Source organism: Metopolophium dirhodum, chromosome 1 (assembly GCF_019925205.1).
Source record: "Metopolophium dirhodum isolate CAU chromosome 1, ASM1992520v1, whole genome shotgun sequence".
NCBI classification, from domain to species: domain Eukaryota; kingdom Metazoa; phylum Arthropoda; class Insecta; order Hemiptera; family Aphididae; genus Metopolophium; species Metopolophium dirhodum.
The window spans coordinates 105,254,613-105,326,701 of record NC_083560.1 but is presented as its reverse complement, the minus strand read 5'-3'; the positions used below and the strand labels follow the sequence as shown (position 1 = coordinate 105,326,701).

At 28.2% G+C, this 72,089-nt stretch overlaps 1 protein-coding gene and 1 long non-coding RNA gene across 4 annotated transcripts; one reads left to right on the top strand and one right to left on the bottom strand.

Annotated features, from left to right (window-relative positions):
• Nucleotides 1–33,671: 33,671 nt before the first annotated feature.
• On the bottom strand, nt 33,672–38,073 carry LOC132936917 (uncharacterized). The gene is made up of 4 exons (XR_009663556.1): nt 37,939–38,073; nt 36,453–37,326; nt 35,549–35,611; nt 33,672–34,315 (listed from the first exon to the last, which is right to left on the bottom strand). It is a non-coding gene; the product is annotated as an uncharacterized LOC132936917 (long non-coding RNA).
• Nucleotides 38,074–53,710: 15,637 nt separating this feature from the next.
• Nucleotides 53,711–70,933, top strand: LOC132936613 (E3 ubiquitin-protein ligase TRIM63-like). Of its 3 annotated transcripts, XM_061003366.1 has the most exons (10): nt 53,802–53,807; nt 58,820–58,995; nt 61,523–61,608; nt 61,968–62,060; nt 62,403–62,551; nt 62,655–62,765; nt 64,560–64,751; nt 68,173–68,303; nt 69,270–69,379; nt 70,297–70,933. In XM_061003366.1, the coding sequence occupies exons 2-10, from the start codon at nt 58,830–58,832 to the stop codon at nt 70,438–70,440; spliced, it is 1,182 nt and encodes a 393-aa protein (XP_060859349.1). In that variant the 5' UTR covers nt 53,802–53,807; nt 58,820–58,829; the 3' UTR covers nt 70,441–70,933. The 3 variants fall into 3 exon arrangements, with proteins under 3 accessions (XP_060859351.1, XP_060859349.1, XP_060859350.1); XM_061003367.1 differs by lacking the exons at nt 53,802–53,807; nt 58,820–58,995 and adding an exon at nt 60,924–61,177; XM_061003368.1 differs by lacking the exons at nt 69,270–69,379; nt 70,297–70,933 and having other exon boundaries at nt 53,711–53,807; nt 58,818–58,995; nt 68,173–68,757.
• Nucleotides 70,934–72,089: the final 1,156 nt, after the last annotated feature.

Genomic DNA, 72,089 nt, shown 5'->3' with positions numbered 1-72,089 from the left:
ATGCGTGCGTGTACTTATAATATTTATTTTATTTGTACAACACTGAACTTCAACGTATTTAACACCACCGTAATATACTATATCTATACCTGTAATATCATATTATACGGTAGGAACTGCAGGCAAACCAGCGCAGAGCGCTTCTACTATATATAATTGAAATACCACGTGACGAGGAATCAGACAAGCGCGTTATGACGTCGCTGGTTTTTTTTCGTACAAATTGCTTAATTAACCGAACCACGTAAGTACTGGACTTTTGGACCGTGCCCTACATGGTTATATTACAACACAAAGCCAATAAGCTGTGAATTCATATTCAAGTAAGAATGGTCAAGTGTCCCCCCACCACCAATAATATTAAGAGTATTGTAGGGTTGTGCATATTATGTGATATATCTCATAGCTAACAACATACTATGAAATTGTAATAAAGACAAACATTTACTTGAAGATTTTATATTATATTATAATTTGACTCTTGAAATTTAAGTCATTATAGAAATATACCTAAATAGGCACATGATTCATACGGAGTCTGTACACTATTATATGGTTTACTATTTAGTATTTAGTACCTAAAGATAGTTATAAATGTATATCTTATGTAGGTACCTATATTCAACCTAACTAGGGAAGAAATTACAAATAAAAATTCTTAAATAAGAAATGCGTAGGTAGTATAGATGATTATATTTTAGATTAATCGTTTGTAAATTATTTAGTGATTTCCGATAAAACGTGTATAATATTAAAGGTATGTTCTTCGATTGTGTTATCAAAATCAATAATATTTTTGAAAATACGTTAGTATATTTAGTATAGTTCAGATGAATAATACTTATAATATTATAGTAATATTATAGACGAGTCATATACCTATCGAAATTGAGTACCATTTTATAATTAATTATGGTAATGATTTTTACATACGCTTAAAGATGAATACTTAATGTACCTACTTAGTAAGTAGTAGTAACTTTTAATAGATATATATATATATAAATTATAATTGTAATTATTATAATACACAGTGATATTTTAATTTTTATGTGAGTTATGATATTTTTTAAATATTTATATTTTGCATGCTTATAACTTGCTTCATTAATTATTTAAAAAAAAAAATCCTTTAGAAAACACAGATAATTTACACCCTTTTGCGTTTAATAACTAATCAATTTACTTTAATATAAGAGCAATATAAAAGCTAACCACACGAAATAAGAACTTACCAGTTCCTAGAGAATATCTAAGAACCGAAATCTTTTTTAGTGGAACCATTATATTTTTCATAATCGGAATCCGTTTACATAAACAATAATTTTATTGGTTTTAAAAAATAAATGAAAATTTTCTTTAAATTTAGTTTTATTTTAACAGGTGTGCATTTATCATACCTACATATTTTTTTGTTTTGATAACTATAGTTTTTACTTTTTTAGCTCCAAATAATCACGTTATACTACCGACAACAATTATTTTTATCTATAAAAATATCACGGGTTGTAATTCTGCACTCGTAACATAACGAACGTGGGTACGAAAAACAATAATGTGTTTTTCCAACGAGTCAGTTTGTAATACCTTCAAGTAATAAGTTATTTAGGTGATTATTTGTTTTGCTCAAAATACGGGCTTATCAACAAAATGCGTTATCGAATGATTTTAGTTTAGCCTTACCTACTTCCTTAGAGGGTATATATATAGAAATAGGCTGAAGTAATGCGTATGACCAAAACGTTCAAATTACGAAAACAATAAATTATAATTTTTAAATTCCATTAATATGAAATATCGTAGTAAACAATTGATCTAGATTATATAGAGACGTATAATTTTTTTTATTTAGTAATTTTAATTTAAAATGTGGACACAATAAATTGTCAATTATATTTAAACAGATACCAATGGTTTTTGTATTAAATGAGTTGCCAGCGTTCTTCAGCACAATTTGTCGTAGTTTATATTTTCGCATATAATATTTAACGTATTTAGGTACCTATCCAATGAATCCCGGTATAATAATAAATTATAATATATCACATCAAGATAGTAATACACTAATACCTATGAGGTACCCACCGGCCACCAAATTAGATTCAAATGTGTTGTTCAATTATTAATTCATCGTATATAGTTTTTACAGTGTGTTTTGATAGGGAAAACTATCAAAAATTTGTCCGATTACGTCAAAAAGACTCGTGGCTGCCTATAATTTACGCCAGAATCCGAGAAAATGGTGCATACGTGTTTCTTTTGACCAACAGAGATTACTGTTGTACTTGGTTCACCAACATAACTATAGCGTGACTAATAGTCACTGACTATATATTGTTGACACCTGCAGGTCTATAGCTCAGAAAGTCACATAGAAACTGGCAGACGTATTTCGACATGCCTATAGGTAATGGTGGACGTTCGTGAGTGTTAGTGAAGTCTACTGATGAAGTATACAATATTTATTGGCTGATGGTACAATAATTATTATTTACGATGTATTAAGCAGTGTCGTGTAACATAGGGTCCAAGTATTGCTCGGGCAACACCTTAAATATGGGGGAGTGGGTATTGATACATGAAAAAATAGATCATTTTATAGGTCGGTATGACAGTATTATGAGGGATAGGTCTCCTAAAATTATTTGAGCAGCACCAATTTTTTTTATGATACACACCACTGGTATTAAGTATCGCTTGCCTGAAAGGCGTTTGTGACATTTTCGCCATCTGATACCTGTAAACCCATTTCGTGTGAAATCGTATGATTGGCGATATTCTAAAGTACTTCTATTAATTTATCAGACATGAAAAGAACATAATAATATGGTAACATTAATAATCTCAGTAGCTCAACGCTAAAACTGGCAATGCTGTTAAGTTATTACGTATTTTAACATGACTATAATATATATTTTAAATTTTAATATTATTTTACTAATTTTTTTAATAATCGCACGTAGCCTGTTATCAATTTATATAAAAACGTGAAAAAATATTTCGGCATTCGAGTGTAAAACCTTGTACCTAATCAATATAAGCATACACATTATAAGAACGTTTAATTATATCAACAAAACAAATAAAAAAAATCCATTATAAATAGTATTACTATATTTACTACCTAGACATTTAGCTGTTATCAACTTATAAGTTATAAGTTAATATCTATGCGGCTATGCACCATGTTAAATATATTTAAAATTGTATTGTTTAATATAGTAAATAATATTATATTTAAAATATTATGAATTTATGATATATTGTTATTAGGTGTAGTACGTACCTATTTGCAGCACACTTTGTATAAACATTTTATATAGCGCTGCCAAAGGTCGACAATGTATACCTAACCGCCGCTAGTAAAAATTTTCCAAACAACTAAAAATATATAAATTACTTAAATAACAAATAACAATATCAAAAAACATATCTTCATGAAATAAACTTAATAAATACCACAAGATGTTTAGATTAATACATTTTAAGATATTACCTATTTAAATCACAAATGTATGCACTCCGTAAATTACTACAGTAATTAGGTAAGTAGGTACATGATATAAAAATATACTATTATAATAACTTTAGATATAATATAATATTATAAATGCAATATTTTCAGAATATAATATTGATTCAACGTAAATGTTTTTAAAATGTCATTGTGTATAGTACCTAAATAATATAAGATTTATATAGTATTATAGTTTATAATAGCACAAAAAGGAGTATCCTTCATTATTCATTTTTATTATAACTATTAAATAATTCAATAGTTGGCTCTTATTTACTGGAACGATTACATTTTCTAATTAATACCAAATCAACCAGAAATCAAGAACGTTTTTTAATCAATAATATTTCTAAAACGTACTCAAAATTATCACCTACAAATATACTGATGTCTATAGGAAACACTATGGATATTAATTTTAGTTAATAATTAATTATGGTTGTACAATTATATACCTCATAATATGTTCTTTTTTATAGATACAATTGAATGTAAATTTTATATTATTCGTACCTAATTCTATTGTATCTGTGTCACTACACAATTTTATATATTATATTATTTTGTAAATGGAGTTTTTTCCGTCAATAAAGATAATAATAATAACACTACTAAGTTGTATTTGTAGAAACTTAAAACTTACAATGATAAATATTACTTATTAGTTACATAAGTTGAATTTCTAACGATTGGTTCATTAATATTTAGTTATAACTTTAAGTATTTAAAGTTAAGAAAAAACCTAAATAATACGACATATCGTAAATAAATAAATAACCTGCATACCCAATATATTAAATAGTTACTAATAATTAGTTTACCTAATTAGAAATAGAAAATAAATAAATATTTTACATGTTATATAACAATCTAAATTACTATAGTAATTACTATATGAGTACTACCGATACCTCAAACGTAATTGAATTGGACTAAAAGTAGGTATTTGTTTTAAATGGTCGTATTCAACGTTTCTTCGATTTAAATAATAATAATATTTATTGTCACCAAATTATAACAATTACAAACAATTTATGAGTAACAAAACAAAACAAAAAAAATTACATTAAAATATATTGGTTCTCTTTTCAAAAGCTGAGCTTGTGCTGAAAAGAGGAAGTTGTGATACAGATTTAGATATTATTGATTATGATCGTTATTGACAATTAATAAAGCAAAAAATAGAACAAAATATATAGGTAGAGTATGCACAAGAAAGACAATAAAAGAAAGGATAAAGAACAATTAGTAGTTGCATTATAAAGACTTTAGCCTATATAATATATATATATAATCGTAAGTAAATAAAATGTTAATATAGCATATTCTGTGGATTATAATATACTGGTATACCTAATTAGAAGTTTAATAGAATTATTTGATAATAGTAATTAATTTTAACACGAATTTAACTATTAACAGTGAAAAATATATTAAATAATTTCTAAATTAAAGTATAGATTATTGAAACAGAGCATTATTTATATATTTTTTATACATCTTGAAATTCTTAAAGTTATGAATATTAAAATTATAAATAGTACAGTATTGAATGAATTTATATCTAGGGCTTTGTTGCCCAAATACTGTGTTCATTTTAGGGACGACGACATTAGTATTAACCTTAAAGCGAGTATTGTAATTATGACATGGAATATCAATACATTTTATCATATTATAAAATAGTAAGCAAATGTTTTTTGTATACAGTGATTTTAAATTTAATATCTTTAGCTCTTTGTTAACTGTAGGAAATAACGTAGGTTTATTAAAAATAAATTTAAGAAGTGAGTTCAAAGTGACTTCAAGATTCGTAAAGTGAGTGTGATATGTCCCTCCCCAAAAAGAAATACCATAAGAAAGAATTGATTGTATTAATGCATAGTAAGTAAATTTTTTTAATTTGAAGTTTAAAACAGATTTTAGAGATTTATATACATAGAAAAATTTTCTAAGTGAATTATTTAAATAGTTTATATGAATATCCCATTTTAACTTATCATCAATAAATATTCCAAGATATTTAACATAGTTTACTCTTTTTAATTCACTACATTTGCATACATTATTTTTAGTATTATTGTTGATACAACTATTAGTATGAGCAATGATTTTATAATTATTTAAATGTATAGATTTTTGTATACCAAAGTGAATGTAATTAGTTTTTTCACTATTAATCTCTAGTGAATTATTATCTAGCCAGCTTTTAACAATACGAAAACTTTTCTCAGCCATTTTATATAAATTATTTATACACGGACTCTTTAATAAGATGACGGTATCATCAGCAAAACAAATTATGTTTCCAGGAGAATCTTGATTAAGAAGTCCATAAATGTATATTATGAATAATATCGGTCCTAATACGGTACCTTGTGGCACTGAGTAATCAATTTCTTGTACATTACTATAATAATCATCTATTTTAACTCTTTGTACTCGACCATTTAGGTATGACTTATATAAATTATAAGCAGCACCTCTTATTCCACAGTAATACAGTTTTTCGAGAAGAATTGTATGATCAACTGAATCAAAAGCTTTCTTAATATCTAAAAAAATTCCAAGAACATGTTGCTTGTTATCTAGATTTTCATATAATATATATTGAGTGGTTTTGTATAGCGCATTATTAATCGAAATATTACTTCGGAAACCAAATTGATTATTGTGAAAAAAATTATGTTTGTTTAAAAAGTCTAATAACCTACTTTTAAGGCACTTTTCAAATAATTTAGACAGAGTTAAAGTGAGCGATATAGGCCTGTAATTCGAACATTTTTTTTTATCGCCATTTTTGTAAATAGGTATAACTATAGATTCTTTAAATGATTTAGGGAATTTCTCATTAGAAATAAAGCTATTAAATATTATAGATAAGGGTACAGCTATAGCATTTTACGTTTTTTTAAGAATATAATTAGATATCGAGTTTTCAGAAAAGGAATTGAAACTTTTAATACTATTTAATAGGTTAAGGACTTCAAGTGTTTCAATTGGTTTTAAAAATATAGTTTCAGAAATATAACAGTTTTTGTTTAGTGTATCAAAACTTATAGGTTGGAAATTGCTAATCTTAATATTATTAGAAATTACGCTGCCGACTTTAGAGAAGAAACTATTAAACTCGTGTGCTATGTTTTGCTTTCCAGTTATTTTTTCACCATCGTTATTTCTTAGATTGCTAACATTCGATTTTTTTGATTTATTAGTGTATGATACATCTTTAATTAAATTCCATATTTTTTTAGAATCTGAGCCCGCAAGATTTATAAGATTTTGATAGTAAAGGTTTCTGGCTAGCTTAATTGTATTATTTAATATGTTCCTATATTTAACGTATTTACATTTAAGTAACGTATTGAATGGTTGTTTGAGTAATTTCTTATATAATTTTTCTCGATTTCTTATTGACGTAATTAATTCTTTAGTAATCCATTGTTTAATTTTTTTATTTTTAGATTTACAATGCTTAATATTGGTTGAGGATGAATTAATAAACGATTTGGATCCAATAAGTACAAAAACAAAAGTAAAATTGAATGAATGAAATTGAAAAATTGTATAAATTGTTTTATAAATGGGTAAAATCAACAAAATTGTAATAAAATTGAAAAAATCCAAAAATTGCACTTGAAAATGTGTACTATATTATTACCAATTAATTTGTTATATTTTTAATTGTTTTTAAAATATTAAATTATTTATCTACATGCTGCTTTTATAAATACCTACTAGAGGTGGGTCGAGCTGTTTGAAGTTCAAAAAATCAAACCGAACTTTAGGTGTTCGGTTGGAGTTTGAAAGTCAAACCACGTTTTAAAAAAACCAAACCGAACCGAACTCGAACAAAAAAGTTTGAAAATCAAAATAATTCGAAAATTAAAATAGTTTGAACTCAAAAAATGTACGAACAGCAAAAAATTCTAACATGTCGAATGTTTTGAACTAAAAATGTTCCTAGTGTTTATTGTTGCGTTTATTTTATTTTTATTTTGTCTATTTTCTATTTAGTTATATACTATGTGCTTAAATTTTAAATATTATAAAAGTAAAATTAAAACCACGATATCGTCCGGGTATTGATTATTTCTTGTTCCATTGATTTTTTTTTTTTTTTATCACGGTTAAGGCTTCAACTACTAGGTCATTAGCCTGTGGTACTATAGGGGATGGTACTGTAGATTAGTTTACACGTGTGTGTTTGTTTTGGCAGAATTTTTAATTTGGGCCTCCGTTGGTATCTGCCATGCCCGGGTGGGGGATGGCGGCACTTATTCTCCGGACACCGTGACTTGCCCGAAGAAAAATGCCGCCCGCGACCGAGGTATCGAACTCAGGTTGTCCACTCCGTCCCCCGCAATTGAATTATTTATAGACTTGGATAATTATTTTGGTTTTGTACTATTTATAATTCATAATTTTTATAATCGAAATTCGTAACACGCTGAACAATATTAAAAGCTAGTATTAATATTGATTGATGTTTATTGATTATAGTTATTCATAAAATTAAAATATGTTTATCATTAGTATTTATTATCATTCATATGACTGAAATCATTTTATTACATTTTTTAATTTTTAAAACATTTTGTAAAACCTAACAGTTTTTACTCTACACAAAAGAGATGGGTATAAAATATGTATAATACTATAATATACTATAATTCTAAAATCTAAACTAAAGTGTTAGAACCGATAAGACTTCAATTAAATTAAAATTTGAATAGTATTAAATTGGTTATTACTTATTTTAGTTTGACATAAATACATAATAACACACCAGTGTTCAGAATAGGTAATCTTATTAATTTATCTATATAAACTATAAAAAGAAAGATAACTATAATATACGTATAACTTATATGTAAATATAACATAATATAACATAATATATATATATATTATATGGTATACTTAAACCTACTCATACCTACGACTATAAAGTATAAAGCTTTCATAATGCCATTTAATTCAAAAGTTTATTATGGGATCAGTTTGGTAATGAAATATAATAGTACCGGTGTGGTCCGATGTTGAATAAAACTATCGGTTCGAGTTCGACATCACACTAAAAAGTTCGGTTCGAGACCATATTTTTGAGTTCGACCCATGACCCACCTCTAATACCTACTAAATGTATATAGTTATAATATTATAGGTAACCGCTCTGCTGAACTAAGAAGGTACTACAGTAGGTGTGGAGTGTATCTCGTAATTGAATAAGTCACTATAATGTATGTATAAATTATAAATTCAATAATCAATCATTACTAACGAGCAACAATTTTGAGCAAAGATGCTATATTTTATTAACTACTAAATTATTTCATGATATATTATTTACATTGACATTAAAATAATTTATTTTATTATTAGTGTTGGTGGTTGATAGCTGTCGCGGCTGAACACAATTAATAATATGTATAATAATATGCCAAGTAAGCTAATTTCGCCAAGGTCGCGTTTCACGACCATCGATGTCCCGCGCGCCTTTCCTGATCCACCGGTCATTGCCGTATGTTGATTAGCAATAATATATATAATAATATTATTATATTATCACCACCAAACTTAATATTATTATAATAAGCACCGGTTTATTGTTTTATTATTATTTGAATTATTAATGTATTTTTACCATCGAGATTTCGTGCAACAAAAATTTACTATTTTATACTTATTAATTACACTTACACTTTTCACTTTCCATCGTATTGTGATATTTTCACTTTCACTTTTTCCGTTCTCGTATAATACTATACAGTCCACTATCATCGCACTGCCGTACATCGCCGCGGGTCAGTAACCGTACGCCAGCAACAGCCGGCAATACCTGACGACACCCACTACTCCGTCGATCTGTCACGGCTGCTCTAACCCGGTTTCAAACCTTGGTTGGTACTGTATTGAGTTTATGTAAAAGTTAATGTAAGCTTTTAACTTTAAATCGGCAGATGCAAATATCTAACTAATTATTCTCTAATCTCTATTAAATATGTAACTAATATTGAGTCCCTAGGAGTCCTAGGTAAGTAGTGGAAATCCAGCAATGAGTGATATTTAGAATTCAATAGATATAAATGATTGGTGCTATATTTTATATAGTTAATGAAATGGTGTTACAGCTTAAAGATGTATTTGTAAATAGTAAAATAAGAATGGATTCCTATTGTATGGTAAACCTACCATAATATTTTATAGGTCGAGAGTGAACATTTATCTGGAGTGAGTGCGTGCTAAAGGTATAGTATAAAAAATGTCTGTCTATTATTCCAGGCCACGATCCATCTTTTAGTAGGAATGAAGGAGTGGTCTATCCATTCTTTTATTACCTATCTATATGTTTTATACCCGCCTACTTAAACGGCCGATAAACAGATGCACGATGCGTATTAATTCGTCTCTAATCTATTTGTAAGCCTCGCTATAGGAAGTATTCAAATGCAGTCTCGGTTACGGGCTGCGAACGGCGACGGCTGGTGCGTGACGATGCCACTTCTCCATAGTATGCCACGCCCCGGAATTTGATGACCACGTAAAATATTCTTTTTTCTACGCGTTCGTTAATGTGAACGATTGTTATAATAATATATTATTATAACATTTATAATTTATACATAGGTACCTAATACGTAAAATATAATAATATATAAGTATACTTATTAATTATTATACACATATTACCTATATATTGTGTAAGCTGTACGCATATTTGTAAAATATTCAAAAATTATAATATTTTATTTTATTAACATATTACCATTGATTATAAATAGGTACTATTGATCATGTAATATAGATATAATATAGATAATGTAATACCGTTACATAACTGTTCGGGTTTCAATGATCTGCTTCAAATTTCGTTTTGTTTTATTTTTAAATTATACTTCTAAGAGTTTCCGCTTAGTTAATGTATGTAGGTAGTAGGTACTGCATAGTAATAAGATGCTGAAATTTGTCGTATCCTACACCACTGCCCCAAAATTAGTATGGATTATCCAAATAGATGACCATGTAAAAAAAATTTAACAAACACTTAAGTTATAGGTTAAATGCAATGTTTAATCAGCAGAATTTTTTAGAACGACGATAGACAACGCAAATTATATGTATACAATATTATAAGCGTTATATAATATTGTTAAATTAAAACGGTGATTTTTACCAGCTAGATATAGTTACCTACATTTAGCGTTAAGCATCACTGGTGTTACTGTAGTATGAGGATTAAAAAATAAAAAATCAAGACTTTATAATTATATAAAACAGTAAAACTTCCGTTAACGGTAACCTCTATGTAACGGTCAATTTTTTTGGTCCCGTCGAGTGTTATCCTAGTGTTGTCCTACCTCTGTAGGACGCAGTGGTTGATTTGAGGGGGCGACGTGACGACCCCCCATAGGGCTTTTTTTTTTTACTTGAATTATAGCACTGTAAGATATAATGAATATGAAATTCATAAGTCAAAAATATAACTTCAAACTTAATAAATTATATAAAAAAGGTATTTTTTTTTAATATCTTGTCAATTATATTGTTATTTGATTATCAATACGAATTATCAAATTTAAATAACAAGATTATGTTCAAAACAAATTTGAAATTGGTTATAACCATAAATAATAAAAGAATATTTTTTTGGTTATAACCACAATTGACTATTACTAATATGTATATATTGAAATTCTATGATACCAATTCGCCCTCTCCTTATAAAGGAGCTTCAGATCCGCTACTGGTAGGACGGACACCTCTAAATAGCGGTCATTATTTACAGTCCCTTCGGTGACTGTTATATGGAAGTTCTACTGTATATAATATTTCTATACTTAAATAAAAACACAGGATAACTAGTGGCGATGGCCGTATGGAATGGGGGTAATTCAATATTTGAATATACATATACACGCAATCTTTTTACTTACACAGTTTCACGCGACACATGCAACACATAAAGTATAATATTCAACACCTCTCCGATCAGACGTTTAGTAAAAACAAAACAATCAATTATCATCGGCGCCAGACGACACCGTTGTAATTCATATACCTACATATTATATTGTATTATACTATAAAACCCCCTCGGCCTTCAAAAATTATACGATCAAGACATTCGGTAAAAATAACACAATAAATTACCAGTGGCACCTTTGTCACACATCACAAAATAAAATAAAATCATAAACACATCAATACTTTAACATTAAGTTTTAATCGATGCATATCAAAAAAAGGGATTACACAAATATCATTCTATAATATAAGGATCATACAGAATCGTCGTGTCAGACTGTCTTTTACACAAGAGGATCCGATGCACACGTCCATGCTAGTATATGCACTTCGACAATATTTTTTGCGATTCAAAGCGAGTGCGTTCATATATTATGTATGTATGTATATTGAGTTATTCTAGCATGCGGCTTGAGTGTATGACTGTCTAAGACTCGCATTATCGAACAAATTCACCTTGTAAATTATTCATTCACCTATATATTTACTTTTTGCAATATAAGGTTCTACACTATTACTATCATCGTATTATAGGCCATATATAGTATTATTACAGTTAAACAATTATCTATTTAGAATATATGTGTAATAATAAATGCTCATTAACTTAAATTACATTTGGTTGGCGAATTGACTATTTGTACTCTATTGCTACGAATGTAAGAATTTTGAGAGCATACGCGTGATTATAGTCACGTCCCAAATCATAGATAACAAGTTCATATAATACTGGTGTTCGAATCATATCAATATCATACATAGAACTCAGGAGAAAAAATATCCCTTATTATACCTCAGTGGCGATCAAACGGGGGGGGGGGGGTGAGGGGGATAGATCCCCTTCCATGAATTTTTTTCAATATTTATAATTAATTATATTCTATAATGCATTAAATTGCGATCTATTTTTTTTCTTAAAACAAATTGTCAACTATTGTAAATTTCGACAGAATGACAGAAGATGTTTATACGTGTTTATATGACGTGACTATATTATTATCTAGACTCATATCTAGGAACAGTAGGAATGAGGATACTATTATTATTATTAATATTTAGTTGTTTACACAAAATATAATTTGGGAATTATCCCACTCGATGATCGAGAATTCTCAATAACAACCAGCTCTACACTTTCCCAGAAAATTGGCTCATACGGGTGATAGCGCGATCGGTAGGAATATTTTACAATATTACGTAGCTCCAGCCCCAAGTTATTAGTTGGTTGAAAACTTGAAACATCGATTGCTTATTATTTTTCATAACCAGGGCTCGGAACTTTATGCGCTAAAAAACAATGAAATATGTGCTACGTATGCACTAAAAAAACGCAAATATGCCGTATACTATGCATATATAATTATTTTATAAAAAAGATGTTTTAAAGTATAATTATAAAAAAAAAAATATTTTTGAATCATAAATATTTTATTTAAATTTTTTTTTTTGATGATTTGAAGCTGTTATACTGAATCTATTCCCAGAATCCTAAATTCCTAAAAAAATAGAATTTATCAAATACAGCGATTATTAAATAATGTTAGGTATTAATTGGTATTTATCCAACATATTTACAACATTTTCATAGTATTTACAATAATAAAGTAGGGCATTGATCCAGGTACCCCAGCTGGTTATGATTGGTCCTGGAGGTAAAGGGATCTCCGGTGCGCAATTTTTGAAAATTTGTATACGTGATGGTGCTTTTTTAAATATTTTTTTTACGTCGAATACGATATTATGAACAGTACCAAACTGATTTCGTACTTCCTCCGAAACTCTATGGAGGCCATGAGCAGCACATGTACCATTTTAGAGTACAGTGCGTTCAAAGATTTCCCACACTTTATATCATATACGGTACTATTTATTTGTAAATCATTTAATTTACAATATTCAACAACTTGTTTATAGTTGATTTCTCATACACTTTAATATAAAAAGCATTTATATACTAAAAATCTTTAAATATTCAAAAATATACAACATACATTTTTGTATTTCAATAGTATGGTTCATGAAACGAATTTGTATGGAATCAGACTTGAAATATGCAGCTTCCTGAGAAAGATGCAAATGCATACAGTTCCCAGCACTAGTCATAATTCATAATAGTCATAATATTTAGTTTATTAATTATTACCGTGATTCGTCTTTGTTCTTTCGTACTCGTGTTTTCTACTGTGTGTCCGTGTAAACGTTTGGTGCACTAAAGTGTAATACTATATTATACGCCATACGGTCGGTGTCTTTTGTAATATTGACTATTTTGTCTATTTTACATTTTATAATATCGTTACAGAAAATCAAGTTGTGGACTTAGCGGTAATATTTTTACTATGGCTGTTCATTGTGGGGTTATAAATATAACATCCAACGAAGTACTGTACGAATTAGCAAAATAAAACAAAAAAAAAGATTTACTAATATAGATAATAAAAATATTGTTAATACTATAATATATTTGTAAAGTCTGTATACCAAAGTTATAAATAAAGTTTGTATTTACCATATTTTTATGAATTGATATTAGACATAACGTCATAACCATAAATTATATTTTTAATGATAAAATAATACATGTTGAAAAATCAGCCATATCCCTCCTCCCCCTCCCCCTCCATCCTTGACAAAATCGTTTGACTGCCACTGATATACCTAATAAGTGTTAAAACATATACAAATCAAAACACGTAACATATACGTATATACGCCGCAATGACTTCGAGCGTGGAACTCAACACCGTATTCACGAATACCCACAATTACATATTCAGGTAAATTAATTATAATATTTCATAATATATTTTTATTTATACATCATTATAAGAAATTAAATATAATAAAGTATATAGTAGAATAATTATATGTATCTACCCTATAGACTAATGAAATAAAATCACTAATCAACGTTAAATAAAACCAGAACGAGTAAACACATACCTATTTAATATGTTCATCTATAATATATCATACATTTTATTACGTAAACCAATATTAATTTATTATACCGTTTAACACATAAACTTTAGTAGCAGAGCTTGTCGTGGGGTCATCAACATCCCCGTCCATACAATATTTTACGTAGAATATCACTTTATACATTTACACATTTACATTTACCCTATACACTTCATTTTTCTATAATTTTTATTTTTCCTTTTCCGTTTATCTTTTCGTATTTTTATTCTAGGATATCTAGGATAAGTTCAAAATATAATATAGTTTATAGAATATATACCATTATATACCAACATATTATAACTAGCTACCTGGTTATAACTCATAAGTATAGGTATAGTTTATACAAACGATCTGGAAAAATCAACAGAGTGGTTCAAATTGCTTGCACTCCTTGGCTAATACGAAAAAAAATCAAAATACATAAATATTTATGTTATTTTTTTGAAAATATGTATTGAAATACGTAAAATATTAAAATATGTATTAAAATACGTAAAATATTAAACAAAAAGTTTTATTTAACATTTATTTTTAAAATTATAGTCATATATAAGGTGGGTAAGTGGTTACCGCTCTGCTGAACATTATGTACCGTGTGGGTCGCTGTAATGGATACCTATGTTAAATGTTAATTCAATGATATAAAATTCGTAAGTATACGAAAAACGATTATTACCATTGATTGTAGCTATTATAATAGACTATTATTGTGCAGATATTCTAAATCTAAATAAAATGTACTGAACGTTAAGTTAAGGTCATTCGTGTATATTAATCTTAAATTTATATTATAATATCGGGTATAGCCGTATAGGTAATGCGCCGCGCGTCAGTGTGCGACACTTCCAACACCACCGTCCGCACACTCTACCACCTCTGCCCGAAATCAAATTTTCGTAAATTAATTATATTATTAACACTATGTATTTACTGACCTCCCACCAATTATTTCCAAGACCGACGACCGGCTAACGACGGCCGTCGGTTTACGTACTCACTCCTCTTCTCTTCCTGCCACCTACGGTGACACATGGGCGCAAATTATTATTGTATATCAACGTTTTTCTTATGAAAACATAGAGTAGCGATCGTTGAAGTTTTCTCGGAGATGCCCGCGGGAAGAACTTTTGGTGAAAAATGATGATCAGAAATATGTCGATATCGACGGGTGTCTGATCCCTTTTTTTTTACTATGCACGTATTATTATTATTATTTTTGTATCTGGCCGGTACAATCCGTATAGTGAATTATACATTTATATATTATAGGTAATATACGTTCTAAGTGAACGACCGGTACAGCCTAGAGGAGCTGTTGGGGATTATCATTTATTCTTACTAGAATTATTACTAAAAATATCATCGTCTGGTCAAATTTTATTATTGTCTTTGTTATTTTATAAGTCCGAGTTTTACGCCCGTTAAGCTTTCTAGACATCAACTTAAAATATTTTATTTGATTTACGATTTACCTAAATATTGTGTATTGAGTTCTATTTTGTAATTATTATTACTGCAATACCTGTGGTTCCATCCTTTTGTCCCGGGGCCTCTCATTATATTATTACAGTAAAAGAAATCCACGATGCTCCGGCCCTTCGGCTCGTGGTTGGCGACCTTGCTCAAAGCGGTGGGCAACCACATGACTCTCGACTCATGAGCAATATGTCTCGAGTTGTCACAGACCTTGCCAGGATTTTCGAAAAACATACAACGAGTCTCAAAATATAATTTATCATAATATAAATAGTAATAATAACATTTTCTCATAGACCACTTATAATGGCATCTGTATAATATAATATATTATATACAATTTTTCCGATCGCGTAATTAATGACGACGAGAATATGATATTATTATAATATAAAAGATTATAACGATACCGTCAATATTCGGTGCAAACTATTTAAGTGTGCACGCTATAGTCACGACATTGCCGCAGCGTTGCATTGAGAATTATAATGATTATAAATTAGGTATAATATTATATTATATTATTACTATATTACAATATTATCCGCTATGCATTATGTCGTGAATATTAGGAAACACAGTACGTCATACTTACGTGCTGGATTGTACAATATAATTTTTTTGCCCAAACGGAATAATGCCTGCTTTTTTTCAGAAATTAATCCACCCAATAATATTGGTCACGGACAAAATTTCAACCTTCACATTGATTGCTATAGTTGTGATGGCGTATTTGCGTCGCAGAGTTGGTGTAAGCCCGTACTGTCGTCCAGCGTCTACTGCTGTCGCTGAACGGATGCTGGAGTGCGGTTTCATCGATGCGGTGGTGATTTTCTGTACATGAATGTTGTCTCTCGAGTAATGACCAATATGTCTCGAGTTGCACAGTATATTATAAAAATAATGTAGGTACCTACCTATATTTTTTTTTTTTAATTTTATGCCTCCTGACCTAGGTCAGTCTCGCTAAGTCTTTGCTACAGTTCTGCACGTCATAATTATACATACTACATAGGTAATTGGTATGAGTATATACCTACATTATAATATACAGTATTATCAACAAGATTATTTTAAGTGGTTTTTTGTTATTATTTAGTATTATTTTACAGTAAGTATTTACGTTTTTGGTCACACGTAATCGAAATAATTGTAACTGCAATCACAATTTTTTCTCCACAGCTAAATCGTTCATAAGTCATAACCAGGGCTAGGAACTTTATGCGCTAAAAAACAATGAAATATGTGCATACGTATGCACTAAAAAAAACCAAAATATGCGGTATAATATGCATTTATTATTTTTAAAAAAAATGTATTTAAAAGCATAGTTATAGAGAAAAAAAAATTATTTTTGAATCATAAATATTTTATTTATATTTTTCTTTTGATAATACTGAATCTGTAAACCTGGCCGGTCATTACGGTCATTAAAGGCTAATTCTTATTTCTTAGTAAAAACACTATAAACCATACGGGCGATTGGTAAAAATAAATATTTTATTCTTGAAAACATATTTTCAATTAAATAAGACGATTATAATTTATAATATTTATAAACATTTACACAATATTTCAACTATTACTCGGTATAGTATAATTCAAAATATAGACTAGGAAACCGTGTGCGGCGGCTATTTATTTTTAAATTATTTAATTTACAATATTCAACCATCAAAAACTTGTTTGTTGTAGATTTCTTATAAATTTTTACCATAAAATGCATTTATATACTCAAAATCTTTAAATATGCATAATCATATAAATTCAGTAAAATATGCAAAAATATGCAACATAAATTGTTGTATTTCTATAACTGTATGGTTCACGAAACGAATTTGTATCGAATCAGATTTGAAATATGCAGCTTCCCGAGAAAGATGCAAATGCATAAAGTTCCGAGCCTTGGTCATAACATTAAACATATTATGTTCTTTCGGCATTCTGTATTTTTTAAACTGCAGTCCTTGGTGTTAGTATTGTTGGGCACGTTCTCAGTAGTCACTATACTCACGATATAGCCTATTAAAATATCATACTATAGTCGGTAACATACGGTTTCACACTTCCACCTTCTTCATCGGTATGTCCTGACATTGTCGTATTCGACAATTTTCAATCGATCGTTTTTGATCACATATAACTTGTATTATTCGTGAGTATAAAATATATGATATAATAATATAATATACATTATTATACATTACGTCCATAATTGAATATATTATAAATAATATTATCTATACATAATAATCAATAATAATACGTAAAACATTAACACGCCATATTTTGTATTAAGCATAGTGTATATTATTTTCACTATCGTTATAACATAATAGAATAATACAATATAAGTATTGTATATAAATGTATAATACATGCCATTATATGTTATATTATAATATTGTTATTAACTTTTGAGTCAATACTTTCTTATCACAGATCGATCCAATTTGGCAATTATTCTATCCAAAACCATGAAATGATGATGACAGCTATAGTAAATCTAATAATTTAGGTAGTTGTGTTAAAATATTTCATTGCCAAATTTAAGTCTAAATGCAGCTATTTTTTTATATTATCATCACTATGTTATGGATTGTTATCTATAACATGTATATGTATATATGAATTAATACGTGATAAACGATAGCTACATTACCAGCTATATCGTATTTCATAAAACAAAATATGTACCTATATAGATAATTATAATATCAAATATTTCTTAGATTTTTTCGTATCAGAATAAAATACGCACCACAAGAATAACCTTGATATAAATATTTATCTTCATATATACTATGTATATTCGTAAACTAAAAATTATGTTATGGCGAAGCGGTCGGCTATACAGGTACGGTGGACCTAGCTCGCAAATGGCATAAGTTCCAGTGACTCTTCGGGGTTCCGTGACGCGAGTGTCCGATAAGGCACCCGCCTGGCGTGCAGCTACCGCATGGTCACAAAATTCCTACAGTGCTAACCCGGATGCGATTATTCGGTAGCGACAATGCCATGGAACTACATACGAATCTATTCGAAACGAAAACAAAAAAAAAAAAAAACATTTCGTCCGTCCGTTGTGGACGTCGTATTTTCTTCCCGGAATTTATAAATTATTATATTTTATTATAATATCTGAATTTCCATAATAAATATAAATATAAATATAAAATAAATATTATTATTAATTGTGACGTTTTAAAAACATAAACGCGTACGTTCAAATCACCTATAGGGTATAGTATATACTGTGTGTCCGTGTTGTCCATTTATTATGTCAATTATTCTTATAAATGGCTTGTTATTGTATTTTTCAACTAAATAAAACAATTAATGTATCATAAGCAAATATATATGACAAATTTGTATTTAAATTTAAGTTTACTATCCCCGTGCGCAAAGGGTGAATTCGAATGCGATTACGCGATGTTATTGGTCAGAGACTTGTAGTGTATATACATTATGTTTATATGTTCATAATAAGACAAATAAAATAATTTACATAATATTTAAATTTTTATTTAAATTTTTTAAAAAAAATTCTTTCTACTTAATTCACAATGCAGTGATAATAAGCAATAACATGTTTGTGTATACCAGCTAAATTATATTAAATCCAGAAATGTGTACTGATTTATTTTTATCAAAACTCATTATGTACAGAGTAGTGTATACAGCGTGATTGAACAAAATAACATATTGAAACAGATTGATATAGGTGTTACACAATATACATTTAAACAAAATTGTATGTGATGTGTGCTATGAAGGGCATTTAAATCCGAGCCCTACTTAAAATGTACCTATAACTATTTTTTAAAATTTAGAATCGATAAATATATAATATATGATGCAAAAACATAATCAGGCAGTCTTTGGTGTAAGGTATAAGTGTCAAAAATTACATTTTTGGCTAAAAGTATGATTAGAATCAAACATTTTTATATTTTTATATTTTTTTGATACACATCACGTAAGTCAACTATAAAAACTCATATTAGAGAATTTGTTTTGGTCTAAACATTTTAAGTCACATCATATTGAGTACAAAAGTACAAAATACGTATGTCTAGTTAATATTTGAGAATCTGACATAAATAATTTTAAAATGGTCTGAATATCTTAAGTCAAGTTATTATTGTCATAGTTATTATATGTTTATAATTTTAAATGCACACCCTGTTAGTGTAGGTCATATAATATAAAAATCCAACTAACTTAAGTCGCTCAAAAACCATGAATAATTTAACGAATTTACGAACGATTTTAAATTTCTACATAAAATTTAAGATAAAAGTATAGGTACATATTATATACATGTATACAAGGCTGGGAATTAACGAGTTAAAAAGTTAAAGTTAAGTTAAAAAGTTTATTTTATTTTAATATAATGATATATAATGATTTTAGCTATTTAAAAATTAATAAATACGTATAGAGGGGTGAAGTTAATTAAAAATGATTGAATGGTTAATTTTTTTTATAGATTTATTTAACTTTTAGTATAATTAATAATACTTTTTATTGTTATACCCATTCTAAAATATTTAGTTTTTTGGTTACTTTTCTTTCCAAGAAATATCAGGAAAAATTCCGAAAATAACTCTGCTCAAATAATTTATTTTCATATTATTAGGTTATTAAAAACTATAACAGTGTTTTTAAAAAGTTATAACACCAGCCTCGCTTAACAGAAGCATACCAAGACATGAAAAGAATTTCTTCATTAGGTACTATAATGGATTTAGTTCTAAGAGAAAGTGTTTATAAATAGTACTATTAATAATAATATTATTTTATGCAATAAGAACTAACTAAAAAATAAAGAAAAAGTTATGCTATTTTTATAAATATCAAAATGTTTCTATACCTGTATATAAAATTATGAACTACACATAAAATGACAAAATTGTACTTTATCGTGTTTTTGTCATATTTTTATTCTTAATAATATATTTATGCTTGGTATTTGAAAAATGTAGAATGAATTTTGTATGACAAATAAATTGTATTTTATTATACATTATACCTAAAGACGGATTACATGGGTTGGTATTGATTATAGGTAAAAACATATTTTAGATTCTGAGCGAAGCGATGAATGTATTGATTCTACAATGATGTGTGTTTTTTTTTTTTATTTTTTTTATTTTTTTAATTTTGTGTCTGTCATCACCTTTTAGGACAGTAAAAGTGCTTGGATTTTCTTCAATAGTAACTTTTCTGATAGGAAAGTGAATCTAGTTGGTACTTTGGGGGGTCAAAAGTAAACATTTCCCAGTAGTTTTCACAAGCGACGTGAAAAACAAAAGAAAAATTAAGGAAAAACGGGAATTTTTACGCAAAATCTGTTTTCGAGAAAATCGATTTTGGTTTTTGGTGTAACTCTAAAACAAATGACCGTAGGGACATGAAATTTTGACTGAATGTTTATATTAGCATTTTCTATACACCATAAAATTTACAAAATATTTTGACTCTTTTTGAGCTGTTTACGGCCATTGTCAGTTTTCAATTTTTTTAGTTTTTTTTTCTATAAATATCAATAAAATTTTATCTGTTGAGTAAAAAAGCTTGAAAATTTAATAGAAGGCTCCTAGGTTATTGTTTCAAAGGCAGATGAAAAAAATTAAAAATCCTTAGTCACAGTTTTTAATTAAAAGCATTTAAAGTTCAAATTTTGACAAAATACGGAAAAATCACGAAAAATAGCAAATTATTTTGATGAGAGTTCATAAAAATTTTTCTTTTTAAATCTAAGATTTGAAAATGTAATATAAGATTACTCATAAGTTTGCCTACCTTTATCAAAAAAATGTCTAGAAGAAACTTAAATTAAATTTTTATGAGCGTCTGAAATTTATATTTTTACAACATTTGATATTTACTCGATTTCTCATGTAACAATTTTCTTATTTTATTGTAATTAAAAAACGAATGACTGTAGATACTTGAAAATTTCACTGAATGTTTATATTAGCATTTTCTATACACCATAAAATGTTGAAAATATTTTGACTCTTTTTGAGCTGTTTACGGACATTGTCAGTTTTCAATTTTTTTAGTTTTTTTTTCTATAAATATCAATAAATTTTTATTTGTTGGGTAAAAAAGCGTGAAAATTTAATATAAGGCTCCTGATATATCGTTCTAATAGCAGTTGAAAAATATTAAAAATACATAGGCACAATTTTTTTTTATAAGCATTTAAAGTTCAAATTTTGACAACATTTATCAAATTTATAATTTATTAATTATTTTGTAGTTAAAAATTTATAAATTTTTAACTTTTATGGCTAAGGATTAAAAATTTAAAACAAGGCTCCACGTAAATAGGTTATATATAAATTACTTTATTCACAATAATATCATCAAATATACTTGGTAAAATCATAGGCTGACTGACCGTTTTCGCTCAGAATCGTTTTTCTTATACAATGATAATATTATATCATTGAATTCAAATTTAACACCATCCATTACAGTGACCCACTTGTAACCTACCGTACAGCAGAGCGACATCCACTTATCCACCTTTTTTCTTTAAATATTGATAAAAAATGTTTGCTGGGACAATAAGCTCAACAATTTAATATATTAAGGTGTCTAGGGTCTACTAACTTTTTGTTATAACTTATAAGCATCTGCAGTTATAATTATGTGTTATGACAAATGACAATAACACACAATACACATCATCGTAAAATCAATACTTCGCTATTCTCTGCATTATACACAATTATAATTTATAATATTATACCATGTTGTACGGTTTATACTTATCAACACTGTTGATTTTGTCTAACTACTGTTATCACATATTTATGCATAATTTTATTTCTCCATTCTTTTAATCAATCGGTTGTTTATACTAATCTTAAACATTGAGCTTGCAATTAAAAATACGATACGTCTAATGTATATTAGAGACGCCACAGTGCAGCGCGGCGACGCGTCGGCAGCAGTCTCATATTTGATATTATTATCAAACTGAACAATAGTAATAATAGTAATAATAGTAATAATAATAATATAGTTGATGTTGATCATCGGATAGTAAAAACGCTACGAAAAACGTACGATAGATTGGAGACTAGGGTCGCGGAGTACCAGGGAATCATGTACTAATCGTTACTTTTCTTCAGTTTCGGCGGCGGCGGTTGCGACGACACGCGGCAGCAGTAGCTACTCGCTCAACGGCCATCACGATCATACCATACGTTCCTGTTACATTCCGTTAGAAAATATGTCATTAAAGATGAACTAAAGTAACTAGAACCGTAACTGAGGGACAAACGTCGCGCATCGTTTTTAGAAATTTTTATCATCCAAATAACGCTCATTGTGATCACCTTAGGTGACTGGTGAGATGAAAATAAATAATTTAATTTGTATTATTAAACATTAAAAATCATGGAAATCACTTGCCATAAAATGCAAATATAATTCAATAGGTAGATTAACTACTACCATTGATTTATGATTATATTATATAATCAATGTTACTAAGTACTAGTTATACTTAGTTATTAAGTACTATTACTAAGTACTAAGGTGTGCGTAAAATTTTGAGTTGATGAACAACTTTACTGTATGATTGAAAAACTTGGATATCTAACAAATTCATACAGTATGCAGGTACGTGCGTAATAATTTAAAAATTCGTAAATCACGATTAAAATTTTAAAAAGCAGGTAAGTGTGTGTGTCAGTGTCACTCTGCTGTACAGTAGGTTTCAAACGGATGACTGTAATGGATGGTGTTAAATTTTAATTCAATGATATAATATTATTGTATAGGTACGAAAAACTATTTTGAGCGGAGGCGGTTTGTCAGCCTGGAATATTTTATATTATATTTATATTGAAATTATTAATACGGTAACCGGTTAAGTTGAATTATTATTTATTATCATATTTTTATAATATATATAATTATATACTTTAGAAGTTTCAAGTACCCACGAATAATATTTTATAAATATAACACAAAACTAAAATCGTTCTTCTTCGTTTAAATATCTAAAAAATAACTATAAAAAAACTTTGTCTTAATATTTTTTTTTAGATTTTTTGGTTACACAATAACCACTTACGTGGAACCTTGTTTTAAATTGTTTTAAACCTCGTTTAATTTTTTTTTATCTTATTGTAAAAAAAAAATAATTGCACATATTAATTTGAAATAATCTAGTACTTTTGGTATTCAAGTAGTTATGGTTTATACTTTATACTCATATAATAAAAATAAATTATAAACTGAAAAGATGTATTGTTTATTTTAATTGCATTTTTTCTGATCTTAATTTTATTAATAATTAAGACGAAGGTATTACGTAAAAGTAAAATAAACATTATTATTACTACTATGTTGTGTTTTACTTATTTACAACAACGCTAGCTGGACAATAACGCGGGCTGCAATCATGCCGTTATCAGTTATCCAAGGAATTATTATTGTTAGTATAAAAAAAGATTTGAGAGAATATCTTTATAAAATAAACTTTGGAGAAATCTCCACCAAATCACAATTACAATACATAAGGAAAAAAACATATTACATAATTTCAAAGTTATAACTATGTTGGCTTCATAATAAAAAAAAATTCATGACAATTTACCGCCCCCCTTCCCCCCCCCCCCAAGCACACCAGAAGGGGCAATGGCCCACCTTGCCCCCCCTAAATATGAGCCTAATTTGACTACTGATTAATACATTTTAATTTATTTTTTCAGTAAGTTTCTTACTAAACATTTTTCTATGCATGAAAATGGAAAACATTTGGAATGTGTTATAATAATAAACCAACAAAAAAAGGGTTATACATTTATAATAATATGATGTTGTACTTGAGATTTTTTAATGATTATCGATTGATTATATAAAATTTCATTAAAACGAAAAAAAAGACATTTCTTTATTTTTAACTGGCAATAAGAAAAAAAAAATAATGTTATCAATATTACGATTTACGATTGTACAATAATATATTATAGAAGTTATTTTATGATGGTATAGGAGGTATGTTAAAATACAAATAATGATCTGTTTGTAAACTACCTATTTTGTAAAAAGTTATCTCAAAATTGAATACAATTTATTTTGTGGAGTGCAAACGATTGAATTTTTCATGCATTTAGACATATAAGTTGGCGAAAAATAAACATACCTACTGATACTTCAAGTAATTCAATTTTAATTCTCAATACTAATTTCAACTCGTTAGCCTCTTTTCTATGTTTTTTAGGAAAAACATTTTAATTTTTTGTTTTATTAGCACTTAAAAGAAATTAAAGTGCAAGTTATTTTTAAGAAATTAAGTAAAGTATATAATTTGGAACCGTAATACGTAAATTATCCAAAACGTCTAAAATCTGTTTCCTTTAAATCACAGAAAAGAGGCTGACAAATTCAAATCTTTATTGACAATTAGAATTGGATTAATAGATGTATGTTAATTTTTCGCCAGCTTATTAGCATTATATATATTCATTGTTGTGAGTGAACAAAAATATTTTTCGAGAGTGCTCGTTGACTTGAGCACGCGCGTACGTGTGCTATGGAACATGGTTGTAGCTGTTTGCCCACAGCCGATAGATATGAAATCTATTGTTATCGAGTTCGAAATAATAATTTTATATTTTACACATATAGAACCGCACTTACACTAATAATCATTTACGACTAACACAAAGATTACAGGCGGCGAAGACAAGATTATAAATTGTCTAAATTGTTCCCCTTAAATAATATCATTGAGTATTACTCACTATTATCCACTAAGAGGCGCCTTAACAAAAGTTACCTTCTCACCAAAAGTTATTAGGTAATATAAATATCTTAATATAAACGAAGTCGTTACGATCGCAAAATATAGTTCGATGGTCCGGTATAAATCAGATATCAGCTATATTGAAGTAAAGTAGGACAAAATTATATGAACCAAGGCCCCACAACAATTGCAGGCGTAGTTTTAAAGATACATACAAACTTAGGTTTGGCTTTGGCGATAACGAAATATTTAATATAGATTTATTTATAAGACTAACGTATAGACGTAGACCGCAATAAATTATTATCATACGAAATACCTCCTCTCTCACGACACCCAAAATTTTTGATTTATTTATATTTATATATTATATTATAATATATATAATATATGTGATATGCATTTCTTTTGGAATTTTCTTTATACACGAGCGTCACGGTTCTTTGCTTAGTTGTTAATATTTTTTAATATTTTTGTAGTGTGCAGTGTAACGATATATTATAATATGTGTTACTTTTTACGCCGAATAATTTATATAGATATTAATTATGAATTATTATTATTTTTACGAGTTATGAGATATGACAAATTTCATTGTACATTATACGAGTAGACGATTGTAAATTTATGGCAACTACATTTCGGAGCATATAATTAATCATTCAATTTTTTTTTTTTTTTTTACCAAAAGAGTAACATATTTTGGACGATTCCCATAACAGTGAATGTAATAACAGTGTATCTTTGTTGTTACTCGTATATCGTTTAATGTTTGTTTATATTAGATACAACTGATTTTGAAAAAGCAGCGATGAATCGAATTTGGACCCAGTGCCACTTTACCAAATTTTCGGCAATTCATTATAAAATTATATTTTATTTTTTAGTTGCCAACTTAATTGTAATACTTTTCACTAATCTACTGTCAAATACCTCTGCGTGTATGTTCTAGCCATGGGTTCGAAACTATTATTTTGACAAATCCATATGTTTTTTCGCATATATTATGGTCAATCGTGACTTATTATTAAGTTTTGATATCCACTCCCATTTATTACAAGAAAGTCGTCTTGGAAGTTTTATGATCTTAATTATTTGGGTCGTTACTGTACTTTGCATACGTATAATATTATATATAAATGAATTACACTTTAGTACCTATATATAATAATAATATCTTAAGCTACTCGGACAGCTGAATATAGGTAGGTACTTCAGCCACATTCATGTGTAGTATTATATACCTACACTGTTAATAAAATAATAATAATAATAATAATAATAATAACAATTACCTATGAGAGAAATTCAACAACAAAAAAATGACACTGAATAATAGTGTCATATTGCATATTAATATGATTTGTCTCAAACACGGGTCAATGACACCTAAGTAATGTACGTAACAAAATATAATATTATAGTCACATGGTAGTGACGGAGATGATAATATATTAAAATATAAACTACTGTGAGTGTGCAAGTAGAATAAAAGAATTTATACATTTCAAGTATTATGACAATTTAATTATATAATATAGTATATTTGATTAAATCACATCATACTTTATAAGTTATGTATAATATAATATATTATAATATAGAATGTAATAGCAAAACCTGACAAATAACATAACTTAATTTGTTCTAATCAATAATTTAATATTTTTTTATATAGAAAACACTTGCGCTAAAATTAGGTAGAGGTATCTAGAGCATAGCATAAATTAGAAATTGTATTAAATTGTTTTTGGAAAAATTCAAAATGACCAATTTATTTGTAAATCTAATTTTTAGATAAAGTGACTGTTTACTTTGGAGTTTTGGACTACTAAATGAACATTAAACAGTCTACAGTCAATATGAGTATTTGACTACACTGCGGTCATTTGGACAATGGTATACGAAACCCGCGCCGCCGCCTCCGTATCATTCACGTCGCGCGTAATGCGTTGCGGCGGTGACCAACCAAATTTTAGAAAAAGCTCTTCGTCGTGCACAATAAATTAGAGCTTATCCTGATTCAAAATATTATATTTCGTTTATTTCTGTACGTTTAGCCGTTCTCTATTAGCGTGGACAAACATACAGACAGACAACCAGACAAGATACGAAGTTAAATAAAAACCCTTAAAAATACTATAATAGGTACAAGTCTCAAGACATAATTTAATGTATATACAATATACATAATATATATATTCATATTATTCTAAAGGACATCACGACACTAATTTTTTTTTTAATTTTGAGTTTATTGATTTATTATTGTTGTCGAAATAATGAAAAATGTTTTGGTAAAAATTCGAAGTTCAACTATTATTATTTATCGAGATAATGCGAGTTGGTGAATAGCCGCGTGACGTCATTGAGCCGACGAGTGAGGAGCCGCCCATGTTTTACGTGTAAAAGTAGTTTGATTTACATAATTATTTTAAAATCTTATATACTTATTAAGTATATTCACGTGCTTAAGAAGATGGTATAATTTAAAATTCAATATATCTTGTATATCCCAACAAAAACACTCATCCAAAGTAGATAGATGTTTCAAGTCCCCACAAATAATATTTTATAATTAGGTACAACAATAAATTATTTAACTAAAATCCTTGTTTTTCGTTTAAATATCTCATCTGGTCCAAATTTGAAACTCTAAATGTTGAACTTTAATATTTTTAGATTCTGAGCGAAGCGATGAATGTATTGATTTTAAAATGATGTGTGTTTTTTTTTATTTTTGTGTCTGTCATCACCTTTTAGGACAGTAAAAATGTTTGGATTTTCTTCAACAGTAACTTTTCTGATAGGAAAGTGAATCTAGTTGGTACTTTGAGGTGTCAAAAGTAATCATTTTCCAATAGTTTTTAAAAGCGACGTGAAAAACAAAAGAAAAATTAAGGAAAAACGGGAATTTTTAGTTTTTACGTAAAATCTGTTTTTGAGAAAATCGATTTTGGTTTTTGGTGCAACTCTAAAACAAATGACCGTAGGTACATGAAATGTTGACTGAATGTTTATATTAGCATTTTCTATACACCATAACATTTTCCAAATATTTTGAGCTGTTTACGAACATTTTCATTTTCCATTTTTATTAGTTTTTTTTTTCTATAAATATCAATAAAATTTTATTTGTTGGGTAAAAAAGCGTAAAATATAATGCAAGGCTTCTCATATTCATATATTGTTACAATAGAAGTTGAAAAATATTAATATTACATAGGCACAGTTTTTTTTTTTATAAGCATTTAAAGTTCGAAGTTCAACAACATTTATCAAATTTAAAATTTAATAATTATTTTGTAGTTAAAATTGTATTAAATTTTCAAATTTTATAGCTTGTGAGTTTCTGAGCTTTTTAGAACCCAAAAGGTTGAGGGGGATACTATACGACCTACGAGCCGCACTGCGTGAAAATCCGAAGATTTAGGTCGGTAGAACTATCGTACACTTTGATACACGCATGGGTTAATGAAAACCACAAGATTTATATTAAAGGGAAGAGAGGTGACGCTACTTAATATTATTTATTTATTTATTTATTTCGTATGGCTGGTATACAAATAAATAAAACTTAATATAATAAAATAATAAGATAGAGTATTTTAAATAATAATAAGATTTTTGTATTTTACACTGCGCAATCATTGCAAATAAGTTAAATAAGATGAGAATAATATTAAACAATTTCAATAAGTAATAAGAATGATAATTTTGGCATTACAATAAATAATAATTTGAGTTAACATAAGTGAATAATATAAAAGTTAATCCGGCAAAAATGACAAATAATAATATAATGTTTCTCTCGCCATGTGGTGAAGAAAAGGGACAGTTTTATAAGTATTACATTTTATTTTGGTCAAGCATGATAAAAAGAGAATGATATTTGATTAGCACATTACAGACGAAAGGAAAGAGAATAATATTTTGTTACTTAGGAGAGGAATAATAATGTGTCGGTCGCAAGTGTACATAATATTTTTTTTTTTATAATAATTAAAGCGTCGTGGGTGCGCGTCATACAACGTATGGGTACTATTTGGCAACGATGTCGGCGCCAGAGCAATAGGCATTCTGTGACACGTTACGCCGTCTAAGAGTGTTCTTTTTTATAATAGAACATTAATTGAAAAATTTAATAATAATAAATGCACCATAGAAAGGCATAGTTTTGAGATTAATTTTGTTATAAATGAGTCCGCAATTGGTAGTCCGGGAATCACACGTCACATAGCATTCGTAACGTTTGAACTCTGGTATCCAAGTGGAGACAATGCTATTTAGCATGTTAAAATTGACCCAATTGTAACATTCTAAATATTTTCAAGTAGCTTGATCAATTTTATTGTCTTCACTCTTCATACAAAGCTTTTAATATTGTAATGACGAACAAATACAATAATTACCTAAATATTTATATCGGTAAAATTAGTCTAGGCTTCAACATAAGATAAACTAGGTATACTATGTTCATTTCATGGTTAAAATTTAAGAGTAATACTATGTATCTTATTATTTTCTGATAATATGTATTAATATTGTTGAATAGTTATAATGAACACCAAGGAAATGATGGCCTGCTCTATTATAATATGTTTGGTTGCAATCACATTGGCGGCCCCGGCTAAAGAAGAAGGAGTAGTACTCAATGCATCAGTATTGAGCAAATTTATGAAGTATCTAGTACCATATATTGTGAAAAAAAACAATAGAGATTGCTATGGATACATTTTCTAAAGTAAAAAATATAAATATGAACTAATAGTTGCATTTTTTAAAAAATTACACTGTTTTAAATAATTAATAAAACGTTTAAACCAAATGTTATTAACTGTATGTTTTAAACATGTTTAAAACAAGTTGTTTACAACATTGTGTATTTAACATAACAACCTCGTCAACCATACAATTTAGTATGGTATTGAAGTTACAATATATACAGGTATTGAAGTTAAGAGAACGTGATACCCGCATGTGTTGTCTCCGTCTTACAAGTCTAATAAGATATTGAGAAAAATATGTTTTCTAAATTAATTAAATAATTTGGGAACGATAAAAAGGGCCAAAGATAATAATCAATGTATCAAAATATTCAAAATGTAGATTTTACCTATTATTAAATAGTAGCTCAATATAAAGAAGAGAAACAATGTTTTTTCTTAAACCCAAACAGCAAGTAATTCACCAATATATTGTCATTAAACATGCAACCAATTTACTATTTCCCAAATCATCGCTATCATTTCAAAGCGATAATTTCATTTTCCGCAAAAGAAAACATTTAGTTCTACTATAGTAAAATTAAGAATAATAAATAAAACCACATAATACCTGTATGTTTTGTTGCATTACAACATTTCTACGGCACTTACTAAAATAAAGCAACGTATTACACAATACAGCCACTTAAAATTTATCCACATCCCTGAATTTTTGATTAAAATTTAAGGTTGGTAATGACCTAAGATTAGCCATTTTTAGATTTTTTAAATGTTAAATGTAGCAGATTTTTGTACAACTCAAACATTTTATAATTTATAATATTTTTATAGCATATTTGAAATGCATTCTTATGATAACTACTCAAATATATATTGTAAATATATTTTTAAGGCATTGAATTATCTACCTACATAATATTATGTATCTAACGTTGACCCAATTGTAACATGCTAAATATTTTCAAGTAGATTGATCAATTTTATTGTATACCGTATACCTACTATTTAGTATATGCATATTTAATGTTTATGTTGCATGTATATTATATAATAGTTCAAAATGTCCGCGTTTTACATTTTAAACGACTGACAAAGCATCTACAGTTTACAATTTGTCAGTTATCACAGACAACTGCAATCAATTTGCAACGAAAATACTAAAATAAATAAAATTATCATTGAAAAATGTACTCCCTTCTAAAACATTTAATGAAATACGCAATGCGCATTACCAAATGGTATTATAAACAATCATACAAATAATACTACAATACAAGGTAAAATATATATACAAGGCGCCCCAAATAATAAATGAATAAATTATAACAATATCAATAATAATACACAATTAGTCTTGGTAAGACCACAAATTAACGGCTGCTGGCTCGCGCTAATAAAAAATGAGACAATAATGTAAAAACCAATGGAAACCTGCCTGATCGCCACGACCGGAGTCACTCACATATTTTGTCGGGCCCCGTGCTTGAGAAGTATCCACGCTGGAACGGCGACAGTGATCTTGAGCCGAACTGTAGACCTCGGTGTGGTACATTATGACAACGCTCGATCGCACTTTAAGGTGAGTTTCCACTACATACGTGTACGTTTGCGTGCATATATTGACCGGATACGTTCGCTATAAACGGTCTCAAAAACGTTTATAGGTTTATGGGTTTGATCGGTTAAGATTGGTAACATATTAGTTACATCATATATTCTTATGTTATCAATATTGTTATCAATATAGAGCCGTGTACGCGTGAAAAATTGAATTGGATCCAACCTCGTGGTATCGTGGTCAAGCCTGTGGTAAGAACGTATAACACTCTGGTATACCAAAAGCTTACCACGTATACCAACCAATCGCAGAAAAGTATTTTTATGCACGTACACGTTCACGTATATCAAGTGGAAACCCACCTTTAGCCAGGTACTTAGCTTGGTACTTTAGGTAGGTAAACACACTTGTAGACCCAGACGACGAGGTATGAACGCGTAACGGATCGACCACGAGGTTTTCGGTGGTCGAACATACGAGGTATGGCGACTTACAAATTTGCGCACAACCGGCGGCAACAATCGAATACGCTCAGCAACATTACTATAGTGGAGCCGAACAGCGTAGGCTCAAACGCCGAAACAACCAACACCAACTATGGCGTGTGAGCGTGTGACGGGTCGTACCACAACTCAATCACGAGGTTTAGGGTGGCCGAACATACAATAAGCGCAGAGGCTATTCGCGTCAGACATTCGCAAAAGGACAAACACGACGGCCGGCGGACAGGTACGTGCCAACTGCATGGAACGGCTTAGCACAACAATTGTCACGTCACCCGTATCCGTTGGTTCTGCCGGGACACAGCACACGGCGGCGGCAAACGGACGCGACGTTGCTTCAAGCTCGGCCGCTATAGGCAAAAGACGAGTATTGTGTACAGCAGAACGAGTACTAATGGCGGCGACACGCACGGCCACCTCGCGAACTTCCGCCGTTCGATGCACCACTGGGAGAGAATAATATTATGTTGAAGCTAACGCGTCCGTGTTCGAACGAATGTTTACATTTTTCCATTAAAAAAATTAACCAAAATAATATTATTATAATATTTTACAATGTAGGTCATCTGTGTAACTTAATACATTTATAAGAATGTTTTTTTAAAAACTCCATTAGTTAATGGATTTTATATACAACAAAATATATAAGAAATGTTTTTTATTTGATAAATAACTGTTTCGGGTGTTTCGGCAGACAATAACAACTTCACAGAAATATGGATAACTCGTGGAAAACTGAATATTTTCAGAAAATTTATTTTTTAATTGATAAACAACAACATTATACAGCCCGCATTGATCTCAGACTTTGTATTTGATTCTAAATAATGGTATAAAATAATTTGTAAAAAAATCTATGAATTGTTTTTTTTTAAGACTTATTACTAAGTTTTAAATTAAAATATTGAAAACCAAAATTCAATGCACGCTGTAGAATATTTTACTCTATCAATTAAAAAAAAAATAATCAAATTTGATTGATTTTAAAGGACAGGGTCATTATTCCCGTAATGTCTGTTTTTAAGAACAAAATCACATTAGCACCGCGTGCCTTAAAATTAAAATCTATTTCTATATTTTAATAGCAATTTACAAATATTATAAGATAGGTACCCTTTATTTAAATACATATTATCATAGCAAGTTAATGATTTTTTTTGAACTCAGTTAAGTTAAGTTAATATGCACCAATAGAAAAAATTTAAAAGTTAAAATTTAATTTAACTATAGGTTAACTCAGTTAAGTTAAAAGTTAATACACACTTTTTGTTAACTTTTTAATAAGTTAAAAAAAAGTTAATTTGTTTATGCAACGCTAGCGTACTTATTTTTTTTCCAGCCTAAAACTAAATTATAGACTATAGTGTTTCTACTTTAGGTATACAGTATTTCCATATAAATTAGTTTCGAATTTCATAGATTTTTAACTTTAAACAATTCACGATCGCCATTGCTACCTTCGACATACCGCTCTTCGTTGTCATTATGCCAACCGTGATTACCACCTAACCAGTCACAATTACCGCCTCGCAATCCACAACCACCACCTCGCCACACATGATATCCGCTTTGCTATCAGCATTCGATACCACGAACACGTTGTTGTTGTGGTTCATCTCAGGTGGTAACTTCAAGGGGGGGAGAGGGATGTCGTTAAAAGGTGTGCCCGAAGTGATATATTGAGTGGTGCCTACTGCCGCCTTGTGTGTTGACTATAGTGATCAAACTACCCGGTGACCATCTTAATGTGAAAGCAAATTCCACCTAGAACACAAAAATAGATAAATTTCAATCAGAGAAGTGTTGCTCTATTATTTCTTTTTTCCTTAAGAAAATAAATACTACGTAAATAAAAACCATACAAGCAGCTTGGAAGGTTATATTCTTATGACAAAATATATAGTATTATCTTCATATTATGCTAAATATGCCAGGTCATTTTATTAATACATGATCAATTTAGATTTGTATTGTGTTTAATAGAAGCTAATCATCACCTAATCATCTCAAATTATTTGGATTTATATTTTTATTATACTTCTGCAGTTTTGCATATAATTAATTAGAGTCAAAAAGTAAGTTTGATTTTCAATTATGCGAGTAATATTCTAGTAAAACGTGAGTATTATTTTCATTTAAGTGAGTTTTTTTTTATCAAAAATATAAATAATTAATACAACACAACTTTCTAAGATTCTAAAAAAAACCAAACATATTTATTTTCGAACATGCAATTTATTAAACGATTAGTACAAATTACAATTAATAATGATATAATAGTCTTAAAGTCCAAAATATTGTATTATAATTTATAATAATTATATCTGAATACATGTGGGCTATGTACCAATATTATTACCTAATTATGATGGATTGACATACCGTAGGTATCCATCCAGTTACCGACTTACCACTCTTTACCACGGTTTCATACATTATTTAGGAAGGTCATAAATTTCGGAAAATATGGAAAGTATAAATTCTGGAACGTATTTGTATGGAACGTGTATGCCCGGAATCTAAAAACCTAAAACAATATTTGCCCGGAATGTATAATTCCGGAATATTTTAATTCCGAAACGTATTCATCCGGACTGTATAAACCCGGAATGTACTTGTCCAGATCGTATATTATGACCTGAATCTAAAGACCGTATTTGTCCGAAACGTATATTTCCGGAATTTGTATTCACGTATAGTGCCGGAACGTACCCGGAAATTATTTATTCGGACCATCTATGCCCAGAAACTAAAAACCTTTAATGGATCAATAATATGGAATTTTAAAAAAAAAAAACGAAGACTTGTTTCTTTTTTTTTTGATCTGCACAATTTATGAATTTTTAAGTACGTAGTTATGCCAAACAGTAAAATCAACTTAATTTTTTTATGGTAACAACTATACGTCAATGCTAGTAGTTAGTACTTATAAGTATTAATATTTTCATATAGTAATATTATAAAGTATAATTTTACAGTTAATATCAAAATCAATACCTTATCTTTTTCTTAACAGCTATAATATTGGTACCGACATCATCGTCGATAATAAATTGATTCCTGGAGAAAAAAACATATAATTTAAAAAATACTTTAATATGTATATTTTATATTATAAAATTTTAACATAAATCACGATTCTGTTTAGAACTTGACTCTTCCAAGTCCCAACACAAGCTTAGCTTACATAAGTTTTGAATGATTATTAAATTGTTTTAACGATTTTTTTTAACTCGTTAAGTTAAGTTATTCTAAGAAGATGTAAATAAAGTCGAGCTAAAAATAACTAATATATTTGTTATAAAGTATATTCAGTATAAAATATAGAAGTTAAAAATGGTTGGTTAAAAACAATTAACTTAGTCAAAATTAATTTAACTAAAAATGTGATAATGATTAGGGCCCGTATAATACGAGGCATAGCCGCAAGGAGTAATTACAGAGGCCAGTAGTTGACAAATTAACTTTTCAGTGAATTCTCCCCCCAATAATTTTAGAAGGGGTCAGCTAAAATAGTATAACTAGTTCTACTATTAACTGATATACATAAATATATTTTTAAATTTTCCATTTTATTCCGATTTTTATTGCTATATAATTTATTAATAATTTTTTCTATGTGTAAATTTTAATTTTAATCATTCCGAGTAATACCTATGTGTGTGTGTAATGGTTACAAGAACACTACTAATTAATATTACGAATACGTAGTACATATTATTATATACGAAATCGAATTATATATTGTATAATATATTATTACATAGGTGTATCGAAATTATTTTATATGACTAAATTGTAATTATTAGTATATTACATATTTACATTAATGTAAAATAATTATATATTTAGTCATTGGAAATATTTATATAATAAATACAAAAACTAGTAAGTTATTTACCTTCATTCGTTCCATTGAGGATGACCCGACGACTCGAAAAGTTCCACCCAGATTCCGCCGCCGCAGCCTTGATCTCAGAATTAAAGTTTTTTTTTCACTTTCAGTTGTTAGGGGTTGTGCTTTGGTCATGTCTTCCCTGTTATAATACAAAACATATTTTGAAATTATAAAAATTTGAAATGTAGATGTTATTTTCTATTAACCCCAAGTATAAACATGTATGATTCTTAGGCAAATAGGTAGTACTTAATATAAAAATGCACAGTGCCACAGAATAATTAAATAAATTTGAAATTAAGACAAAACGTTAATTATTAATTCCACCCATGCTAGTGTTCACTGTTCAGTCAAAAATAATCAGTAACATCAATTAATATTTATAAACCCATAAATTAAATTTGTGATAACTTCTATAAAGTACAAAACTAAAATTAACATGTATGATTCGGGTCGTGGTCCTGTTAACAAATAACCTTATAAATATAATATATATATACTGCTAAAGTACAATGTTTTCCATTTTTATTAATAAAATTTTTTAATTAATTAAACTTCTATCCATATTGCATTTATTTCTATTGTCCAATTATTAAATTGTTCATCCTTAATACTATTAACAAGTTTTGGTTCTTTGATCCAATCGGTGGGAGTCAATTTTTCAAACTCAGAATCTCCTTTATCAAAAAATTCACGGACGAACTCCATCAGAAGATCTTTGGTTGGTTTATATTTCCAATATCTCATATTATCCATGAATTTATCCATGGTTTCATTAGGTAATAATTTCATTTTCATGTCTACAAACATCTTAGAATCATTGAATACATCAGGCATTTGAACAGTATACAATAATGGTCCACGACAGTACATTTCACTGAAACAAAAATATTTTAATATTACTCAACAACTTAAATTCAAATATTCTTAATTATTTTATAACTATTCATTGTATATTAATAATATTCTTCGTAATTAAATTTGAAAGACCTTCTTTAATCTATTAACTAATTTTATTTTTGATAAAAAATTTACTATCACAATTTTCTTTTTAGACATTAAATTTAAAATGTTGACAAAACAGGATTTTTTTTTTTGTTTTTATTATAAAGAACAAGGCCTCAACTACATTGGTTATTGGCCGCGATTAATGATTACAAACTGATTAATACATTATGGGTAAATAGTTATAAGCATGTAGTAAGTAACAATATGAATTAATAACAAAAAAAATGAAATACAAAAAAAAAGAAAGGTGGGTAAGTGGATGTCACTCTGCTAGGTTACAAGTGGGTCACTGTAATGGGTAATGGATGGTGTTAAATTTGAATTCAATGATATAATATCATTGAATAAGAAAAAATGTTTACGTTTGTGATTTACAACTTTTGGTCTCTTACCATCGATATGTGAATTGCCATTTGTACCAAATGAACGCAGTAAACGGAATTAAAAAATAAAAAAAAATATAATTTAATATCTATTTTACCTGTCGCACGCGGCAGAAGTTTAAATATTTTCCAAAGAACTCCAAGTTCCAGAAGTGTAAAAGACGAAGAATATTATAAAATATTTTATGATGGCTTAGTGTGTTGACAAATGAACCGTGAAACTGACAACGTCGTGCGACGCTTTGTATAACACTACATTGATAGGTACCCCACCATTAGCGTTACTTGAGGAATTTGGTGGAACAATTTTATTTTTTGTCATTCTAACCAAAGATTAGATTTACTATAGGTATCTGTAGTTAAACGTCATATCTGAGCTAAATTTTTAATATTATATTATACCTACATATTTTGATAAGTGGTACTGCAGAGGTGCCTGTATAAAAAAACAATAATGTAGTTTTATGTGGTATCTCCGTTAAAAACATTTTACCTACGATTTTAAGTATTTATATGTACAGGGTGATCCATTTAACGTAAGACACTTTATCGTTTAACCATCTACTTTTCGTATAATAAGTTATTGATCGAACATACTTATCAACATTTTTTTCGTATGATTGTAAATTTATTCAAATTCTTATTTCGGGAACATTTTTTCAAATACTTACGATTTTTATACAATTTATAAAAAGTTTCTTATGGCGATAAAATCTTCTTTTATTACAAACGAAAACCACAATTTTACTCTAAATGATTGTGAAGCAGATAATTAAAAAAAAAATACATATTATGCGTTTAATTTAAAATGTATAAGTAGGCACTATAAAACAGTGGCGGCTCGTGTATATGTGCAAAAGTGCACGTGCACTACCTACCTAAATTCAAGAAAAATTTAAAACATAAATCATAATAATACAACTAATTTTACGTCTTATAGTGTTATTAAGATTATTTTTAATAGTAAAAAAACATAAATTCAGAATATTATGAAAATAGTATAATATTTGGATTGGGTTATTACGAATTACGATGGCCAAACAGCCGGGTGGTTGTCCGCGACGGAACGGTATCGATGTGTATTATAGTGGTACAGTGTATAGTGCACATTTGTACAATGTAAAAATTAAAACAAGTCAAAACACGCAACCCGCGTTATAATGGAATTGATGTGCACATACAGTTTAGGACAACTTATATCCCCGTGGCCCCGTCCGTCCGTCCGTTATTTACCAGTAGGTACAATTATAGGTACATAGTTACAATAATTGTTGATTTTAAGATATTTATTTATTTTATAAGTATTTAATATAATGTGTAGATTCATACTAGCCAATTTACATTATCGTAAAAATATTATTAAGAAACGTGATATTTTATTTCGAGGTTTTAAATTGTATAAAAATATGTATAATAAAATATTTTAAATAATTAATATAATGTGCTTTGAATGTGTTTTTTTTTTAACAATATAGCAAATGTACCTAGTATAATTTATAAATTGGGGGACGGAGTGGCCGAGTGGACTAAGGCATCGGTTGCCAAGCGCACCGACACCGGTTCGATACCGGCTATGGGTGGAATTTTTCTTCGGGCAGTCACGGTGTCCGGAGAGAGAGGCCGCCATCCCCCACCCGGGCATGGCAGATACCTACGGGTGCCCACTAGGAAAATTCTGACAAACACAAAAACGTGTTCCTCCAACCGTACCAAAAAATCCTACAGTACCATGGTACAGCTAATGGCCTCAGTTGCCGGGCTTAAGACCGAAGAAAAATAAATAAATTATAAATTATAATTGAGAGATTCTAGTAGATGTTTAAATATACATGACGACTACTTTTGGGTTCTACATTGCACTGATTTCATATATCTAAGGACCTTCATAACAATTAAACGTTTAAAATATTTACAACTATATTTTTACTTAATCTGGTGTTGTATTAATTGTTATATATACATATATTAATTGACAGATAGTTTTTAATTTGTGACAAAGAAATCGTTCTATTAAAATTCTTAGTCAACTTTATCTAGTGTTCAAAATATCATACATAACGAAATCGCGGACAACAGTTAGCGAGAGTGAAATATTCGGATACTCATCAAAAAGTAGGTACTAGTCATTAAATTAACACATTCTATAATAAAAACATACTCATAAAATATAACACTTCCCTTCCAAGTAGTATCTCCGTAGAAAGTTTTTAATGTTAAAAGCCAAAAGTTCACAAGTACCTTGTTTATATTATGTGAGCAATGCATATTTTGTGAAATTAATGTTATAGAATTATAATAAAAATGTATTTTACCATTAAAAAGTAAGCAATATTGAATATACACCAAAATACTTTTCTACTTAATATTTTAATTTACATATTTTTATCCATTGAGCTTTAGTTCTATAATAATATACTCCTATTTTGTTTGTAAGATATATTAATATTTTGAATAGTTCTGTTTTTCCATACACTTATACTATAGATCTGATATTTATAAAAAATCTTTTGAAATATATCTAGAAAATTAATTGTTATTATTATATAATTGCACCTATTTTGAAGATTGAACTTTCTTCGCAGTTAACTACCTGGAAAAAAATAATAATGTGACGGTTGAGTGTTACACTATTACGTAAGTAAATAAGTAAGTCCATAGTCAATATCAGGGGTCACTGTGTCACCAATTAATTAGTTATTTCTACGGGGGTCCATTTGGAACTTACCGAAACTTCCCACGGTCCAATACGTACCTATCAGTCAACTCAACGGAATTATTTTTTGCACCGATGGGCTTTTAACATAACGCTCGGGGAAGGAGACACGTATATAAAATATATGTATACCAAACTTACAATATCGGAAAATACTTTTATTTCCGGGCATATTAAGATTGATATGTAGAAGGTTTCTGTGAAGTTTGTACGCTGTGGGATAAGTGGTTCCGGAGTTATGGCCTCTTAAGTGCACACCTGGCGACATGGACAAAAACAACAACAACGTCTATACAATTATTTTTATCTATGTATATAACCCATAGCAACCATTAAAAAACAAAAATTTCTTTCGTAAATCTCAAAGTTCCTGTTTGAGCACCTACCGGGGGTGATCACTTCCCTTTTTAAATTAGCCTATGACACTCACAAAGAATGTGGCTTTGTATTGGTGAAAGAATTTTCGAAATCGGTTCAGTAGTTTTGGAGTTTATAAAAATGAATAATTGTGTGTAGATTAGACCTCTGGGAAGAAGATAGACTAATTAAAAAAGTGTTAAATTTGTTTTTATTTTATTCATTGGATTTAAGTACGGCTGCGTTAGGCTTTTGTATTAATTGATTATATTAATCCTCCGAAGGTGGAATTAAGTAAAAATTTTAAAATTGGTACAATTTTGATACTTTAGAGTTAAATAGTTTTTATTCCAGGCAACAGAAAAGTTAAGATAAATTTTGAACACCATACATCATACACCAAATATTAAATAACGAATTGAACAAAGTTTGAGTCATATAGAATTGGTACATTTAACGGGCAACGAAGTGCTAGCGGGATCAGCTAGTTTTATTATAAAAATGTAATATAAAAACTATATTATATATTGTATAATTACGCAGCCATTATAGGGTCCGTAAAAAATGTGTCAGAGGTCCGGATGCGGACAGTGGTCTGCCAGTCGGTGACCACTGGTCTATATTGTAGAATTAGAATATATCCATAGGAAATAATAAATATTCAATTTATTCACAATGATCATAATTATTATTGTTAATTATTATTATTCACTATCCATTTTTGACCAAAAAGTTTAATGTTTACTTTATGTGATACATATAAAGAACATTATTAAAAAAGGTGGATAAGTGGATGTCGCTCTGCTGTACAGTAGGTTACAAGTGGGTCACTGTAATGGATGGTGTTAAATTTGAATTCAATGATATAATATCATTGTATAAGAAAAACGATTCTGAGCGAAAACGGTCAGTCAGCCTATGATATTACCAAGTATATTTGATGATATTATTGTGAATAAAGTAATTTATAAATAACCTATTTACGTGGAGCCTTGTTTTCAATTTTCAATCCTTAGCTATAAAAGTTGAACATTTTATAAATTTTTAACTACAAAAAAATTATTAAACTTTAAATTTGATACATTTTGTCAAAATTTGAACTTTAAATGCTTATAAAAAAAAAAATTGTGATTATGTATTTTCAATATTATTCAACTGCTATTGTAAAAATATATCAGGAGTCTTGTATTAAATTTTTACACTTTTTGGCCCAACAGATAAAACTTTATTGATATTTATAGAAAAAAAAACTAAAAAAAGGTGGGCAAGTGGATGTCGCTCTGCTGTACTGTAGGTTACAAGTGGGTCACTGTATAATGGATGGTATTAAATTTGAATTCAATGATATATCATTGTATAAGAAAAACGATTCTGAGTGGAGACGATATGTCAGTTTAGGTATAAGACATATTATACACTTATCTATGGTATTAAAAAAAAAATTGACCTATAATAAATTCCAAATTAATCATATCACAATATCCATTAGGTACATATAACGCGTTATACATCAACAACAAACCGTGATACTATCATCATAATATATCGATGAAAATATTACAAATTAGAAGTTTCAAGTGCCCACGAATAATATTATACAATCACAACAAAATAACTAAAATAGTTATTCTAGGTTTTTATGTAATTTCGTCCAAATTTGAACTTAAAATGACTATACAAATAAACTGTGCTTGTGTATTTTTTAGATTTTTTGGTAACCGAATTATCTATTTACATGGAATCTTGTTTTAAATTTTCAATCCTTAGCTATAAAAACTGAACATTTTATAATTTATTAATTACAATGGTTGATAATTTTCGAGATTTTGATAAATTCTGTCCAAATTTGATCTTTAAATGCTTATAAAAAAAAACTGTGCCTATGTATTTTCAATATTTTTCAACTGCTATTGTAAAAATATATCAGGAGTCTTGTATTAAATTTTTACACTTTTTGGCCCAACAGATAAAACTTTATTGATATTTATAGAAAAAAAAACTAAAAAAATTGAAAACTGAAAATGCCCGTAAACAGCTCAAAAAGTGTCAAAATATTTTCAAAATTGTATGGTGTATAGGAAATGCTAATATAAACATTCAGTGAAATTTTCATGTATCTACAGTTATTCCTTTTTTGAATTACAAGAAAATAAGGAAATCGGTACATGAGAAATCGAGTGAATATCTAATGTTGTAAAAATATGAATTTAAAACGCTCATAAAAATTTAATTTGACTTTCTTGTAGAAATTTTTTTTTTGATAAAGTTAGACAAACTTATGAGGAATCTTGTATTAGATTTTAAAATCTTAGATTTAAAAAGAAAATTTTTTATGAATTTCTAACTCAAAATAATTTGCAAATTTTCGTGATTTTTCCGTATTTTTTCAAGATTTGAACTTTAAACGTGTATAAAAAAAAACTGTGACTAAGGATTTTTAATTTTTTTCATCTGCCTTTGAAACAATAACCTAGGAGCCTTCTATTAAATTTTCAAGCTTTTTTACCCAACAAATAAAATTTTATTGATATTTATAGAAAAAAAATTTAAAAAAACTGAAAACTGACAATGTCCGTAAACAGTTCAAAAAAAGTCAAATTATTTTCAAAATTGTATTGTGTATAGAAAATGCAAATATAAACAACCAGTGAAAATTTCATGCATCTACGGTCATTTGTTTTAGAGTTACACCAATAACCAAAATCGATTTTGTTAAAAATCGATTTTGCGTAAAAATTCCCGTTTTTCCTTAATTTTTCTTTTGTTTTTCACATCGCTTTTGAAAACTACTGGGAAATTAAAATTTTGACCTCCCCAATGCACCAACGATATTCACTTTCCCATCGAACAAGATACTGAAGTCGAAAATCGAAGCATTATTTCGACTACTTATCGTGTACACAGACACAAAAATAAAAAAATAAAAAAAAAAATAAAAAAAAAAAAAATAAAAAAAAAAACACACATCATTGTAAAATCAATACATTCATCGTTTCACTCAGAATCTAAAATTGAAAACTGAAAATGCCCGTAAACAGCTCAAAAAGTGTCAAAATATTTTCAAAATTGTATGGTGTATAGGAAATGCTAATATAAACATTCAGTGAAATTTTCATGTATCTACAGTTATTCGTTTTTGAATTACAAGAAAATAAGGAAATCGGTACATGAGAAATCGAGTGAATATCTAATGTTGTAAAAATATGAATTTAAAACGCTCATAAAAATTTAATTTGACTTTCTTGTAGAAATTTTTTTTTTGATAAAGTTAGACAAACTTATGAGGAATCTTGTATTAGATTTTAAAATCTTAGATTTAAAAAGAAAATTTTTTATGAATTTCTAACTCAAAATAATTTGCAAATTTTCGTGATTTTTCCGTATTTTTTCAAGATTTGAACTTTAAACGTGTATAAAAAAAAACTGTGACTAAGGATTTTTAATTTTTTTCATCTGCCTTTGAAACAATAACCTAGGAGCCTTCTATTAAATTTTCAAGCTTTTTTACCCAACAAATAAAATTTTATTGATATTTATAGAAAAAAAATTTAAAAAAACTGAAAACTGACAATGTCCGTAAACAGTTCAAAAAAAGTCAAATTATTTTCAAAATTGTATTGTGTATAGAAAATGCAAATATAAACAACCAGTGAAAATTTCATGCATCTACGGTCATTTGTTTTAGAGTTACACCAATAACCAAAATCGATTTTGTTAAAAATCGATTTTGCGTAAAAATTCCCGTTTTTCCTTAATTTTTCTTTTGTTTTTCACATCGTTTTTGAAAACTACTGGGAAATTAAAATTTTGACCTCCTCAATGCACCAACGATATTCACTTTCCCATCGAACAAGATACTGAAGTCGAAAATCGAAGCATTATTTCGACTACTTATCGTGTACACAGACACAAAAATAAAAAAATAAAAAAAAATAAAAAAAAAAATAAAAAAAAAAATAAAAAAAAAAACACACATCATTGTAAAATCAATACATTCATCGTTTCACTCAGAATCTAAAAATATAAGTCATAGGTACTTACAAAAAATTTGATTTTTATCATGGTACATATACCTACATGGTAGTTCCCGTCACAATCATACTCGACAACCACCGATTAAATAATTAATGAAATCATTATATATGTATGTATTTTTTTTTTATATTACATATTTTCTATACATCTTTTATTTTTATTACTTTTCTATATTCATATCATAATAAGTAATATTAAACTTTTTGGTTTGTTCGAAAAATGAATCTTCTGAAAATAGAAGGCACGCTAGATCATCAAGTGATCTAGTCATTGGTCGTCCAATTACGAATAGACAACTACTACAACGACATATGATATCTTATCATCATCTCTGAAACTATACTACTTAGTTAAAGAATTTAGATGTAGGGCGTTAACCATGTATATTAGGTATATTATTATACCTACTATAATACTTATATTATTAAAATATAGTTGGGGTCAAAAGTAAAAAATTCCGAAGAGTTTCCTAACAAATCAGGAAAAACTGAGACTTTTACGCAAAATTGGTGTCTGACAAAGAAGGTTTAATTAATTCTATAACTAACAAATCTAAAAAATATATAAGCAAAATGTTTTTATAGTTATTTTAAGTTCAAATTTGGACGAAATTATAAATGAAATAACCAAGAATTACGATTTTAGTTATTTTGTTCTAATTTAAAAATATTATTTGTGGGTATAAACCTACTTGAAACTTCTAAAGTATATTATTATATACAAATATGATTATATTATGCAAATAATATTAATTCAACTTACCCACTACCGTATTAATAATGACAATATAAATTATAAATATACTATAAAATAACCTAGGCCGACAAACCGTCTCCGCTCAGAAAATTGTTCGTATAAGATGATACCTATTTTATCATTGAATTAAAATTAAGCACCATCCATTACAATGATCAATTGTAACCTTCTGTACAGAATAACGTCACCCACTTAGCTGGTTTTATTCTTTTAAACCTATACTGGGTATGAATATATGTTTAGCAATTATTTTTTACTACACACAGAGAATATCGATAGTGAATGACTTAACCCCCAAGGTTTACGAATTACTAAGTTAATGGTTATAAACTATGTATATATACCTTAACTTTTTATAAATTATAAGAATATTATATTTAATATAGAATATATTCGAATAGTTTCGCAACATAACAAACGAACACAATTTTATAAAACTTATATGTATGCTAAATATAAAAAAACCTATGTTTATAAAATTAAAATTAAGTTCAATAATTATAGGTCAGATATAATTCAGTTCCATTTGGTAAGTTTCGTCTTATTGTCATCATAATTGGAGAGAGAGTTATTTAAGCCTTTGCCTCATCGTTCGTGAGATTGTGTGGGTCGTTCAAAGTGCCTTCAAATGCATGTGAATGAAAAACTTCAACCTGAATATTTGACGGTGAATTCAGCACTTTCAACTATCGACATCTAAATAAAAAAACACTAGACTTAATAAATCAATACTTAACATGGTTATTACTTATTTCTCTAACTTAGGATTCCAAATCATGTACCTATAATCGTATAAAAAGTATTCAAAAGTTTCGTATTATTGAATATAATTTCTTATTTAGGTTATATGATATAAAAATAGACAATATTTAACAGGTTATATTATCTTTATAACATAATTGAATTGTGTATTACCGATACCAATATGATAAATCTTATAAAACAATCACATATAATATCATTAATATATTTACAATTAATATACTTAAATTGTATGTTAATTTATGCTTATGAGGATTCCTGTAGTATAGGTGTGGTTATCTAAAGTACATCTGGAGTCTAATCGACAAATTATGTGGCAGTGCCCGAATGTGTCCGTTGTCTTATCGACAAATTATATTGAATAGCCCGAATGCGTCCTCGATCCACAGCTTTTATGATAGGTACCTATTTTAGATAAACTAATCGACTAAAAACTTTTAAGACACCGGTCTAACGATCGAATATGATAGTTTGAAAGTACAACTATAATACGTTATACGTAATTTTTACAGCTATGCATGTGGCAACAGTGGAAAAAATGTCATTTACAGCATAAAGTTTGATCATTGATAACATGTTATAAAATAATGGTATCACAAATTGAAAACTAGATATGTATTGATTCCGCTAGAGCATCTTCCACAATACTTTATAAATTGTGTGGTTTATTACAAAAGTGTTTCTTACAGCAAATAGCATTTTAACCCACAATATAATATATTATAATAGGTACACATTTTTGGAAGCACCGTGGGTAACTAGAAATTACTCGGGCTATGTAAAAAATATGATCTTTTTTCTATTTATCAGTGACGTGGCAAAAGGGGGGGTAATCGGCCGCCTCGGAGTGTTTTAAGGGGTGGTGGTGAGTAATGGCTACTAAGTAGTTTTTAAGTGTAATCTATCAGTTAATTTTCGGATATTATAAAATGTTGTCTAAAACTAATAAAAAAAATGCAGTGCGTTACACATTCATCCTATAAAGTCATAGAGTATGGTTAATAAAACAGTAGGTATATAATATATTTTATGCCATGGATATAGGACCATGGATACCTACTGCATATTTTCTTAGTTATTTGATTTGAATTTTCACATACTGCGTATTTACTTAATTTCATAGCTAAAATTACATCCAGTGTAGACTTACATGAAAATGTTTTCCACGTCTTTGTGTCTTTCAGAATTGACTTTACATTAAAATAATTTTATACAAATTAATTATGTAATTTTAGTGACCATCTAAGATTTTTGACAAAAATTATACAAAAAGCACCAAAATTAAATTAAATGGAAATACTCAATTTGTAAAATTAAACTTTTTTGTTACACTAATGTAAAATTCAGTAAGTACCATCCACTAAAAAATCAATAATTATGTATTGTTCTATGCCAATTTTTCATAAAATTGAAAAAAATATGATTAAATATGAAACTAAAAGTCAAATACTAATTTATCTCTTCTGGAGATCCGTATATTATTGTACAGCTGTACAATTTTTAAAGACATTTCCAATTCATATATTATTATTGTAGTATTATACCGATTAGGTATGGCTCATAAATACATACATACCTACGGCATAAGTCATAACATAATAAAAGTCGTAGATATAAGGTACCTAGTCTGTAGTATAATAATATACTATATACTTAATCATAATTTTTGGTGATAATATATTAGTATACCTACTATATTTACAATTAAAATACAATTCTATTGTCATTTATAAGACACTATAGCGGCCATAATATAGGTACACATACCGTTAATATACTGGCATATATTTACTTAAATACATATATTTTTTTTTGTATGTTTGTTTCTTATGAATATTGTAGGTATCCTTGAAATATTGTTATAATATTGTGAACAAAATTATAAAATGTAATGAATAATATACCGTTTCAATTTAGGTAAAATACCTTAAAATATTTGGCTACTAATTGGCGTCACTATTGCGTCTTTATTTTTAAATTAGGCGCAAAATGTATTATTTGCAAAACGACGAGAGGTCCTAAGGTATACAATAAGCACATAATATACGTACCATCATGGCTATAAACTACGATATACCAAACTATATAGTTCAGCAGACTACAGTAGATGTGAAGTGTACCTCGTAATTGAATAAGTCACTGTGTCACTGTAATGTATGTATTAATTATAAATTCAATAATAAATCATTGCTCACGAGCAACAATTTTGAGCGAAGATGCTCGATCAGCCTATATTTTATTAACTACTAAACTATTTCATGATATATTATTTATATTGACATTCAAGTAAACACCTGTGTTGTAGCTTGATAAATGATAAACTGCCGTGGCTGGACACAAAATAAAATGTATAATAATATGCCGAATAAACTAATTTCGCCAAGATAGGGTCAAGGTCGCGTTTCACGACCATCGCTGTCCCGCGCGCCTTGCTTGATCCACCAGTCATTGCCGTGTGTCGTTTAACGATATGTATATATTATTTCCACCACTAATCTTAATATTATTATGATAAGCACCTTTTTCTTTTTTTATTACTATTTGAATTATTAGCGTATTTTTACCATCGAGATTTCGCGCAACAAATATTTATTATTTTATATTTACTATCGACGGTGTATCACTTTTGTATCACTTTTCCCTTTCCATCATATTGCGATATTATCCTTAAGTTCTTACACTTTTTCCGCTCTCCTATACACAGTCCGCTATCAACGCACGGCCGTACATCGCCGGGTCATTAACCGTACGCCAGCAATAGCCCGTGAGTTGGCAATACCTGACGACACCCTTATGTACGTCCTATATGTACCTACATTTCTACAACGTTTATGAACTTATATAGCTGTCTTAAAAAATAGACTGAAAATGCGGAACTTTTATATGAAAGAAGCTACTTGAATATGGAAGGTAAAAGGAGAAAAAAATGTACATACAATTAGACGAAAGAATTAGAAAAACATTAGTAGCAGACTATGAATTAGATAATGATTTAGAAAAATGCTTAAAAAAATAGATATTATTCAAAAATTAGAATAAGGTTATGTTTATTATGTACTGTGAATCTGTGAATTGTGATTGACAAATATATTATTATGTGCATTTTTATAATAATAAATATTTTTAAATTTTTTTATGCAAGTACAGTGAATTGTGATTATTATGTGAATTTTTAAACACGCCAGTAAAAAATACTGCCAGTCCTAAGCCTAGAAAAGTATGAAGGGAAGTTTAAATATGTAATGAATTATAGTAAAAAAGTATTATTATTATACCTATTAGCATAAATTAAGTATATAGTATATAAAATATTATATTTAGCACCCAAATCTTATAGTCAGGTAGATAGAAATAAATTGACCGCAAATGGCACGCAAAAGGTGCCGACCGCAAATGTCCCGACCGCATCGGTGCCGACACCGTTTTAAATTGTACCCATATAATAAGTAGTGGAAACCTAGCAATGAGTGATATTTAGGATACACTGTTTTATGCCTAAATGATTGGTGCTATTTTATTTTGTAATGTTAATGAAATGGTGTTACAACCTTAAGATTTATTTGTAAATAGTAAAATAAGAATGGATTCCTATCGTATATAGTACACCATAATATTTATTACTTGAGAGTAAACATTTTTCTAGAGTGAGTGTGCTAAAGGTATAGTATAAAAGTTGTCTTTTCATATTCCGGACCTCCACCCATCTTTTAAAATGAATATATAGGAGGGGTCTAACCATTCTTTTATTACCTATCTATATGTTTTCACACGCCCACCTAAACGGCCGATAACCAGATCGACGATGCGTTAATTATTCGTCTCTAATCTATTTGTAAGCCTCGCTAGGAAGTATTCAAATGCAGTTTCTGTAACGGACGGTGAACGGCGGCGGCTAGTGCGTGACGATGCCACTTCTCCGTACTATGCCACGCCCCGGAATTTGATGACCACGTAAAATATTCTTATTTCGTCCGAATTCGTTAATGTGAACAATTGTTATAATATTATAATATTATTATAACATTTATAATGTATATATAGGTACCTAATACGTAAAATAGAATATTAAATAAGTATGTGTAATGTGTATGCCGTACGCGTATTTGTAAAATATTCAAAGATTATATTATTTTATTTTATTAACATACTACCTTATGTAATACCGTTATATATAACTGTTCGGGTTTCAATAATCTGCTTCAAATTTCGTTTATTTTTATTTTTAAAATATACTTCTGAACGTTTCCGCTAAGTTAAGGTATGTAGGTACTCTGCAAAGTAATACGATGCTGAAATTTGTCGTATTCTACACCACTGCCCCAAAAATTGTATTATGGCTGATCCAAATAGTTGATGTCCATGTAAAAATAATTGAACAAACACTTAAGTCGAGGCTTATCGGTCAATGTTTAATCAGCGAATTGTTTCAGAACGACGATGGACTACGATGGTACGAAAATTATATATACAATATATTAAGCGTTATATTATAATATAGATAAATTAAAACGGTTATTTTTACCAACTATAGATAGGTACCTAGATTTAGTGTTAAGAATCACTGGTGATACTGTAGTATAGGGATGAAAAAATAAAAAATCAAGACATTATAATAAAATTATACTTACTTTTAATTTTTTAATTTTTTATAAAATTAATAAGGGTTAGAACATCAAACCAAGTTTAATATCACGAGAAATCTATTTATTATTTTTATTATTATTGTATGCAAATACAGTGTCCCCGGTCCTGTGAGGATACACCTATTATTAGCCGTGGAGCGTGGAGCGGGACAAAAACCGATTTTTTGCCGTTTTACCTATAAATTAAAAAAATTATAAAAAATCATGAGATAAATGAAATAAAAATATTGATAGCCAAAATTGTCTCAAAAATAAACTCTAGAAAATGGCTATCTTTAATTGCTTAAAAATATATTTGTTAAACTTTTTTTCCATAAAATGTAATTAAATTTAAAAATAAAATATTTTTAGTCCTTGTCTCTATGAGCTTAATAAAAAAAAGGTGGATAAGTGGATGTCGCTCTGCTGTACGGTAGGTTACAAGTGGGTCACTGTAATGGATGGTGTTAAATTTGAATTCAATGATATAATATCATTGTATAAGAAAAACGATTCTGAGCGAAAACGGTCAGTCAGCCTATGATTTTACCAAGTATATTTGATGATATTATTGTGAATAAAGTAATTTATATATAACCTATTTACGTGGAGCCTTGTTTTAAATTTTCAATCCTTAGCCATAAAAGTTAAAAATTTATAAATTTTTAACTACAAAATAATTAATAAATTATAAATTTGATAAATGTTGTCAAAATTTGAACTTTAAATGCTTATAAAAAAAAATTGTGACCATGTATTTTTAATATTTTTCAACTGCTATTAGAGCAATATATCAGGGCTTTATATTCAATTTTCATGCTTTTTTACCCAACAAATAAAAATGTATTGATATTTATAGAAAAAAAACTAAAAAAATTGAAAACTGACAATGTCCGTAAACAGCTCAAAAAGAGTCAAAATATTTTCAACATTTTATGGTGTATAGAAAATGCTAATATAAACATTCAGTGAAATTTTCAAGTATCTACAGTCATTCGTTTTTTAATTACAATAAAATAAGAAAATTGTTAAATGAGAAATCGAGTAAATTTCAAATGTTGTAAAAATATAAATTTCAGACGCTCATAAAAATTTAATTTAAGTTTCTTCTAGACATTTTTTTTTTGATAAAGGTAGACAAACTTATGAGTAATCTTATATTACATTTTCAAATCTTAGATTTAAAAAGAAAAATTTTTATGAATTCTCATCAAAATAATTTGCTATTTTTCGTGATTTTTCCGTATTTTGTCAAAATTTGAACTTTAAATGCTTATAATTAAAAACTGTGACTAAGGATTTTTAATTTTTTTCATCTGCCTTTGAAACAATAACCTAGGAGCCTTCTATTAAATTTTCAAGCTTTTTTACTCAACAGATAAAATTTTATTGATATTTATAGAAAAAAAAACTAAAAAAATTGAAAACTGACAATGGCCGTAAACAGCTCAAAAAGAGTCAAAAAATTTTGTAAATTTTATGGTGTATAGAAAATGCTAATATAAACATTCAGTCAAAATTTCATGTCCCTACGGTCATTTGTTTTAGGGTTACACCAAAAACCAAAATCTTTTTTCTCGAAAACAGATTTTGCGTAAGAATTCCCGTTTTTCCTTAATTTTTCTTTTGTTTTTCACGTCGCTTGTGAAAACTACTGGGAAATTTTTACTTTTGACCCCCCAAAGTACCAACTAGATTCACTTTCCTATCAGAAAAGTTACTATTGGAGAAAATCCAAGCACTTTTACTGTCCTAAAAGGTGATAACAGACACAAAAATAAAAAAAAAATAAAAAAATAAATAAAAAAAAAATAAAAAAATAAAAAAAAAACACACATCATAGCCTTTGCTACAGTTCTGCACGTCATAATTATACATACTACATAGGTTATAGGTATAAATATAAGATATATAGCTATGTACCTACATTATAATATACAGTATTATCAACAATATTATTTTAATAGGATGTCACCCCGCATGTGTTGCCTCCGTCTTACAAATGTACAACATGGCAAAAGCTGTTTTGCGCGGGACAACTTTTCTCAAACCATATTAAATAATTAATATTTAATATTAATTTTGTTGTAAAACTACCAAATTTTCACAACACGTAAAAAAACTTTATCTGTGCAACAGCGTGCTTTTTTTAATAGCACTGTACAATCATTTTTTATAATCAAATCAAAAAATCAAAAAAACCAAATGTTTAGAAGCAAATAACTTTTATTGTTTTTATGTTATCTAAAATATGTTGCATAGATAATATTCTTCCTATATATTCAGAAATTTTGGAGCCATCTACTACAAACTCAGAAAGATAAAAGTTGTCCTACGCAAAGCAGTTTTTGCTATGTTGTACATTTGTAAGACATAGACAACACATGCAGGTGTGACATCCTATTAAGTGGTTTATTGTTACAAATTTAGTATTATTTTACAGTATTTACATTAATTGTCATACGTACGTAGTCGAAATAATTGTTACTTAATTTCGTTGCAATCACAATTTTCTTGTCACAGCCATATCGACCATATCATATTATTATTATTTTTTAAAACGCAGTCCACAGTCCGCAATTAGTTGTTGGGCACGTGAAACGTGCTCAGTAGTCACTATACTCACGGCGATAGTACTATACAGTCGGTAACATACGGTTCCATGACCTTCTTCATCGGTACCCGGATTGTTTTTGATCACGTCATATAACTTGTATTATTCGTGAGTATAAAATATATATAATAATATTAAATATATTATACATTACGTCCATAATTGAATATATTATAAATAATCCACATAGTAATCGTTACGTACGTAAAACATTAACACGTCATATTTTGTAATAAGCATAATGTATAATATGTTCACTGTTGTTCTAATATGATATAATATATGCCATAATATATAATATTATCATATTATATTATATTGTTATTAACTTTTGAATCAATAGTTTCTTATCATATATCGGTGATTGCATAGGTTTGTGGTATAATCAATAGCAATAGCATACAATTAATCTAAATGTTTTTAAAATATCGTTATGTATAGCTACAAAAAATATTATAATATATACGACATACGTCAATATTTTCAAATCCCTAAAAATAATATTATTTAATTAGCAGGTAGGTGTTTACAAGAAAACCACTAAAATCATAATTCTTCGTTAACATATCTAATTTTGTATAAATTCCAACTTTCAATGTCTATAAAAATAGTTGTGTTTATATATTTTTAGATTTTATGGTGACACTATGAACAACTGATGATTTAAGATAACAGCTAGTAAATCTAATAATTTAGGTAATTGTGTGTAAAATATCTCATTGCCAAGTTTAAGTCTAAATTCAGCTATTTTTTTTATATTATCATCATCATGTTACGGATTGCTATCTATAACGTGTATGTATACGAATAAAGATGCGGAAACAACAGTTACATTAACTATATCGTATTTCATAGAAAAAAATATGCACCATATGTAGTATTAATATCAAATATTTCTAAGAATTTTTGGTATTAGAATAAAATACGCACAAGAAACATTGATATGAATATTAAATAATTTATCTCCATACTTTCTTTAACGTCCGATAATCTGTGTAAGTCACTTATCGTTCGTCAAGGCTCACGCGTTCACACGCCCATTGAAAATGTATTTTTTTGAAGGTTTTTTCTACGTTTCTTCAATAGATTGTATATTCGTAAACTAAAAATTATGTTCTGACGGAGCGGTCGGCTGTACGGGTACGTTGGACCTAGCTCGCAGATGGCAATAGTTCCAGTGACTCTTCGGGGTTCCGTGAGGCGAGTGTCCGATAAGACACCCACCTGGCGTGCAGCTACCATGGTCCGACAATGCCTAAAGTTTGAACCCAGATCCGATTATTCGGTAGCGTCAATGCCATGGAATTACATACGAATCTATTCGAAACGAAAACCACAAAAAAAAAAAACATTTCCTCCGTCCGTTGTGGACGTTGCATTTTCTTCCCGGCAATAATATTATAAAATATAACATTACATTACACTATCTAAATTTCCGTAATAAATATTAAAATAATATATTATTAATTGTGACGTTTTAAAAACATAAACGCGTACGTTCAAATCACCTAGGGCATAGTATGTACTGTGTGTCCGTGTTGTTCATTTATTCTGTAAATTATTCTTATAAGTGGCTTGTTATTTTATTTTTCTACTAAAAAAAAACAAGTGTATCATAAGCAAATTTATGTGACAAATTTGTATTCAAACCTTGTGAATAATAAAATACGTACAAAAAAAGTAAAATAAGTATAATACTAATATATTTTATGGAAGGAACTGCTTAGTTTACTATTCCCGTGAACGAAGTGTGAATTTGAATGCGATGACGCAATGTTATTGTTCATAGACTTATAGTGTATATATTATGTTAATGTGTACATAAATTACACACACCAACAAACATCAAATAATACATGTAGCACATGAATCTCTGTGAGAGGCAGCATCCCAGAGCATTTATCATTAAATAGATGAGCATTCAGTAGATATACTGAAATAAGTATATATATTCTATTATAAGTATTAACATAGTCCGTGGGTGGCACCATAACTATCGCTATATTGGGAAAAAATAGTTTATGTGTTCAGCGTTTATGTATATCGTGGCCACAACTTTTAAGGGGCCTCGCTACTTCCGTAAATTTTAGTTCAAAAGACCTGTAGTTTTGAAAAAAATAAATTTAGTTTAGATTGCCTGATTTTAATTCTGAAAAAAGGACTTTACTAGGTAGTTATATACTTTGTTAATTTGTCTTATTTGATGACTACGATAATTAATAGTGACAGTCCTCTGTTAGATTTTGTACGACAAATTATTTTTAAACACCACTAAGGAGTAGGTACTTACTACAATTTGCCATGACATGCGAGAAACATGTCTGGGTTTAATATAGGTTTATCGTATACATGATTATACATATTTCCACGCTCACTACATACACACTTTTGAAAACGCACACGAACAAGATATAACCTAATATGCATACTTAGTGTTTTTAATGCAAACGTTTCAATATACTAAAATTAAATTAAATTAACTAAACATATTTTTAAAATGCAACACAATTATATTTTTTTTGCTTGCAGTCATTAAATTTACCTCAACGCCTAAACAAAATATTCACATTTTTATACTTGAACAGTAAAACGATATAAATTTATAATGAGGGTCTATGTAATACAATAGGTACATTTATAAACTCCGTTAGCTAATTGGTTTTATTTATAACACAAACGTTATATTTGATGTTTTTATTTTTATTTTTATGTTCGTAAAAAGAATAAAATGATAATAAAAACAAATTTAAGTGCATGCGATTATTTAGAAAATAATAACAAGTGGTATTTTTAAAATTTTTTACTGTGAAAACAAATAAAATAATTTACATAATATTAAAATGTCTATGATAAAATATCTATCTCTTTTAAGCACAATACTAATAAATACTACAACTTTATTTAAATATATAATATCATAAAACAATAAATTAAATACAAGAAGATCAATAGATCAATAATGTTGCAATTTAAATCTCTATTCACACTGTTATTGTTTCATTCTTTTATATTATTTCCTAACATTTAAATTAGTAATGAAAAAAACCATAAATTATTATTGTATAATATATATTATGAATGGTATGAATAGGTAGGTACATACGCCAAAGCACACCACTTATATTACAACTACCTACCTCACTGTTGGTTTATACCTACAAAGTAATAATAAAAAAGTAATAAAAGTAATAATTATATTACTCAATAAAATAATATGAAAAGTAATAATAACAGATTTAAATTTAATAAACTTGATTAAACTCATAATAATAGACGTAAAGTAAATGGAAAAGTTTAATTGAGTTAGTTAGCTGTTTAATTTATACAATATTAATAGTTATTCTAAATCGAATTCTAAAAGTCAAAAGTTAATTTAGAGGATACTATTGCTATGTTACTATTCAGTGATAAGCTCTGTTAATAAAGTAATTATTATTTTAATTACCGCACCCGAGTTACATAGTATAGTGATTGCACAACTTTTAATTATTTTAATTTAATTCACACCGCTGTGCGATAATAAGCAATATCATGTTTATGTATAATAGGTACCTACTAAATTATATTAAATCCAGAAATATGTGTACCTACTGATTTATTTTTATCAAAAACCATTATGTACAGAGTAGTGTGTACTCAGCATGTATACAGCGTGATTGAACAAAATAACATATTGCAACCAATTGATATACGCGTTACACAATATAGATTCAAAACAAAATTGTATGTGCTATGAAATATATATATGTCTCGTTTAAAAACATTGATCATTATTGGTATAGTATTTTATATAGATGAAACGTATTATAAATTACAATTTCCATTCGAAATTACGAAATGATTAGAAAAACAATTTGTTTAGTAATCATTTATTTCGATGTCAAGTTCAAGTGTATAGGTATTTACATGGTAATTTTTTCAGGAGCCCTACTTAAAAGTCATAACTATTCTCCAACCCACAGGGATGGGTTATAAATTAGAATCGATTAATATATAATATACGATGCAATAATGTATATAATACATATTGATCTCAGTATCTCATACTACACATGGTAATTACTAATTACATATAAATTCAATATTTTTCATGAAAAAATATTTTTACTCTTTTTGAGCTATTCATATTCATTTGACATTTGAGATTCTGAGCGTATCGATATATGTATTTGTTTTACAATGTGTGTGTTTTTTTCTGTCTGTCATAAACTTTTAGGGTAGGTACTAAAAATGATCCGATTTACTATAGTAACTAAGTATACTTACGCATCTTTCCTGATAGGAAAGTGAATCAAGCAGCTATTGTATTAGGGAGATCAAAATTGAAAATTTCAAGTACTTTTCGAAATTGTCAAAAGGGCGAGGGAAAAATTCTCACCCTGCCACCGCCAAATGACGCCACTGATAAATACTATAATATTACAATTTACAATATTATTATAAACTATATTATACTATATCTCCCAATATTATGGGATATGGCTATCTCACCCTATGAACCCTATGAATGGACTTTATTGTCTATTGATAGCTAACTAATCGTTGAAGTAGGTTGAATAGTATGGTACCGACTATAGTACCTATTATTATGATTGATAGACTACCTAGAGAAAACCGTGAGAACACGTCAATTTAATAATACATGTCGCGTTGCGTCGCAGTTGCGTTGCCGTCATCAGTTGCTTTTGGTGAGAACACGGCCTTATAGTCGTAAGTGACTACTGGAGATGAGGGCGGGGCGTATCACGTAGCGAACGGCCAATACTGCGAACTGTAGTCTAAATAATAAATAATGCATAGAGAATACTAATGGCCGAGATGAATGTGCGGATAACATTATAATTATATACCTAAGGACGGTGGTCGTAAAAAAAAGGAATATTTATATAAAGAAAAATATTATACATTTATTTTGTAGATACCTAATTTTACTATGCCGGAGCGGTGTTATTATACTACCTACTTATATCTATATCATTAGTTACGCTAACTGCCGACAAAGATACCCACTTTGTTCACGTAGTTTTTTGTAGTAAATATATTAGTAAATGATAATAATATGATAGGTACTGACATAAATGTATTACAATAATCAAACGAATAGTTTTTGAATTACAGAGTACCTTCGTGATGGAGTCTGCCAAAAAGAAATGCAAGATCACCGCGAGTGCCCGACAACTTTGGGAATTGAACATATGTGTGACTTGCACAAAGCCTTTGGACTCTACTTCAAAATTATTGAGTTGCCTTCATGGCGTATGCAACCGATGTATTGATTTGGGTTTTAACAAACCTGGTGAGGTGTTCTTAATATTCTATTTATCTATAATATTATATATATAGTTTCAATCATTAAAGACACGAGATAATAGTCTTCATACACTTTATCAATGATAATGTTATATAAAATTTGGTCAACAATATTAATATTATGTAATTATAATATTATTAATTCACGTAGCACTAATGTAATCTGATGGAGTAGAATAAAGAGTAAAAACCAATTAAATAAATTAAAACCGGACCCCTTGGAAACTAATATTAATTCTTTATTAGTACTTATTTTAATTTAACATTTTTACGATATTGGATACCTCTATTTATTGGCAAATTAACGAATTCCCATCAGTCGATTTTTTCAATTTATCAATTGATATTTTAAAATTCAAAAACAAATAACCGTAGACTCTTGAAAGTTTCACTAAATGTTTATATTAGCATTATTTTTTTAATATTATTAAATTTGATTATTTACGTCCATTGCAATGACCACTTTTCCACATTTTTGTTGGATTGGGTGCAGTTTATTTTGAATAGTATTCTATATAATATATAATCAATATTATCATGTATCCTATATATATACCTACGTCCTACATATTACCTACTTATTATGGATAGCAAATATGTCTAAAAAAATATTTTACTAATTACTAGGGCTCGGATTTATATGTAAATACATATTTTTACTGTGACTTGATAAATTAATTTAGGTAAGTGATAAATTCGTTTCAAGGGATTTCCATTGTAATGAACTATATTTTATTTTACATATTTTTACATATTTTGTCATAAGTACATATTTTTACATATTTCTCAATAATTCCATTTTTCCCTACATATTTCGACAATTTACGATTTATTAATAGTTTTATTGCATAGAACAAGTACAAGGACCCTTGGGAGTTGCAGTAAAAGAAAAAATGCACAGCGTATTACATAAAAATCCTGGTTTAGACTGCCTAAAATTAATTAGAGATACACATTGCGAAATTAATGGGGTAATATTTCCGGCTGAACTCACTGCTTTGGACATTGCAAATATGAAATTTGCACCCATTACCTCGGTGGAAGTCGAGCGCTCCTTCAGTCGGTACCAATCTGTGTTACGACCAAATCGTAGATCATTTAACTTTGAAAATTTGAGCATGTATATGGTATCTCATTGCTTTCAAGACCAAGATAATCAAAATGAATAATGAATAATAGTAGTAAAATAAGTAAATTAGTTAATAATGTCATTTATAAAGCAATTTTTTATATTTTTTTGTAATTTTTTTGTATTCCATATTTTCATTTTTTAATCACATATAAAGTGATTTATTATTACATATATATTTACATATTTTGGTTTTTTTAATACATATAAATCCGAGCCCTACTAATTACCTATACCTACTTATATAATTCTAATCTATACTACTTTATAAAATTAAGTCGCTTTTTTTTGTCCGGGCTAATCTCCGAAACTACTTATTCAATCGTCGTGCAATTTTTTTTTAAATTAAAGAGGACATCACAGAAAAGGTTTAAGGCAAAAAATTAGTCCGATTAAGTAAATAAATAATTAGTTATTATTAATTAAAATAAACGTGTAAATTGTATATACCTATATATATATTATTGTACATATGGTGCGGGCCACGGGTTTCCTGCTACCTGCAACCTGACCTTTTGTTCGTCGAAGTGTATTGTGTTTGATATCGGCGGGTGTTTCGAGAAGTTTATACACGTACACCAACAACATGTATATCCAATATTCGTATTAATATCTTAATAATATAAATGTATACTGCTAATAACCAAGGTAGGTATTGTGCGCTCGCGTCGTCTGGCGCCCCCCACTCACTACTATCAACCGCATTCAATATCAATCATACGCCGATGTTATTTTCAGTCGTTACGTCAAGACAGTTGCCTTCAGTGTGTTACGTAGACTGCATCGCTGTTTGCCAATGTTTTCATTCTATATATTAGTATATAATTTGTATATTTTTGCCCCTGATCCAGAAAAAGTTGATAACGTTGTTTATAAAGAAATTTTTTAAGTCTTAGAATAATTATCAAAATACTGGCATAATTCATCTTTTGTTCCATCCATAGTTATACCTACAAAATGTACATACACAATTTACATACATCTGAGAAATCTTGCAATAGCGAAGCATTGCCGGGTCAGCTAGTATTCTATATAAAAAGTATAACACTTATTTATGTTTATAAATTACTTTTGGAATATATCGGTTAATTATTATGATTTATATAATGTGCGTGTAAAGTATTAAAAATACGCTCTTGGAGGTTTCAAATACAAACTTTTTTTGTTACAAATAATAATAATTATTTGTTATATCAATTAAAATGACAAAGACTGAAAGATGCATTTTGTATATGAATAAAAAATTTAAAAACATGATGTTTAGGATACTTTTTACAATTATTTGTTTTTAAGTACAAAAAAAGCATATAGTTACTTTTATTTGATTTACTTTGTAACGGTTGTACAAGTTTGTTTATCATAATGTTTTTTATTGTTTATGTAGGTAATTTCGTATGCGATTGTGGAGTGGCAACTGACATTTCAAAAAGACTCATAAATTGTACATTATTTTGTGAACAGTTTGATGAAGTAATCACAAGTTTTATAATATATATGTTACATACTAGCTCGAGTATTGTATACCTACTCAGGGTACGGGTGCAATTTAATGGAAAACAGTGGCCAGTAGTACCTAGTAAAGGGGGTACCTACTTAAGTATAGGTAATATTTAAGCACGCAGTTAATAACTACTACATCCAATGATTAATTTATTGATTTATTGAAATCACTTCAGTACCTCTTGGCGAAGCCATACCCCCCTATAGCATTAAGTTACACTCGTCCACCACTCACAAATTGCGCCTGTATAAAATATTATCAGAATAGATAAATATATAATATATAATATAAATATGATTTTAATTTTTCATTCATATGTTGTCTTTAGTTTATTTTAAGAAACAATTATATGGATGAGGAATACCAAAAAAAAGAATATGGTCAATACTTAACGAAAGTCCCATGTCCAAATTGCGATGATGTAAGTTCAAGTAACTATATATGAATAAGGAATTATAATACATCTTTGTTTTAATAAATTACAAATCAAGCACAATTACGTTTAACCAAAATATGTAACGGGTTTTTTCTTTTTATAAAAATGCATTAATTGTTTTAAGAACTAATTCAATTTCCAAAAATATTATAATAAAAAATACCTATTATATAGGTAAAATAATTGAAAATATTTCACATTGAATTTATTTTTTGTATAATAATATTTATGTCTATTTTAAATATTTTAAAATTGATTCCTATAATGAATCATAACTTTATTGTAATATTGTCACATAACTCAGTTTTATAATTATTTACGTTACAGAAATACATTGAGGCATATTGTACTACATGCAATAAATTGCACTGTGCGCTGTGCCAATTAGTGAATCATAGAACTCATCATTTTAAAACTATAAGCAAAGCTATGGAGGAGATCCGTTCAAATTTAATGAAAAATAAAGTTGACTTATGGTATGGTTAAGATTTTTATAATTTCAATATATTAAATTGTTTAAGAAATCTCTACTGTTTGAATTTTTTAAGAATAGTATATTATCTATATTTTTTTAAACAGTGAAAAATCAAATTTTGCGAATGAAGTGAAATCATGCTTAGTGTCAAATATAACTACACTAAGAACGCAGAAGCGTGAAATGAAAATAGAAATACAGAAAAAATTTGATGAGTAAGCATATTACCTAATTTAAAAAAAGTAAACAATTTAAATATTTAAGTATGAAATATCCGTACCTACATATTATTATCATATTATCTAATTACAATAACCTAACCTATGTAGGTATTCCGGCACTCGAGTAGACATACATAACCTATATATTATCACAAAATATATTTGAAAAAAATCTAAGTACCCATTGGCCATTTCAGCTCTAAGCAATTTTGAATTTTCACGACGTAATAATATGTTTTTCGTAAACTAAGATTTATTTTCTGCTCCCAAAAAGTTATAATGTGTCCTTACCTAATATGTAATAGGCGGTGGCTAGCAAAAATAAAAAACATTATAGCTGGCATTTTATAAAAATTATACATATAGGTACCTCCAATCCTCATAATTTCTAAATGTTTGTAATTTCGTATTTTTTTCTACAAATAAATAGATTTTGATAGTGGTGAGAGCGTTTTTTTTCTCGAACAATAAATACATCTACGAATGAAATTTACATCGTTCAATGATACATCTCTGACATTTGATTGAACTACTTCACGCATTAATTTTAATGAACGTTCAGAGTATTATAGATATCGTTTCTTTGCTTAAATTTTTACGCGGTGAATGTTCATATTCGATAACCGATTTTAAAAGAATTTTTTCATCTTCACTTATACCAATAATACAGTATTGAAGTATCAAGTAGGTTGTAGCTAATGTAGGTACTAGTTAGATGTATGACTTCAATGTACATCACCATTTAACACCCACGCGTGTGTAATTATTTTAAACTAATATCATTTTGTTCAGTGCCCCATCCCCCCAGAGCCCTTTTTTTCAAATAACTAGCTGTATTAAAATCTTGTGAGTACTTGGCTTGTTCATATTATGAAAATAAATTAAATGTTAACTATTATCACAGTTAAAAGATAAAACTGATAAAAACTTACAACTTACGACTTCTGAGTTCTGATATCATTTTTAACTTATGCCTTCTTAATATAAACACAGAATAAATTAAAACTATTAATTATGTTAATAATTATTATTTTTGTAAATGACACAATAATAAGACCTGGGATTTTAATGCCCTAAAAAACCCAAAAAATTCACTAAATTAAATTCTTTTATGCTCTTAAACTTCTGAATGATGCACTAAAAATGCACTACACTTCGTTACAAATTTTTATACAAATTTGTTATAGGTAACTAAATGATAATATATATTTTAAAGGATAGTTTTACAGACGGAACAGACAGATAATAATAATAATAAATATTTAATAAATGATAATAGCACGGGTATTGTGATCAAATCTAATTATTGTCGTTACTCGTTACCCTTATCGGTTATCGAAAATCATTACCTACACCCACAAACTACATGTATTAGTTCGTGTCTACACCTACCTGTCATGATAGTGTCATTATTAATTAATAATTATCGTTCACAGACGCGTCTAAAATATCACCCAATCTAGTAAAATAACTGTCTTTGATCCAGATGCGCTATTTTGTTATACCTAATATATTATAGTCTTATAATCGTATGTTTTATTTCATCAACTTATATTAACATTAAGCACAGAATATTAAGACAAATATTAAAATACATATTGTATACAAACATATTACAAGCACAAAATCATGTGTCGTGTACAATATACACGAGTGTATGTGTTCTACAGTATATGTTACTCAATAATAATTATTATAATATAGAATGGTAATATTATGATAATGACACGATTTTCATGACATAATGTGTTGATCTTCTAATTTACAAAATAATATTATACGTTACAGGTTTCGAGACGAACTGATAATAAGCGAAGATAGAATGATGGATTATGTAGAATCGTATTATAAAGTAAAATTGGAGCATTTGACTAAAAATAAATTGCTAATGGAGGAATTAAAAAAAAAATACGATTTCTATTTGTATTTTTCTCAGTCTGCTTTGAAAAGGGAAAACCAGGCAGATCTAGACATAACAAAGTACGCTGCTCGTTTATCATTTAAATATATTAAATATATTAAGTCTAATTTTTTATCTGAGTAGGTACCTACTGATGTTAAAAGAATTCAACTCAACTGTTTTTTTTTACAAAAATTGACCCATCTTATGCCAATTGTTCCGACTATCCTAGTTATCAGATAAAAATTCTGAAAACGTCATGTGTTATATTCGTCAAGAAGTTTATTAAAAATTACTTTTCACTTTTTTGAAATTTAACGCTTAAATACTTCAAAATTAAATTTTTAAATTTAAATTCATTATTAATATTTATCCAAACTAATTAATTATCAAATGTTAGAAAGTTAATTTCAAGTAAACTTATCTTCTTGATTATGTTTTCAGATATGTTATCGGATAGCTATATAGGTTTTGATAACTAATTGGAAATTATGCCATTATTGATACTTTGAGATAAAAAAAAAAACAAAGTAATTAATATTTGTGCAGTTATTGGTATAATGATATAATATCATAATGTATGCATGACGGCAGCAATCAGCAATTTATAATACTTTACCGTCATATACTGCACACATAATATATGCACGCACGGACTCAGACATTTGCTTATATTGAAATCCTTAAAAACAGTGGGTATCGAATAAGAGGACGTAAATACATTTTAATTTATAAACAAATTTCCAGATTTCAATCGGGAGTAATTTATTATATCTTTTCATTAAACTATCACATTTAGGTATCACAAAAATGGAAAAAAACGTTGCGTAGGTACGATGTAGTTGCTTCTTATGTTTTTTTTTCGTCACCACTATAATAAAACGTTAAAATTAATTAATTAATGCTTATCGCGGGACGCTAATCTGCGCGACAGCGACATCTTCCCTCCTCGTCCGTCCAATCCTCCTCCCTTCTTCCTACCGTTATTCATTGTTAAATTATTATTATTATTATTATGATTATTGTATTTTTTATATTTATTATCTTTGGTTGTCTCCTATGTTAAATTATCTTTGTGTTTATGGTATATCACCTGACACCAGCTAATCACTTGTTGCGGCCAACGCCCTTGTTGTCAAATTATTATCGTTGTGTTGTTCGTTCGTATGTACTCGCCTCCGCTATTATAGCGTAAAACACGCATTATTGTCACTTTTTATTTTTTCGGTGTTCTTTTTAGTTGTTTGATACACACAACAACTTATTATTATATTATTATGATTATTGTACGATCAAATGTGCGGTCAATGTGACCAGAAATTATTATTTTGTGTTGTCAGTGCGACAATACCTGTTATTGTAACGGCATCATGTATATACCTACTATTATTATTAAAATAAATATATGGCGTTACCATTCCTAAACCATGAGTCAGTTTATTGTATTATTGTTCTATGGGGTGACTTGGACCAGCGGTGTGTACGTATACTGTACACAACAATATCACCCATTGCGACATCCACGTCCGCGTAAGACTGCCAGCACTCGCCGTGATGTGTGGGAGGCCACCCAGGTCATCATTGCGACATCCACGTCTGCATATGTCCGCCAGCCCCTCGGATGTGTGAGAGGCCGCGAAGGTCGTCAAATGAAACGGTACTGTCCACTTTGATTTGCTGCCCGAGTGCTCATCATCTCAAAATCATCAGTAATCTTAAGTTTAATGTTAAGATGTAGCCAAACCATGTGAGCTCTGTCGTCATTGCACCACACCGATTCGACCACAGAGACCAATTCCCCCCCCCCCTCCCCATAATAACTAAAATGTATCATCTTGTTTCGAAGAAAAAGTTCAGCTCCATTTCCTCCAAAATATCAGTTGTCGTCGTGCGCATTATGTTGCTTACCCGTAACAGTAGAAGGTGAATCAAATTGGTCTGTCATTTAGATTTGTACGGCGCCAACAAAAACACAAAATTCCTTGTTCTCGAATAGACTTTCGAATGGTCCTTCAGCTGTTACGTCCAAGTTCTCGGGCGTAAACAATTACGTACCACTTTATTCCATTAATTCGTAAGAATCGCACGATAATGAAGATTTGTCGATTTTTCAGTTTTTTTACATTATGCAAAATCATCGTTATTGTAAAATAAAATGCACTACCCAGACTGATACAATTTCTACTATTACATGTTACAATTTGGAGATTTTATTATAAAATTCGATGTCTAAGAAGCCAAAAGTTGTATGTCCCAAACATCAAATTTTACAGGAGAGCAGTTTTAAGATTTTAAATCATTCTACACCAAAACATTTATGTTGTAGAGTTTTGTTTTTCGGTGTTGCAACTGATTTATTTGTAAAATATTCTGTAGATTACATAAATTATTACTTTTAGGTCTTAACATTTTTTTTCAACGTAATTATAATATTTCTTTTAAATTTAATGGGACTTGTTATGAATGGCAATTATAATATATTTTTACCGTGGACATATTATAAGGTTTTGATGGACATATTAACAGGTGCTAATTTAATATAAACTCGAATTAATTTATTATATAAATGGTTGAAATGTACGTAAGACTAATTTTTTTGTTATAAAAAATTCAATTTGTTTATATAATTGCAGTAAAAAGGTAAAAAATATAAAAAAATATTGCAATTTTTTATTGAATGTAAAAATAATAAAGTAGCATTTTTCATCAAATTTTTAGTAAAATAAAACCCGTGTTTAATGATATTTTATACTAATTGAAGATCTCATATTATTTAGTGTAATTTAAAATAAAAAATTTTTATTATTTAAAATAATACGTCCAGACATATTCATTTTTTATAAATAGATAAACAAATTCAATATTATCTAAAACATTACACGTCCAAAATTGAATGTATTGTTTTTGACAAAAGTAACAAGTCCGGACTTGTTATATTTGTCCGCTTGATAGTTAGATCATGTTAAAATATTTATTGTATGTCTCATTTAATTAGGACTTGTTATATGTGCTTACTAAAAAAACCTATCTTGCACTAAAAACACAAAAATTAAAGTATAAATAAAACATGTTTTAATTATGATATTGACTTGCAATGTTTTACCGAATCAAAAAGACGACCTAGATAAACCCTGTGGACTAAAAAAACGATTTTGAGAAAAATTGGACTTACAACTTTCGGCCTCTTAGCCATCGAAATATTACATTTATTTAACAGATTGATTCTTCTAAAAATAATATAATTTTTATTTGCATTATTTCATAATTTACTATTGTACGCAATAATCTACAGAAACATCTACAGACGAGTGGCCAAATATAAATTATTTTGTATATAAATTATATTTTAAATGTTTCATTTTTCATTTTTCTTAAATAACCGATAGCAGTTTTTATTAGCACTTTTAACAAGAAAATGTGTCAACTATACGATCACTTTCTCTTAGCTGATAATAATTTACGTATTTTACGTTTTAATAATACATATCCGATGTGTTATAGTTTAGTCAACAATCAACTGTCAAGTGTCAGAAAAGGTTTCATAATGGACATTAGTGGATTGGATTCAACTAATACAAAATGTATTGAATTAACAGTTGTGTTGGACGATACACTGCGTAAATTAATTGAATGTGAGTATACCTACATTATACATTCATACAGGGTGATTTTTTAAGCATTCTCATCACTCTGTTTGTATGCTTAAATTATGCATGTATTCAAATTTTGATTTTTGGAATTTTTAAATATACATTTTAAATTGAAGACCATATTTTCGAATATTATAGATTTTTCTGTACCACTTAAGGATGATCCTTTGACAATATAAACTTTTTTTTTAAAATAGAATCTCCCATTTTTAATTGTACTAATTATTATTTAGCAAATATTTTTTTTGAGAATTTTTATGTATCTAAATTAAAATTCGAACAAGTAGATCTTAAGTTATATATAATTTATAACTAGTGTACTAAGGATAATATTATGTATATGGTCATGCATTATGTAGATGATTTTAAAATGTTCGTTAATACTATTGATCTAACAATATAAAAATTTGTAAAAATTATACTAATAAATACTACATGTCTACATATTATATCTAATATTACTTATAGTATATATTTTTGTAAAACCATTTTTAAGGACTATTATCCTTAGCATAAACATTTTAATAACTGAAAAACTATACTCATTAGAAATTTGATTAAGTTACATCAAAATTATCAAAACACTCATCCGCTAAATAATTTGCAGTAAAAACACGGGTTGTCATTTGAAAAATAAATGTTTGTATCGTCACAAGAATACAAGATATAGTTAAGTAGATAAGTAATTGGTACAAAAAATGTTAAGAATTAAAAAATATTAAAGTCTTTAGGTATGATTAAAAATTCTAAAAATAATAATTTAAATAAATAACAGAAAAATCAAGGGCGATCAAGGTTAAAAAATCACCTGTACCTATATTATAATATAATATAATATAATATAAGTATATAACATATCCCTTCGTGGCTTTGTCAATAACGAATAGACCTATTGCTGTCAGTGTGAACTGGTTGATAATGCAGTTTATAATATTACATATTTTGTAGCCGTTAAAAACATTGCAATTTCTAAACCACAAACATATGTAAAAGCAATTGATGCGATTAGTAAGACCGTGAATATTACATCTTTTCCGGGATACCACAGTGCCACTAAGGTAAGATTTAAAACTATAAATAATCGTATTGAACTTGACATATAATCTGCTGTTCCACTAAATCTTACGGATGCGAATAATATAACGTTCAGTAGGACACGCGTGTTTTGGCGCTGAAAAACCTGGCTTTCAAAAAAGGGAAAAACATATTGGTTTATTTGGAATCAGAATGATATGATATCAATTTATGTATAACAATTTGATTTCTATCTCATAAATATAAAAAAGAAGCATATACTTTAAAATCCGAGCCCTACTTATTACTTATAGGTACTATCTAAATAAGTATTCATAATTCATTACACATTTTAATTATCTACCAAATTTGATTAATTATTTTTAGACAGTTATATATTTTATGAAATAATTAATAACTAATACCTAAGTAATAAGATATTACAATATATTACTCATTAAGAACCATAACATAACAGTCACCGAAAATATTATTATTAATAATTGATTTAGTACTTTAGTAGGTAGTGTATTAACATGTGAGACGCTAATACTAAATAAATTATAATAATTGTACAAATATCTTGTATTAAATATAGGTACATAATAGATATTATGAGAAAAAACAAAAAAAATACTAGGTTATAAATTTTTTATATTGCAAACATTTGATAAATTAAAAAAAATAATTAGATTTTTCAAACATTTTGACTTTAATATAGTAATTGATGGTGAATGATAATAAACCAATTTAAAAAATCTCTTTTCTTATGTTTTGAATTTTTATTGTGTTAAAAAATTAGGATTTTTTTTTATTGTATCAATTCTAAAATACACAAAACTAATTATTTACTGGAAACTCCGAGTGACTATTTTACAAGGGATTTTTTATTTGGAATATTTATTATTGACAATTTTATTTTCCGAAAACCTAAATATGAAATACAATTGTTATTTTTCAGAAAATTGAAGACATCCCGAAATCTATAATTGATGATAATCTAGTGGACAAAGTGAAATATAATTTACTCAAACAGCAGAGAAAAAGTTTAAATTCTTCTGCAGGTGTTTCTTCACATTTAGATACTAATATAGACAACATGTAATTGCAAAACCAACAAGGGGACATATTATTAAACAGTGAGTGATAGTCTGTTTTACTGGCGGTTCGCGCTAGGCGAATTTGTACAAATTTAAATGTGTTTGGGACATTTAACAAATTACGTTGAGAGAATGATTTTCAAATATTGTAATGAGTTTTAGCGATCTGATATAATATAATATGCTATAATGCGTTTGGAAATATATTATCAGTGCATATTATTACTTACTTTATTATTATTTCACACTGTCCATGAATTCTACTAGATATATTTTGATTAAACTTAATTTTTTTAAAAACCAAGTTTAAAATCGTATTACTTAAATTATATTAATTTTTTGAGGGTTTTTTTATTGAATTTGCGAATTGAAAATAGTAACCACTAAACACTTTTTTTTTAAAGTTTTATTGCTTTGAAATATAAATATAATATACTCTTTAATACATACAACAAAATAATTTAATCTTAAAAAAAAAGGTAAGAAAAAACTCGAAGTTGTACGTAAAACCTGCTATTTTCAACAAAGTTGGTTTTTTTTTTTGTTGTAAGTTGTAACTCAAACACAATTATTAATCTTTAATACTTAAAATTTTCATCAAAAGGATGCATTAGCATTTTCTATACATGGTAATATGGTATAACTTTTAAAATATTTTTATTATTTTTTAGATAAATATAGATACGTTTGATATATTATAGATTTTTTTTTAGTTTTATATCTATTACCTAATATTGATAAAGAAACTCAAATACAATATTCTACAATAATTTTGTCAGATACACGAAAATGTGTAAACCATTTTGGAGTAAAAAATATTCAATATTTTTATAGATAAGACTTGAAGATTTAATACAAAGTTCTATTAGTTTATGCTGAAACCAATAATCTAAAAAATATTCAAGTTCAAAACATTTGGAGTTTTAAATTTGGACCAGATTAGATATTTAAACAAAGAATAAGGATTTTAGTTAAAATGTTGCAATTCAAAAATATTATCTGTGGGGACTCAAAACCTTTATCTACTTTTATTATTATACCTATTATATTGTACTCAGTGACATTTTCAGAATATTTAGTAAATGTTAAGACTATATTTTATAGTTTACACCACTTACCGGCTACCGCATTACTTATGCACATATTAAAATAAATTACTATTATTGCAATACAAACATATCATAAAATATACTTAGTACAATAGTACCTACCTAATAGTACCTTAGCACCTAGTAACCATGTCTTCGACGAAAATCGTGGTTTTGTGTGCAACGCGTGAGTTACCATATTGAGTTCAAATCCTACAGAAATATTACAGTGGCCTTGTAATACTTAATACCAAAGTAAGTACACTTGACACCTACTTTACCCCATTTTAATTGTTGAATTCGTCATCAGGCAATGATATTTTAGAAGTGGAACTTCCATAATATGTACCTAATGCTCATAATATAATCCCTGTTGTTTATAACATGGCTGATGATAGTTAGGTATGTTGCGAAATTAAAAATTTAATATTGTGGTTACTGGTTTAAAGTTAAAGCAATTAGGTATAACTCCAAATATTTGAATGAACTATTTATTTAAATTTAAACCAACAAAATTAAAATGTATCTAGTCCTATGTGTATTAATACTTTCGTGGTATAATTTTG

What these genes read in the sequence shown, in the direction of transcription:
- LOC132936613 (XM_061003366.1), top strand. Translation starts at nt 58,830, where the DNA reads ATGGAGTCTGCCAAAAAGAAATGCAAGATCACCGCGAGTGCCCGACAA. An exon ending in CATGTCCAAATTGCGATGAT is followed by an intron (nt 62,061 to 62,402) that starts GTAAGTTCAAGT and finishes TTTACGTTACAG; the next exon opens with AAATACATTGAGGCATATTG. An exon ending in GCAGATCTAGACATAACAAA is followed by an intron (nt 64,752 to 68,172) that starts GTACGCTGCTCG and finishes GATGTGTTATAG; the next exon opens with TTTAGTCAACAATCAACTGT.